Source organism: Ipomoea nil, unplaced genomic scaffold, assembly GCF_001879475.1.
Source record: "Ipomoea nil cultivar Tokyo-kokei standard unplaced genomic scaffold, Asagao_1.1 scaffold2167, whole genome shotgun sequence".
NCBI classification, from domain to species: Eukaryota; Viridiplantae; Streptophyta; class Magnoliopsida; order Solanales; family Convolvulaceae; genus Ipomoea; species Ipomoea nil.
In genome coordinates this window covers 206,886-278,974 of record NW_017618595.1, presented here as the reverse complement: position 1 = coordinate 278,974, position 72,089 = coordinate 206,886, and the positions used below count along the sequence as shown (strand labels likewise).

At 40.7% G+C, this 72,089-nt stretch overlaps 2 long non-coding RNA genes across 2 annotated transcripts; both read right to left on the bottom strand.

Moving 5' to 3' along the window:
- Nucleotides 1-35,259: 35,259 nt before the first annotated feature.
- Nucleotides 35,260-35,933, bottom strand: LOC109150031. The gene is made up of 2 exons (XR_002049071.1): nucleotides 35,816-35,933; nucleotides 35,260-35,640 (listed from the first exon to the last, which is right to left on the bottom strand). It is a non-coding gene; the product is annotated as an uncharacterized LOC109150031 (long non-coding RNA).
- A 16,460-nt stretch (nucleotides 35,934-52,393) lies between these two features.
- On the bottom strand, nucleotides 52,394-52,736 carry LOC109150032. Its single transcript, XR_002049072.1, has 2 exons — nucleotides 52,636-52,736; nucleotides 52,394-52,444 (listed from the first exon to the last, which is right to left on the bottom strand). It is a non-coding gene; the product is annotated as an uncharacterized LOC109150032 (long non-coding RNA).
- Nucleotides 52,737-72,089: the final 19,353 nt, after the last annotated feature.

Here is a 72,089-nt window from a genome sequence, read left to right as displayed (position 1 = left end):
CCCTAAGGCGGAATTATAACTATGAAAATAGGTTTTGTTGAGACATGGGTTACCTCTTAGCCTTAATTAATTCCTTGGCTATGAAGGATCTTTTTCTAAGCTTCCTTGCTTTCTTGATTTCTCCTAAGGGGATTCTTGGAGCTCTTTTGGTGGTGGGGCGTTTTTCTTGTGGGAGAGATTCTAGGTGCCCCCTAAGTTCCCTATTTATAGATCTAGGGATCTTATTTAGAGTCTAATCCTATTGGGATTATGGGTTGGGTTTATATATGAGGGCCCACGGGCTATGGTGGGCCTTTTTCCCTAATTAATCATTATAATTCATTCTTTCTCTTGGGCTATTAATTAATTAATTAATTGGTTTTAGGACTCGTAACACGGGGTGTTACACTCTCCCCCCCTTAACAGGAAGCTTCGTCCCCGAAGCTTGGCCCTTGGTGAAAGGTTTTCTTTTAGTTACCTGGAGTGAACAGCTCGGGATACCGCTCCTTCATTGTGTCCTTAAGTTCCCATGTTGCTTCCTTGGTCCCGTGGTTGGTCCAGAGGACTTTCACCATTTCTACGACTCGGTTCCGGGTATTTCTTGTCTTGGTGTCCAGGATTCTTACGGGTTTCTCTTCGTATACTAGTGACTCGTCGAGGTCTACGGTCTCGTGTTGGAGTACGTGGCTTGGATCGTGTATGTATTTCTTTAGTTGAGATACATGGAACACGTTGTGTACTCGTTCTAGTTCGATGGGTAAGGCGAGGCGGTAGGCCAAGTCCCCGATTCTCTCTACAATTTCGTAAGGACCGATGAATCAGGGGCTGAGTTTTCCTTTTCTTCTGAACCTCATTACTCCTCGTGTGGGCGAGATCCTTAGCCAGATCTTGTCCCCGAGGTTGAATTCGGCTTGTTTCCACTTTAGGTCGGCATAAGACTTCTGGCGGTCTTGGGCGGCCTTCATCCTTTCCTGGATGTGTTTGACCTTAGCTATGGTGTCTTGTAGGTATTGGGGGCCCAGTGTTACCGGGTTGACCATATCTTCCCAACATAAGTGGGGTTCTACATTTCTGACCGTACAGTGCTTCGTAGGGTGCCATGCGAATGCTCGCGTGGTAGCTGTTGTTGTATGAGAACTCGATGAGGTCTAGGTGCTCTTCCCATGTCCCTCGGAAGTCTAGCGTGCAGGCTCTTAGCATATCCTCGAGGGTTTGGATGGTTCTCTCGGTTTGGCCGTCTGTCGTGGGGTGAAAGGCTGTGCTCAGTTTTAGTTGTGTCCCCAACGCCGATTGTAGCGATTTCCAGAATTGTGAGAGGAACCTGGAATCTCTATCGGACACAATGTTTCGGGGGACTCCGTGGTATTTCACTACTCGGCTTATGTAGGCTTGGGCTAGTTGCGTCATTGTCCATGTTTCCTTCATGGCAATGAATCGTGCCGTTTTGGTCAGCCGATCCACTATGACCCAGATTTTGTCCTTGCCGGTTCTTGTTGGGGGTAACCCTCCGACGAAGTCCATGGATATGGAATCCCATTTTCCTTGTGGTATTTCAAGGGGTTGTACGAGCCCCTTGGGCTTGCATCGTTCAGCCTTTACTCTCTGGCAATTCAGGCACCTGTCCACGAAATCTGCGATTTCCTTCTTCATGTTTGGCCACCAAAACGTTCTCCTTACGTCTTGGTATAACTTGTCACCCCCTGGGTGGACCGAGTACGGGGAGTTGTGTCCTTCCTCCAAGATCCGTTGTTTCAAGTGAGGGTGCGTTGAGGGTACACACCACCTTCCTTTGTAACGGAGGCTACCGTCCGGGCGTGCTTCGAAGGGGCCTTCCTTCCCTTGGGTTAGGTCGTGGCGGATCTTATCTAGTTCCGGGTCCTGGTGTTGCCCTGCTTTGATCTCCTCGAAGAGGGCGGGTATAGCTTGCGTGTTGAGTAGGTAGGCATTGGGGCGGGTTTGTCCTTGCTCTATTATTTCCAAGTGTAGTTTTTGGAAGTCCCTGTACAGTTGGTCCGGTAGGACCCACGTGGTGTTGAGGGAATGGTTCGTCTTTCGGCTTAGGGCGTCTGCAACGACGTTGGCTTTTCCCTCGTGGTATTGGATGTCTAGGTCGTAGTCTTTTATGAGTTCTAGCCACCTTCGTTGTCTCATGTTTAGGTCCTTTTGGGTGAAGATGTACTTTAAGCTCTTATGGTCAGTGTAGATTTTGCATTGTACCCCATACAGGTAGTGCCTCCAGATTTTTAGTGCGAAAACGATAGCGGCTAGTTCGAGGTCATGGGTGGGGTAGTTTTCTTCGTGGGTTTTGAGTTGCCTGGATGCGTATGCTATTACTTTCCCTTTTTGCATCAGCACGCATCCCAACCCTTTCTTGGATGCATCGCTGTAGACCTCGAATTCTTCCGTTCCGGCGGGGATGGCTAGCACGGGCGCCGTGGTTAGCTTGTCCTTTAATTCTTGGAAGGCTGAGATGTAGTCGTTGTCCCATCGGAAGGGGGTTTCCTTTTTCATGAGCTTAATGAGGGGTTGGACTATCTTGGTGAAGTCTGGTACAAACCTCCTGTAGTAACCAGCCAGGCCTAAGAAGCTTCGGACCTCCGAGAGTGAGCTTGGCGTGGTCCATTCTTTAACCGCGCGAATCTTAGCGGGGTCCACCCTGATCCCTTCTTTGGTTATTACGTGGCCCAAGAAGGCTACGCTGTCTTGCCAGAATTCGCACTTGGAGAATTTAGCGTAAAGTTGGTTTTCTCTGAGGGTTTGTAGTGATATACGAAGGTGCTTCTCATGCTATTCTTTATTTCGGGACTAGACTAGGATGTCGTCAATGAACACAATGACGAAGTCATCCAGGTGAGGTCGGAATACTCGATTCATGAGGTCCATGAATATGGCGGGTGCGTTAGTGAGGCCGAAGGGCATTACGGTAAACTCGTAGTGGCCGTAACGCGTTCGGAAGGCCGTTTTCTGGATGTCCAGTTTGGCCACTTGGATTTGATGATATCCGGATCTCAGGTCGATCTTCGAGAATACCCCTGCCCCCTTAAGTTGGTCGAATAAGTCATCTATCCGGGGAAGGGGGTACCTATTCTTTATTGTAACTTGGTTGAGTTCCCTGTAGTCGATGCATAGGCGCTGCTCCCATCCTTTTTCTTAACGAATAGTACCGGTGCTCCCCATGGGGAGGTGCTGGGTCGGATATAACCCTTATCTAGTAGTTCCTGGAGTTGTGTTTTCAGTTCTTTCATTTCCTTTGGTGCTAGTCTGTAAGGTGGTTTAGAGATCGGGGCGGCGCCCGGTGTGAGGTCTATGGTGAACTCGACCTCTCTGGCCGGGGGTGCCCCGGGGATTTCGTCCGGAAAGACGTCGGTGAACTCGTTTACCAGTGGGATGTCTCGTGGTTCGAGTATTTTGGCGTTGAGGTCTTCGACTGAGCATAAGAAGGCCTCGTTTCCTTAGCCCAGATACTTCTTAATTTTCATCATGTTTACAAGCTTGATCCCCGGATCCTGGCGGATACTGCGGTATGACACCCTCTTTCCGTTTGGTCCTCGTAGGACCACTTTCTGCTCTCCGCACAAGATTTGCGCTTGGAATTTCCCTAGCTAGTCCATGCCCAAGATTACTTGCATCCCATCCAGTTGGAACTGGATTAGGTTGCTGGGAAATTCCACTCCTTGAATGGTGATTATCACATGCTCGTACATGTGATCACATTTTATGATCTCGCCTGAGGCCACCTTGACTTGGAGTCGGACCTTGGTGCTGGCGTTAAGGTTGAGCTGGGCGGCGAATTCGATTGCTATAAATGAGTTGGTAGCCCCCGAGTCAAATAGTACGGTGGCTGGGGTGGCGTGCACTAGGAAAGTTCCGGAGACTATGTTGCTATCTCTGACCCTGGCCTTGCTTATGGTGAGGATCCTCCCCTGGGCAGTCGGCGTGATGGCCCGGCCTAGTGGGGTGGTTTTGAGGTTTTTAGGCTCTTTGGTGGGAATTGGGCGACTTTTTTCGGGCTTCCTTTTATACCCCAGTTGTGTCCCTTGGGGCGGGTTCGTTACCTGTTGTAGTTGACACGCCTTGGCGTAGGCCTCTCCGAGGGTTTTTGGTTCTTGGGCGGCCAAGGCCCTCTGGTGTTTGGGGTTAAGGCCTGCTAAGAATTTCCTGACTTTGATCCCCTCGGTGGATACTAGCTCGGGGGTGAGGCGAGCCAGTTGGTAGAACCGTTGGTAGTATTCTGAGACTGGGGCTGTCCCTTGTCTTAGGTGGAGGAATTCCTCGCGTGTGGCGGCTTTCAGGTGGTTGGGGGAGAACCGTTCTCGTAACCGTGTTTTTAGGCCTTCCAGTCGAATCCGGGGTCGTGTCTGAAGTAGAAGGAGGCTATCCCGACTTGGCGGTGTTCGGGGCATTGGGTTGCCCTGAATACCCTGTCGAAGGTCTCAATCCATTCCTCGAGGTTCGTGGGGTCTTCGTCTCCCGAGAAGGTGGGCGGTTGGTGTGCCGAGACTTGGTGGTGGATTTCCAAGTTCTCGTTCGCTGGTAGCGGTTGGGGAATGACGGTACTTAGTGCCTGGGCGATTTGGGCCAGGCGTTGTAGATTCTGAGTCAGGAGTTCCTGAGTAGGGCGTGTAACACCCCGTGTTACGTCCCCTAAAACCATTTAATTAATTAATCAATAGCCCAAGAGAAAGAATAAATCACAATGATTAATTAGGGAAAAAGGCCCACCATGGTCCATGGGCCCTCATATATAAACCCAACCCCTAAACCCAATCCTTAGTTCCAAAAGGAATAGAATTAGCGAGCCTATAATATTAGTTCCCAAATAGGACTCCCAGATATATAAATAGGGGACTTAGGAGGCACCTAGAACTTCCCACAAAAATAACGCCCCACCACCCCAAAAGAGCTCCAAGAATCCCCTTAGGAGAAATCAAGAAAGCAAGGAAGCTTAAAGAAAGATCCTTCATAGCCAAGGAATTAATTAAGGCTAAGAGGTAACCCACGTCTCAACAAAACCTATTTTTATAGTTATGATTCCCCCTTAGGGTTTCCCCCATATTATTGTGTTTGGCGAGTTATGATAATTATTGTTGATGTTTGATATGATGATCCCATGAGGGATCTTGATAATCTTGATATTAGGAGTCTCTTGATAATTATGATGTTCTTGATGATTATTTGGGATTCTTGATAATTATGTGTTGTTCTTGATAATTGTGTGATGTTCTTAATGCCGATGCGTTATTCTTACCGAATCTTGTAATTAGAAGACGAATCGTATTCCTGTTGATATAAAAGCGATTAGAACCCTAGGTTGTATCGTATGATCTTATTCTTGGGTTGTTGGGTGAGGAAATCGCATGTTTGGGTGTTGATTATATTTAGAAAAGCATGATAGGTTATGTGCTGTTCGTTTCTTGTATTCGATTCGTTAATTGTCTACGTGTTGTCGTTAACTGCGTTGTAAAGTGTCTAAGCATGGTTTCGGGTTCCACAACGGTTCCCGGGGCGCAATTGATGAAAAAGAGTCAGTGGGGGGTAGGGGACCCGCCACCTACCCGGTGCCGAGAATCACTGCCTGGCAGCGGGTGGCCGGCGGGCGGGCAGCTGCCCGCCGGCGACCCGCTGCCCGGAACAGTAAAACCGGCGGGCAGCCGGCGGGTGGCCCCCCACCCACCGGCTACCCGCTGGAAATTCATCCCACCCGGGATCCCGGCTTCCCCGTTTGATGTTCCCCGTTCCCCGTGGTGTCCCAACGGACTCCGTTTATCGTGCCTATGTCTAGTTTGATGTTTCGGGTACCGTTCGTAGGTTTATGAGTCTATTATATTGCATGCTAGTTGAATTGGTATCTCGTTGACCTAGGTGGAAGAAGTATGAACCCCTTAGGACTATTCTTAGTAAGTGATGGATCACGCATAGGTCTTGTTATACGTTTTCTCCCCCTTCCTAATGTGTAATGTGGGTTGCATGTGCTTGCTATGTGTTATGTGTGTGTTACCCCAATTCGGTTGCGATCGGATTGGTTATCCTGAGCTGAGGTTCAGAAGCTGGCTGCGGTCAGATTGATACTCTTGGGCTGCGGTCCACCGTTTGGTTGCGATCAAACGTTTCTATACGAGCTGCGGTTCGTCCTTTTTCCTGGCTGCGGTCAGATGACATTCTCTTGGGCTGCGGTCCACTGTTTGGTTGCGATCAAACACTATGATGAGCTGCGGTTCATCGGTCGGTTGCGATCGACCCCTCCGTGTTGCGATACGGGGCAGGGTGCTGCGGGGCCGTGTCAGAGCTATATGCGCTGACCCTCATGTATGGGCATGCGATTGGTCCTGTGGCGCCAACAAAGTGTGTTATGTGTTGTGACATGGACGAGTTGTGATTACGAGTGTCTTGGGGGATGTGACTATGGGATTTATATTGGGGATTGTTCATGTTGGGTTATGATCATTGTTTATGCTTTGCCTTATCTGCCTTATCTGTTGTGAACTGCATATGCTCGTTATAACTATGCTTGTGTCTGGCCTTATCTGTCGAGTCATTCCCGGTTTTAAAGCTAGAGTTTCGTAGGATATATCTTCATGCTCAAAATGGTTTTCGTATATCTATATATATCTCTATATGTATTGTATTTCAACGCGTTGGAGTGGGTTACCAGCATCTCTCGCTGAACAGATATATTTGGCTTTCAGGCACAGAGGACTAGAGCACTGGAGCGCGCTAGAACTGGAGCGTAGAAGTAGAGTAGTTTCCCTTTCGGCCTGCGTGCCATATTATGCATTGTGTTTCAATGGATATTAGTTAGACAGCCTGTGCACCTGGGTTCTCTAGCCCAGGTGTGGCATAGCACCCCGTACACTTATGATATACTTTGGGATGTAATGAGATATTACCTTTATTATATAAGCTTAAAATGTCTTGAAAATCTGGGTGTTACAGGGCGTCTTGGTGTTCCTGTCTGTTTCTTCTTGGGTGCCATCCTGGTGGTTAAAGATTGATATTATTTTATGTTTTCACCTTGATGTAATAAGCGGAGGAGAGTTTCTTAATATTAGAGAGGGATGAAGTGAGGGGAGGTGATGTGTAGGTTTCTCAGTCTCACCGCGCGTCCTAAGATTCCTGAGACCTATGTTCCTAAGTACCTAGAGTTCAAGCCTAATGTCCTAAAGTCCGGTCTTACGAGTCTTTCCCTAGGGTCAAACTTAGGCTCTGATACCAACTGTAACACCCCAGATTTTCAAGACTTTTTAAAACTTATAATAAAGGTAGAATCTCATTAAATCCCAAGAAATAAATACAAGCGTACGGGGTGCTATGCCACACCCGGGCTAGAGAACCCGAGTGCACAGGCTAACTAACTAATATCCTCAAAACGTAATTACGTAAACGTGGCACGCAGGACGAAAGGGAAACTACTCTACTTCTACGCTCCAGTTCTAGCGCGCTCCCGTGACTTAATCTTCTGTGCCTGAAAGCCAAATATATCTGTTCAGCGAGAGATGCTGGTAACCCACTCCAACGCGTTGAAATACAATACATATAGAGATATATATAGTTATACGAAAACCATTTTGAGCATGAAGATATATCCTACGAACACTAGCTTTAAAACCGGGAATGACTCGACAGATAAGGCTAGACACAAGCACAGTTATAACGAGCAATATGCAGTTCACAACAGATAAGGCAGATAAGGCAAAGCATAAACAATGATCATAACCCAACATGAACAATCCTCAATATAAATCCCATAGTCACATCCCCCAAGACACTCGTAATCACAACTCGTCCATGTCACAACACATAACACACTTTGTTGGCGCCACAGGACCAATCGCATGCCCATACATGAGGGTCAGCGCATATAGCTCTGACACGGCCCCGCAGCACCCTGCCCCGTATCGCAACACGGAGGGGTCGATCGCAACCGACCGATGAACCGCAGCTCATCATAGTGTTTGATCGCAATCAAACAGTGGACCGCAGCCCAAGAGAATGTCATCTGACCGCAGCCAGGAAAAAGGACGAACCGCAGCTCGTATAGAAACGTTTGATCGCAACCAAACGGTGGACCGCAGCCCAAGAGTATCAATCTGACCGCAGCCAGCTTCTGAACCGCAGCTCAGGATAACCAATCCGATCGCAACCGAATTGGGGTAACACACACATAACACATAGCAAGCACATGCAACCCACATTACACATTATGAAGGGGGAGAAAACGTATAACAAAACCTATGCGTGATCCATCACTTACTAAGAATAGTCCTAAGGGGTTCATACTTCTTCCACCTAGGTCAACGGGGTACCAATTCAACTAGCATGCAATATAATAGACTCATAAACCTACGAACGGTACCCGAAACATCAAACTAGACATAGGCACGATAAACGGAGTCCGTTGGGACACCACGGGGAACGGGGAACATCAAACGGGGAAGCCGGGGTCCCGGGTGGGACAATTTTCCAGCGGGTAGCCGGTGGGTGGGGGCCACCCGCCGGCTGCCTGCCAGATTCTACTGTTCCGGGCAGCGGGTCGCCGGCGGGCAGCTGCCCGCCCGCCGGCCACCCGCTGCCGGGCGGTGTTTTACGGCCATAGGTAGGTGGCGGGTCCCCTACCCCCCACCTACTCCCTACTGACTCTTTTCATCACTTTTCGCCCCGGGAACCGTTGTGGAACCCGAAACCATGCTTAGACACTTTAATACGCAATTAACGACAATTCGTAGACAATTAACGGATCAAATACGAGAACTGAACGGCACATAACCTATCATGCTTTTCTAAACATAATCAACACCCAAACATGCGATTTCCCCACCCGATAATCCAAGAATAAGATCATACGATACAACCTAGGGTTCTAATCACTTTTATATCAACAAGAATACGGTTCGTCTTCTAATTGCAAGATTCGGTGAGAATAACACATAAACATCAAGAGCATCACACAATTATCAAGAACGACACATAATCATCAAGAACTCCACATAATTATCATGAACACCATAGTTATCAAGAATCTCCCAATATCAAGATCATCAAGATTCCCCATGGGATCATCACATCAATTACCAATAATAATCATCATAACTCGCCAATATACAATAATATGGGGAAACCCTAAGGGGGAATTATAACTATGAAAATAGGTTTTGTTGAGACATGGGTTACCTCTTAGCCTTAATTAATTCCTTGGCTATGAAGGATCTTTCTCTAAGCTTCCTTGCTTTCTTGATTTCTCCTAAGGGGATTCTTGGAGCTCTTTTGGTGGTGGGGCATTTTTCTTGTGGGAGAGATTCTAGGTGCCCCCTAAGTTCCTTATTTATAGATCTAGGGATCTTATTTAGAGTCTAATCCTATTGGGATTAGGGGTTGGGTTTATATATGAGGGCCCACGGGCTATGGTGGGCCTTTTTCCCTAATTAATCATTATAATTCATTCTTTCTCTTGGGCTATTAATTAATTAATTAATTGGTTTTAGGACTCGTAACACGGGGTGTTACAAAAGAATCCTTCACAAAGGAATCCGAGAGATGAACGAAACAGACATGTAAAGTACAAGAGGTCACTTAGAAGACCAATGACAGGGAACGGATGGAGTGGACCATCCGAAAAAGATTGGCTAGTTTATCCATAACCTTTATCAAAAGCAGAATTTGAAAAGATTCATAGGCATAAGCAAACCCACTATTCTAAGCAGTATCACAATCCACTTGATACCTCTTTTCAAAGTCAATACAAAGCAAAAAATTTTGCAAAAATTTACTATGCTTATCGTGTGTTTAATAGATACAAAGGACCGAGGATGAGAAATACCAACTCTAGGTTCGTTTGGATCCCAAAATTGTGTACTAACCCTCAAGGACCCGAAACCGAAGGGGTACCTAAAAATGCATAACTTTTGATTTCAGGAAAAATAGGTCATATGGTATATGGACAGTGGATACTCAAGACATATGACCAGAGACAAAACAAATTTGAGCAACTATAAGGAAGTTGATGGACCAAAAGTTATATTTGGAGGAGAATCAAGTGGAAAAACTCAGGAACTGGAGACGTCATTAGAAACGGATAATAATTCGGGATGTCTCACATGTTGAAGGATTGAAATTCAACTTACTAAGCACCAGCCAATTTTGTGACAAGGGTTACAAAGTCGAGTTCTCCAAAGACGAATGTAAAGTGATCAGCAACGAAGATGTTGACACTGTTCTCACAGCAAGACGAAAAAAAAACATGTATGTTGTTTCTTGGGAATTATCTAAAGCTAATGTTTGTCTTGTTGCTAAAAGTAATGCAGATTTCAGCTGGGAATGAAACAGCAAGATGAGTCATCTCAACCTCAAAGCCATCAACAAATTGGCTAAGGAAGATCTTGTAGAAGGCTTGTCGAAAGTAACTTACAACAAAGATAGAGTTTGTGAAGCATGCCAAAATGGCAAACAAATCAAAACTTCTTTTAAGTCAAAATCCTCAGACACAAACTCTCGACCACTAAGTCTTCTTCACATGGATCTATTTGGACCAATTGATCCAGCTAGCCTAATTGGACGAAAGTATTCTCTCGTAGTAGTAGATGACTACATGAGATACACTTGGACACTGTTTATAAAAAGGAAAAATGAAACTGAAAAAGTGCCACCCGATCTTCTAAGACGATTACAAAATGAAAAGGAAGTCAGTATAACACGTATAATATCTGACCAAGGTATAGAGTTCGTGAATAAAGTTATCAAGGAGTTCTGTGGGCAGAATAGCATCGTTTATCAACTTTCGGCAGGACGAACATCTCAAAAGAATGGAGTAGCGGAAAGGAGGAATAGAACCTTGAAGGAAGCTGCACGAACTATGATAGCACACTCAGGATTACCAAAACGCTTCTAGGTCGAAGCCTTCAATACTGCATGCTACACCCAAAATCGATCACTCATCAATAAAGCTCACGGACTCACTCCATATGAAATATGGAAAGGTAAGAAACCTGTTGTTAGCTACTTTCATATCCTTGGTTGCAGGTGCTTCATTCACAACAACGGAAAGATCCACTTAAGCACTTTCAATGATAGAGCTGACGAAGGACTATTTATGGGATACTCCTCAGTAAGTAAGGCTTTTAGGGTTCTAAACAAAAGAACCATGGTCATTGAGGAATCCATTCACGTCAAGTTTGATGAGCAAGCTGGAAAGACTCCGGAAAGTGACGAAACAACTAGCAAGAGAGATCTAAGCATTCAAGCTGAGCCAAGTAGAAGAAGAAGGTTTGGATCATGAAGACTTCTTGTCATCTTATCAGAGATATCAACCTAGGTCTATAGAACCAAAAACAGGTGCTCAGAACGAACCAACCACAGAAGAAGCTACTCCTACTGCACAAGTTAAACCCGAACCTATGATCTATGTTGAATTGCCTTATATTCCTGAGTTGGATGTATAAGCTCAACAAACATCATTCGAGCCAGATCTGAGATGGTTGAAAGATCATCCACTTGATCAGGTTATTGGCAATATCCAAGAAGGTGTAAGAACTAGTGCATCCATGCACGAAAGTATGATGGCATGCTTTCTATCACAAATAGAACCTAAATCTATTGAGGATGCCTTTTGTAATTCGGATTGGGTCACAGCTATGCAGGAAGAACTACATCAGTTTAATTGAAACAATGTATGGGAGTTTGTTCCTAGACCTACTCATCAAAATGTTATTGGAACCAAATGGGGTTTCAGAAACAAAATGTGTGAGGATGGAATCATTGTTAGGAACAAGGCACGACTAGTGGCCAAAGGCTATTGTCAAGAAGAAGGCTTAGATTTTGACAAAACGTTTGCTCCCGTCGCAAGACTAGAAGCAATACGAATCTTTCTAGCATATGCAGGCTACAAGAACTTTAAGGTGTTCCAAATGGATGTGAAATGTTATTTTCTAAATGGGCTTCTTGAAGAAGAAGTTTATGTGGAACAACCTCCAAGCTTCGTAACTGATCAACTGATCACGATAGTGATTAAGTCTATCACTTAAAGAAAGCTCTATATGGCTTAAAAAAGCACCACGAGCTTGGTATGATACGCTTTCAAACTGTCTTATTAACTGTGTTTTTACAAAAGGAATTGTTGATAAAACTCTCTTTCGTATCAAGGACGGTGACCACATTTTACTTGTGCAAATATATGTCTATGATATTATCTTTGGGTGCATAAACCCTGAAATGTGCAAAATTTTTGCAAAACTCATGCAGGGAAAATTTGAGATGAGCATGAAGGGAGAATTAAATTACTTTCTTGGGCTACAAGTAAAACAATGTGCTGATGGAATATTCATCAATCAAGCCAAGTATACCAAAGATTTGATCCGAAAGTCTGGAATTGATAGAAAATCATCCGTAAAAAATTCCAATGAACACATTGTAACACCCCCGATTTTACCACATATTTAAAACTTAAATTCAAGGTAAACATCTAAACATCAAGACATAGAGCAAGCGGAAGCTATATAAAATCGATAAGTGTCATGCCACACCTATCCCAAACATAGGTGCATAGGCGGGAAAACTATTAAGTCAACAAAACATAAAGTGTATAGGCACACAGGCCGCTAAACTAGGCTCACATGCCAACAAAAGATAACGTCTACACATGGCAGCTAATCTATCTAGCGATCCACATCTAGCGCCCTCAGCATCTACTCAAAACCTGTAGAATCAAGGGATAACAACCGGTCAGCGAATATTGCTGGTAACCCATTAATACGCGTTAAATAACATATATAGATAGGTATAAACAAAACCATTTCAAACGGGAATACAATATATATCATTTTAAAACCAAAGAGAGACGTCAACAACAAAGACTTATCACTAATTCTCAAAAGAAACCGAGGATCTTCATCCTCCCAACAACAACAAGACTACAAACATGGAAGACACACAACTCAAGATGCATTCTACTGATCACAAAGTAGAATACATCAAGACATGCTCATAAGCAAGGAATTCACATTCACACAGCGGCAACTACATGCCACAGTGACAACTACTTGTCACAAGTATCATAGTTCCAACCTTATACCCTGTTCCAAACTTATGGCTACCCCCGGCCTTATTACAGTTTCAACCTTTACTTCCTAGTGCCACCCTGTACTTCTGAGTCCAACCTTTTGCCTCCGGGGACCGTCGCCCCCTCCCCCCCCCCCCTCCACCCCCCGCCGACACTCCTATTCACCATCGATCTCTCAGTACACGAGGGTACCATTAAATATCATATCACAAAACCGCCAATCTCATTAGCATAGCTCTAGTAACAAACCATTAATCTCAATCATAGTCACACAATTTCATCATCATTACCAAGAAGACTAAGACTCAACAATAGTCTTAATCAAGTATTAAAAAAGGGTACAACGATTTACATACGATCACATCATAGGAATCAATCAAAAGATCGATCAACATGGATTCCAATCCAACACCAAATGATTGTCAACACAAATTGGCAATCTCCATACGAAGGAACAAACCACACACACTAGCAAATCACATCAAAGTAGCATGCTTAACAAACGGGTAAAAGGTAGGCTCTAGAGGGTTACCTGCGGGCTCTTCCTCCACCAAACCTTCAGTCTCAGCTTGCGACTGGCTCATCACGAACACCCTGCCTGAAGGCTTTGTCCCAGCCATACCTCGACCGGAACCCCCTCCCGAAAGTCCACTAGAACCCGAGCTAGGTGGCAAAACCCTCTGATTGGATTGGAGCTGGCATTCAAAGGCTTTGTGGCCTCTTTCCCCGTGCTTGTAGCACCGAAGCGCGTTCCCTTGGCAATCCTTCCCAACGTGGTCCTTCCCACATCTCTTGCATCCAAAAGTCCTCGCTTGTGCTCCATTCTCAACCGAGTCAATCCTTGCGACGGAGGAGGTGCGGGTCTGGCTCTGAAATCTTATCTCGGCTTCTTGAAATAGTGGGACCCACTTCCTTTACTTCACTTCTTTGCAAACTCAAAAGACCACCCTGAAACTGCTTGTAACACCCCGTTTTACGACCTTTAATCCCAAATTAATTATTTAATTAATCTCGTTAATAACAATTAAAAAGGATTTAATTTTGTTAGGATTCCCTTTAATTAATTAATATGGTCCACCATGGACCATGGACGCTTATCCCTAAACCAAGCCCTTAGTCCTATAAGGAATAGAATTAGTAAACCCATACCATTCAAACCCTAATTAGGACTCCTAGAATTCCCAAGGGACGCCCCACCACCAAGCCTAGGGAGATCAAACGGATGGAATCTTAGGGAAGAACCTTAATAGCCAAGGGAGGATAGAAAACCGAGGAACCTAAACCAAGTGGTCATCTAGAAATTATACTTGAAAAAATATATTGCGTCCTTAAACTATCCCTCTAGACTTTGGTCCATGTTGCATGATAGATCACAAGCTTCCCAGACCTTGTTTAGAACCCTTACAACTAAGATAAGGACCCCCCCCCCCCCCCCTGAAACAAACATTTATACAAAAATAAGTATATCACTACTATTCTAAATATATTCCCCTAAAAATCCTATAAATATCTAAAGTATGTAGTAAACTCCAATTACATTCATATGCTACCCTTACACCAAATTATTATTATTATTATTATTATTATTATTATTATTATTATTATCATCATTATTATTATTATTATTATTATTATTATTATTATTATTATTATTATTATGATGATGATGATTATTATTATTATTATTATTATTATTATTATTATTATTATTATTATTATTATTATTATTATTATTATTATTAGTGTAACACCCCGTGTTACGACCTTCAATTCCGAATTAATTATTTAATTAATTCTGTTAATAATAATTAAAAAGGATTTAATTTGATTAGGGTTCCCTTTAATTAATTAATGTGGCCCACCATGGATTGTGGACCTTTGCCTAAACTAGAGTTTTAAGCCAATTAGAAATAAAGAGGGTAAACATTTTACTAGTCAGATTCTAATTACGAATCCTAGACCTATATATCTATTAGGAATAAAGAAAGTAATCTTATATTATTCATATTATGATTAGGATTCCTGATTCTATAAATTGGGGATTAGAAAGCAATTAGAAACCTTACCACCCATAGTTATATTACACGAAAATATTCTCGGGAGATTCCCCACCACCGAGCCTAGGGAGATCAAGCGGGTGGAAATCTTAGAGAAGAACCTTAATAGCTAAGGGAGAATTAATTAAGGATAAGAGGTAACCCATGTCTCAACAAAACCTATTTTCATCGCTATAATCTCCTTTCTTTACCTCCTTCTATATGCTTGTGTCTTGATGAATTCCTCAATGATATTTGTGATATAATCTTGATGATTGATGAGATTATTTATGTGTGTTCTTGATAATCTTGATAATCTCGATATTGAAAAGAGATTCTTGATATTGATGTGATGATTCTTGACGAAACTTGATATTCCTTGATGTAAAGATAAAATATGATCTTGGTGATTTGGGTGGGATTAGAGCCCTAGGTCGGGTTGGGAATTTTTGTTGTAACGTTCTTGATATATATTTGGGTGGGAATTCGCATGTTCGGGTGTTGTTTACGTTTAGAAGTCGTAATAGGATGAGTTCTACATGATTCTTGCTTTTGATCCATTAATTGCCTACGTGGTGTCATTAATTGCGTTTAAAAGTGTCTAAGCATGGTTTCGGGTTCCACAAAGGATCCCGGGACGTAATTGTAGTAAAAGAGTCAGTGGGGGGTAGGGGAACCCGCAACCTACCTGCTGCCCGAAGAACACCGCCAGGCAGCGGGCAGCCACCTGCCCGCTGGCAACCCGCTGCCTGGACAGTATTCTCCGGTGGGCAGCCGGTGGGTGACCCCCACCCACCGGCTACCCGCTGGCCCGTACCCCACCCCAGGTCTTTGGCTCCCCCGTTTGTTGTTCCCCGATCCCCCATGGTGTCCCAACGGACCCCGTTTGTCGTGCTTGAGTCTAGTTTGATGTTTCGGGTACCACTCGTAGGGTAAAAGAGTCTTAGGAATTGCATGCTAGTTGAATTGGTAACCCGTTGACCTAGGTGGAAGTTGTATGAACCCCTTAGGACTATTCTTAGTATGTGAATGATCACACGTAAGTTTATTTATATGTCTTTCCATCCCAATACGCTTCTACATGCTCCTATGTGTTATGTGATGCATGATCCCCATTTTGGTTAAGATCAAATTGGGTGTTCCCGGTCTAAGGTTCGGAAGTCGGCTGAAGGCCGAATGGATTGTTCCCGGGCTAAGGTTCGGAAGTTGGCTGAAGGCCGAAAGGATTGTTCCTGAGCTGAGGTTCAGAAGTTGGCTAAAGGCCGAATTGATTCACTTCTTGGGCTGCGGTCCACATGGGCCTCGGTGCTATGACCCACCAACCTGGACGCGCCAGGCGGTGTGTAGGGCCAATAAGCCGAGGAAGGCTGTAGTCCACCGACCTGAGTAACCAGGCAGTGTGTAGGGCTACGGCTGGCTGCGATCCACCGAGTGATGGGACAGCGGTGTGTAGGGCCGTAGTCTCCGAGGATCTTCGCCCATTGACTGAGTCTCTCAGCGGTGTGTAGGGCTTGATCAGCTACGATCCACCGACTGTACGCATCAACGGTGTGTAGGGTCGTAAGTCCCCCTTGTAAAGGGGATCACGGTCCACCGACTGTGTGCGTCAGCGGTGTGTCAGATCGTGGTCTGATGTTGAGTTCGTCAGCGGTCCTCTATGGGTTGGTTGCGATCAACTCCCTTCATGCCGCGGTATGAGGTAGGGTGCTGCGGGGCCGTGTTAATGCTATACGTATTAACCCTCATGTTCGGGGCATGCGATTGGTCCCGTGGCGCCAGTGCCGTGTGATTGAGTGTCACAAATGGTGATATGAATGATGTTTGGATGATGATATGATTGAATTTAAAAGTGATTTATGACCTTAGATGCATATTCCTTGTGATGTTAACTCTACTTAACTGTTATTATTGATTAATGTGCTTGTCCCTGTTTGCTGAGTCTATTCTAGGTTTTAAAGTTAGAGTCTCTTAAGTATATATCTTCCTGCTTCAAAATGGTTTTCATATATCTATATATATATATATATATATATATATATATATATATATATATATATATATATATATATATATATATATATATATATATATATATTGTATTTCAACGCGTTGGAGTGGGTTACCAGCATCTCTCGCTGAACAGATATATTTGGATTTCAGGCACAGATTAGTAGACACTGGAGCGCGCTAGAGATCTGAAGCGTAGAGTAGTTAGTTTCCCTTTCGGCCTGCGTGCCATGTTTATGTACTAACATTACTTTGATGATTTTAGTTAATTAGCCTGTGCACCTGAGTTCTCTAGCTCAGGTGTGGCATAGCACCCCATACTCTTATGTTTACTATGCTCTGTTTCGGGATTTAATAATAGAACTACCTTCCTATTATAAGTTTTAAAATTTTTAAATTTTTGCGGTATTACAACCTTAATAGCCAAGGGAGGATTAATTAAGGCTAAGAGGTAACCCATGTCTTAACAAAACCTATTTTCCTTGCTATAATCTCCTTCTTTGGCTCCTTATTCTATACTTGTGTCTTGGTGAAATCTTCTATGATAATTGTGATATGATCTTGATAATTGCTTGAGAGTCACCCTTGACCGTCTGTAATCTTTTCTTGTCCCTAGACAAACCCAATCACCTTTTTGCCAAGTTATCCTTCCTCCCGAACCTTGTTCTTGTTTCCTTCTTGATTTAAATCTGTTCAAGGTTGCAACCTCATCTTTTCTAAGTTGTGACTTTGAAAATCTTGATCCCTTCCTAATAAACTTTTCCCTAAAGTTTAAACCGGATACCCTCCGTGAGGAAATTCTTTCAACTTCCTTAAACCCCGTTTTGATTCCTTACTCTTTAAGTTGTAACATCATTTACAATTCTCTTTTTCTTAATCAACATGGTCATCGAATTGTTGAACCTAAACTCTCACCTTGATCTTTCCCTTTGAATCGAACATCATTCTTGTATTCCCCGCTCCTAGAGATTCTGTGCAAGCTGGCAACCTTATTTCCTAAGTTGCAACTTTGATGACTTTGATCCTACTCCTAAGTAACGTGGTCCTTGAGTTTCTGAACCTTAAAACCCTTCACCTAATCCTTTTCGTTGTACCGAACCTCTTCTTGTAAGCCTTCTTTCCCCAGAGTTTCCTTTCTCCTTTGTTACCGTTCTTGTTTTGGACCTTTCGACCCAACCGAAGCCTTGAAGTTTTCAAGTGTTGCCTTGCTGTGAGTTGTGGTTGTGTGCTAATGCAAGTGTTAAGTCGGTAGCCTGCATCGAGTTTACCCTAGAGCCGGAGAGAAGGACATCCAACTCGTGTTTTGGATCCAGCAGTTGAAGCCTTTGTCGGAAGTGGCGGATCAAGTTCACGCAGATGCCGAGCCCAAGTTAAGTAGTGGGGTTACCTTGTTTCCTTTGGTTGAAGAAGTCAGCAGAGATCAGTTGAAGATGCAACCCTGGTTCTGTGATCCCGAGTGATCTAGTTTAGGGTTCTTGTGGTGTCAGTTTCTGTTTGTGGCTTGTTCCTTAGCTGAGTCGTCTCGTTTTGAGTAGATCGTTGGCTAGTTTTGAGCAGGGGTTAGGCTCGGTGTGAAGTTAGCTTTCCTATCCAGTAAATCTTTTATCTATCACCTTATCTTTCTTTCCTGTCTTATCTTTGTGAACCTTCAACCTATCTCTAAGTCTTGTCTCTTGTTTTGTTAACCGATGGTTTTGGTGTCAAAATTCGTTGTGTCCAAGCCTATCATTCTTACTACCTTAATTCGAACCCGTGTTTCCTCTAACTCTAGTTAGTGGCGAACACCTTTATTGCTTAAAACCTCGTTTGCAACTCATCTCTTAAACCTTGTCACCCGTTTTGCAAATCGACCATTTTGTTGTGGTAGCTCGTTTCTTCCTTCGTTTGTTGTTGCCACTCTGTTGTTGTCGCTTTTCGGCTGTGCTTAGTTGTTCTCTATTGCTTGTCGTGGTTGTTAGCTTGTAGTTTGGGTAGTTGTTTTAGTGGCTTTGGTTTCATGAAGACGCAGTTTGTTGCCGTGCACCAAAGGCTGGATCAGATTGAAGCCAGTTCAAGCCGTAGAGGAGAAGATGATGAAGAGTCCGAGGAGTCGGAGAGTGAGTCCTTCTAGAATGAAGATGTGGTTACCCCGTTCACCTTTTCTTTGTTGTTGTTTTCTTCTTAGCCGTTGTTTGTTTGGTAGTAGTTTGCTGTTTGCCTTGTATGCTTGTTTTTGCTTGTTGCTTTGTTGTTTAGTTAGCCTAGTAGTTGGTGTTGGTTGCCTAGTTCTTAGTTGTTGACTAGAAGTCGGTGTTTGGGTTGAAGCTAGAGTCCTTGATGCTCCATTTATCCGTTTGTTAAACTCTTGCCAATCCTTGATTTGAAATGCATTCTTTCTTGCTTTGGAATACTTCATTGCCTTGGAATCTTGTGAAATCTTTTGGAGTCTTTGACCAAAAGAGTTGTTCTTAAACCTCTTGTCACAATGTTCTTTCTTTTTCATCGTTTGCCTTTAATTCGTCGTACCCAAGCTTCGGGGACGAAGCTTCTTTGAAGGGGGAGAGGATGTGACACCCCGAAATCCAAATCCAATTAAGGGATTAATTGAGTAATTAATCCTATTTCAATTTGTAATTTAATTCCTTAAATTCCTGAAATTTAATAGTTGGGGACTAGTAATTGACTAGTCAACCCCAAAGTCAAAGTTGTACCTTAAGCTTTGTAAGGAGTTCCCTTGTTCCTTACACTTCCTTATGTTAGTAAGGTTATTCTTGACCTTTCACTTGGTGTTAGTATTGTAACCTAACCTAGTAGACCGTCTTCATTCTTTCCTTACACTTTCTAAAAATCTAGCTCCACCTTCTCTCTAAAAGGTGAGTAGCTTTTCTTTCAAGCCAAGTTGGAGCCTTCCCAAAACCCCAAGAGTTACTTCCAAGATTCAACCTTCAACACCCCGTGTTACGACCTTCAATCTCGAATTAATTATTTAATTAATTCTGTTAATAATAATTAAAAATGATTTAATTTGATTAGGATTCCCTTTAATTAATTAATGTGGTCCACTATGGATTATGGACCCTTGCCTAAACAAGAGTTTTAAGCCCATTAGAAATAAAGAGGGTAAACCTTTTACTAGTCAGATTCTAATTAGGAATCCTAGACCTATATATCTATTAGGAATAAAGAAAGTAAGCCTATATTATTCCGATTATGATTAGGATTCCTGATTCTATAAATAGGGGATTAGAAAGCAATTAGAAACCTTACCACCCATAGTTATATTACACGAAAATATTCACAAGAGATTCCCCACCACCGAGCCTAGAGAGATCAAGCGGATGGAAATCTTTTAGAAGAACCTTAATAGCCAAGGGAGGATTAATTAAGGCTAAGAGGTAACCCATGTCTCAACAAAACCTATTTTCCTTGCTATAATCCCCTTCTTTGGCTTCCTCTATCTGCTTGTATCTTGATATGATAATTGTGATGCGACCTTGATGATTGATGAGATGATTCTATGTGTGATCTTGATAATCTTGATGAGGATAAGAGGATCTTGATGATTGCGTGATATTCTTGATAAGTCTTGATGTTTCTTTATTTTAAAGGTAAACTATGATCTTGTTAAATTAAATATGATTAGAGCCCTAGGATGAATCATGAATTTCATATTGGGATTTTCTTGGTATATTTGGGTAGGAATTCACATGTTCGGGTGTTGATTATGTTTAGAAGTCATGATAGGTCGTGTTCTACATGATTGTTGCTTTTGATACGTTAATTGCCTTCGTGATGTCGTTATTTGCGTTTAAAAGTGCCTAAGCATGGTTTCGGGTTCCACAAAGGATCCCGGGACGGTTATTTTGATAAAGAGTCAGTGGGGGGGGGTAGGGGGACCCGCCACTTACCCGCTGCCCAAAAGTGTGCGGATCTCTATCGCCGACGGGTGGCCCTCCACCCACCGGCTACCCGCAGGTCTTCACCCACTCCGGGACTTTGGCTTCCCCGTTTGATGTTCCCCAATCCCCGTGGTGTGCCAACGGACCCCGTTTGTCGTGCATGAGCCTAGTTTGATGTTTCGGGTGCCATTCGTAGGATAGAAGAGTCTTAGCAATTGCATGCTAGTTGAATCGGTAACCCGTTGGCCTAGGTGGAAGATGCATGAACCCCTTAGGACTATTCTTAGTATGTGAATGATCACACGTAAGTTTATTTATACGTCTCCCCCTTCCCAATGTGCTAATACGTGCTACTATGTGTTATGTGATGCATGATACCCCAATTTGGTTGCGATCAAATTGGGTGTTCCTGAGCTGCGATTCAGAAGTTGGCAGTGGTCAAATTGGTTACTTATGAGCTGCGGTTCATTTTCCTGGCTGCGGTGGGATTATGAGCTGCGGTGACAAATCTTGATACTTCTTGACATTAAAAATAAAATATGTTCTTGATGATTTGGGTGGGATTAGAGCCCTAGGATGGATTGGGAATTTGTATTGTGATGTTCTTGATTTATATCTGGGTGGGAATTCGCATGTTCGGGTGTTGTTTATATTTAGAAGTCATAATAGGATAAGTCCTACATGATTCTTGCTTTTGATCCATTAATTGCATAAGTGTCTAAGCATGGTTTCGGGTTCCACGAAGGCTACGGCTGGCTGCAATCCACCGAATGGTGGGACAGCGGTGTATAGGGCCATAGTCTCCGAGGATCTTCGTCCACCGACTGAGTATAGCTCAGAGGTAAGCCGGGCTTGATCCGCTATGGTCCACCGATTGTGCGCATTGACGGTGTGTAGGGTCGTAAGTCCCCACTTGTAAAGGGGATCACGGTCCACCGACTGGGTGCGTCAGCGGTGTGTCGGATCGTAGTCCGACGTTGAGTTCGTCAGCGGTTCTCAAAGGGTTGGTTGCGATCAACTCCCCTCATACCGCGGTACTGAGGTAAGGTGTTGCGGGGCCATGTTAATGCTATAGGCATTAACCCTCATGTTCGGGGCATGCGATTGGTCCCGTGGCGCCATCAATGATTATGTGATATGAATGATGCTTGAATGATGATGTGTTTGAACTGAAAAGTAATCTGTGACCTTAAGAGGCGTATTCCTTATGATGTTAACTCTACTTAACTGATTATCTTTGATTAATGTGCTTGTCCCCATTTTGCTTTGTCTATTCCTGGTTTTAAAGCTAGAGTCTCTTAAGTATATATCTTCCTGCTTCAAAATGATTTTCGTATATCTATATATATCTACCTATAATGTATTTCAACGCGTTGGAGTGGGTTACCAGCATATCTCGCTGAACAGATATATTTGGCTTTCAGGCACAGATGAGTGGACACCGGAGCGCGCTAGAGATTTGAAGCGTAGAGTAGCTAGTTTCCTTTTTTCGGCCTGCGTGCCGTGCTTATGTACTTACATTACTTTGAGGATTTTAGTTAGTTTGCCTGTGCACCTGAGTTCTCTATCTCAGGTGTGGCATAGCACCCCGTACTCTTATGTTTACTTTTGGAATTTAATGAGGATTTACCTTTATCATATAAGATTTAAAAGTTTCAAAATTTCGGGGTGTTACAGTTGGTATTAGAGCCTAAGTTCGACCCTAAGAAAATGCCTTTAAGATAAGACTTTAAGACATTAGGCTTGAACTTTAGAATGATAAGCTTAAACTTCAGATGTTTAGGAACTTAGGATATAGGGATCTTAGGACGCGCAGTGAGATCGTAAGTTCATCACTTTTTCTCACATACTTGTTCTTCATCCCTTATGCTTGCCCTAAAAGTTGAGACATCCATGCATACTATTACCTGCCTTGTTGCATATCACTCTTTGATTACTGACAATTTACTTTGACATACTAAAACTTGATAAACTGTCAAATTTTGTTTAAATACCATACTTGTTTATTTGCCTGAACATGAAAGCTGGTTTATGTTCCTAATTGACTTGTTTATAGACCAAGTCAGGAATTAATTGCATATTGTTGTTTAACTATTTGATCAAACGTGTGTTATTTGGATATTTGTTATTTGATAAGTATTTTGGAACTTGTAATTGGTAATTTTATTCGGCATATAATAGCTCAATCATCCTAATCATAATTGACCGATTACTTTGACAATTAACTTACTAATAGCACGACAAGTACTTACATAAGTTTGCATGGAGGAAAATTGTGGGAACGTAGCTTTAATTAAAAAGGGGGAGGATGGGGTGTGTGATCCTTATGATATCTCGTTGAATGTCTCCCGTGTTCCTTGTTAGTATCATAATATGATTCCTTAAGATTTTCCGCGCATTTAAGTCCCTTTTATTGTTCATATGAGTATAGAATTGTTTGGGCTTAAATCTGTGCATCCTCGGGACTTTTCCGAAGTGATTCCTTCTTCACCGTCACATTCCAGTGGGGCCTTGGCAGGAGGTCGACCGCCCACCACGTGCCCACTGCCACGTTCCAGTGGGGACTTGACAGGCGGTCGACCGCCCACCCCGCGCCCACTGGTACGGTATGTTTTCTTAACTTCTCATTTTATTGATCCATTGTGCATTTGTGTGTCTTCTTTGATACTTCTTTTGTGTCTAACATGTAAATAACAATCTAATGCTTGAACATAAAAGTCGAATTATCTTTCTAATTAATTCGTTTATAAATTACATAGAGAATATAGGGACTAATTCTATTTCTAGAAATCTAAATCCTCGGACACCTTGCACATTAAGATTTGACCCGAAAGACAATCCGAGTGAAACCGGGAGAAACCAGAGGAACCTAAACCAAGTGGTCACCTAGAAATTATCCTTGGGAAAATATATTGCGTCCCCAAAACAATCTTAAAACTATCCCACTAGACCTTGGTCCATGTTGCATAATCGACCCCAAGCTTCCAATACCTTGTTTAGAACCCTTGACCTCTAAGATAAGGACCTCCTAAAACAAACCCTTATACATAAATAGGTATAGCACTAATACTCTAAATATATTCCCCCAAACTTCTATTATAATATATATATACACGTTCCTAAGGTGTGTAGTAAATCCCAATTACATTTGTATGCTACACTTACACGCAAATTATTATTATTATTATTATTATTATTATTATTATTATTATTATTATTATTATTATTATTATTATTATTATTATTATTATTATTATTTTCATTATTATTACACCCTAACCCTAATCACCTTGCCTAATCCTTCTATGGTTGCGTCACATACGGTACGTCCCTATATGCTTATATATATATATATATATATATATATATATATATATATATATATATATATGTGTGTGTGTGTGTGTGTGTGTGTAAACTTGTGAGCCTATAGAACATCCTCCCTTATTCATATGTATTCATACAAATTGTTACAGTCATATTATATACAATAATATCCCTAGCCCCAAACCATACACATGTACCCTAGCTATAATAATCTTAAATGCATCTATGAGTTTGCGCTAAGCATATCCTAATCATGAAGTATCATTCCATGCAAATTACATCACTCTTATATATATATATATATATATATATATATATATATATATATATATATATATATATATATATATATATATATATATATATATATATATATACATACACATACCCTGAGATAGCCCCAATGCTGTTTTCCCCCCTCGCATGACCCCCCTGTTACCACTCCTACCTACCCTAAATAATTAAAAAAACTTTAGCCTCCCCATCGGGTCATCAATTAATTTATGAATTAGCAATCAAGGGTCTCCAATTCTAAGTTGTTTAGGTATTCGGGAATTCTAGAGGTAAGAGTTATGCCTACCTAAAAACTATTTACCACTGAGATAAAACTAATTTCCCTAAGTACTTGCGTGATCAAATTCTATCAAGATTCCTCAAGATAAACATTTTAGCATTTGAAAACTTATGCTATTTTACTCGTAATTATTAAGGAATATTTGTGTGCGAATTACTTGCTACAATTATACGTGGAAATTTATATTTTCATATGTAATGCACATAGCTCGCATGTTTATGTCAAAACGCACACTTACACGCATTCATGTATATATACAAAGCATGTTAGACAAAACTAAATGTAACACCCCGTGTTACGACACCTAAATTAGAACTAATCTAATTATCCCCCACCCCAAAAAGGGAATTTAAATCCATTAAATGACTAAAGAGGGGTCCACTATGGAGCATGGGCCCTGAGCCCTAAAACCAAACCCCTAGTCCCATAGGAATTAGAATTAACAAGCCCATACCACCTAGACCCTAATTAGGACTCTTAGGTATATAAATAGGGACATAGGAGACACCTAGATCTAACACCACAAATAATCTCTCACCACACAAGAAGTTCCAAGAATCCCCTTAGGAGAAATCAAGAATGGAGAAATCTTAAAGAAAGACCCTTCATAGCCAAGGAAATTAATTAAGGCTAAGAGGTAACCCATGTCTCAACAAAACCTATTTTCTTCGCTATAATCTCCTTCCTTGGCCTCCTTCTATATATGTGTGTCTTGAGTAATTCCTCCATGTTAATTGTGATATATTCTTGATGATTGATAGGATGATTTGCGTGTATTCTTGATATTCTTGATGGTCTTGATGATGAAAAGAGATTCTTGATGTTGATATAATGATTCTTGACAAATCTGGATATTTCTTGATATTAAAGATAAAATTGGGATTTTGATGATTCGGGAGGGATTAGAGCCATAGGATGAATTGGGAATTTGTGTTATAATGTTCTTGAATTATATTTGGGGGGAAATTCACATGTTCGGGTGTTGTTTATATTTAGAAGTCGTGATAGGATGAGTTATATGTGATTCATGATTTTGATCCGTTAATTGACTACGTGGTGTCGTTAATTGCGTTTAAAAGTGTCTAAGCATGGTTTCGGGTTCCACAAAGGATCCCGGGACGAAATATTGATGAATGAGTCAGTGGGGGGTAGGTGGGGGTAGGGGTACCCACCACCTACCCGCTGCCCGAAGATCACCGCCGGGCAGGTGTCCGCCCCCCGGCAACCCGCTGCCAGGCAGTGATCTCTGGCGGGCAGCCGCCCGCCAGCCGGTAACCCGCTGCCGGGCAGCCGGCCGGTGATCCCTCACCCACCGACTACCCACTGGTTCGGGACCCCTCCCGGGTCCCCGGCATCCCCGTTTGATGTCCCCCATTCCCCGTGGCGTCCCAACGGACCCCGTTTATCGTGCCTGAGTCTAATTTGATGTTTCGGGCACCGTTCGTAGGATAATTGAAACTTAGGAATTGCATGTTAGTTGAATTGGTAGCCCGTTGACCTAGGTGGACGTGATATGAACCCCTTAGGACTATTCTTAGTATGTGAATGATCACACGTAAGCTTATTTATATGTCTCCCCCTTCCCAATGTGCTATTATGTGTTATAATGTGTTATGTGATGCATGATTCCCCAATTTGGTTGCGATCAAATTGGCTATACGGGCAGTTAGATGGGTTGAGAACCATACCAACTGTTAACCAGGCCAGTTGCGATCGGTCAGGTATATAAATATTATATAGGACTGCGGTCCACTGTTTGGCTACTTATGAGTTGTGGTTCATTCTCCTAGCTTCGGTCAGTGATTCACTTCTTGGGCTGCGGTCCACATGGGCCTCGGTGCTTTGACCCACCGGACCTGAACGCGCCAGGACGGTGTGTAGGGCCAATAAGCTGAGGAAGGCTGTAGTCCACCGATCCGAGTAATCGGGGCGGTGTGTAGGGCTACGGCTGGCTGCGACCCACCGAGCGATGGGACGACGGTGTGTAGGGCCATAGTCTCCGAGGATCTTCCCCCACCGACTGAGTATAGCTCCGCGGTGTGTCGGGCTTGATCCGCTATGGTCCACCGGCGTACCCATCGGCGGTGTGTAGGGTCGTAAGTGCCCCCTTGAAAAGGAGGTCGCGGTCCACCGACTGGGTGCGTCAGCGGTGTGTAGGATCGTGGTCCGACGTTGAGTTCGTCAACGGTTCTCAAAGGTTTGGTTGCGATCAACTCCCCTCGTACCGCGGTACTGAGGTAGTGTGCTGCGGGGCCATGTTAATGCTATATGCATTGACCCTCATGTTCGGGATATGCGATTGGTCCCGTGGCGCCATCAATGATGATGTGATATGAATGGTGATTCAATGATGATGTGATATGCATGGTGATGCAATGATGATGTGACATGAATGGTGATTGGATGATGATGTGTTTGGAATTGGAAAGTGATCAGTGATCTGAGATGTGTATTCCTTCTGATGTTATCTCTACTTAAATGCCTATTGTTATTTGATGTGCTCATCCCTATTTGCTGAGTCTATTCTCGATTTTAAAACTAGTGTCTCTTAAGTATATATCTTCCTGCTTCGAAATGATTTTCGTATATCTATATATATATATATATCTATCTATAATGTATTTGGCTTTCAGGCACAGATATATTTGGCTTTCAGATATATTTGGCGTTGGAGTGGGTTACTAGCATCTCTCGCTGAACAGATATATTTGGCTTTCAGGCACAGATGAGTAGGCATTGGAGCGCGCTAAATACTTGGAGCGTAGAATAGATAGTTTCCCTTTCGGCCTGCGTGCCATGCTTATGTACTGACATTATTGAGGATCTTAGTTAGTTAGCCTGTGCACCTGAGTTCTCTAGCTCAGATGTGGCATAGCACCCCGTACTCTTATGTTATGTTTTGGGATTTAATGAGAATTTACTCTTATTATATAAGTCTTAAAAGTTTTAAAATTTTGGGGTGTTACACTATGTGTTAGAAGGCATCCCACGATGCATATATACAATAGTATTAATTACAAGCAACCTGCATATAGGTGCCAATACTTGTTATGTGATCACCCGCCATTATCCATGATATGCAAAATAAAGATCCTAATCCTATTATTCCCCCCAGAATTTATTTGCCCCATAAGAAGCAAGAACCTTCCTACTAATTACTAACAATCTTTTCCTCAAAATCTGATTTTCGCTATTTGAATAATTGTTATATGATTTATGACTTTCCTGAATTGATGTGACAAATGTCTGGTTATACCACGATATTGAGTACGTGAATTTAATTGTTAATCATGCACTAGCTTAACATGTTGAATAATGCATATATGTGCTTTATAATAGTTATGTGGCTATCCGAACCTGCACCCGCGTGATATTTGCCTCTTATTTAGGTGCATAAATAATTATATGTTCGGTGCAACTGGTGATCTTATGTGTTAAATCATCCTAAATCAATCAACCAATGAACATGCCGTGTGTAAGACTTCTATGTTATGTTATCATGCATCCATAAGATTTAGATAATGTGGGTTGCATATTCATAACCTTATTATTCAGAGCATTTTGCTAGCACAATATTTAGGCTTAAACCCAGTAAATTTATATGTGCATATGTGTATATTTCCCATATAATATTTTCCTTATGTGCTACTATACTAATTCGGGCTCTTTTCCCCAAAATGATTTCTAAGCTTTGGGGACGAAGATTCCTGTAAGGGGGGAGAGTGTAACACCCCGTGTTACGAACTTCAATCCCGAATTAATTATTTAAGTAATTCTGTTAATAATAATTAAAAAGGATTTAATTTGATTAGGATTCCCTTTAATTAATTAATGTGGTCCACCATAGATTATGGACCCTTGCCTAAACTAGAGTTTTAAGCCCATTAGAAATATAGAGGGTAAACCTTTTACTAGTCAGATTCTAATTAGGAATCCTAGACCTATATATCTATTAGGAATAAAGAAAGTAAGCATATATTATTCAGATTATGATTAGGATTCCCGATTCTATAAATAGGGATTAGAAAGCAATTAGAAACCTTAACACCCATAGTTATATTACACGAAAATATTCCCGGGAGATTCCCCACCACCGAGCCTAGGGAGATCAAGCAGATGGAAATCTTAGAGAAGAACCTTAATAGCCAAGGGAGAATTAATTAAGGCTAAGAGGTAACCCATGTCTCAACAAAACCTATTTTCTTCGCTATAATCTCCTTCCTTGGCCTCCCTCTATATTCTTGTGTCTTGATTGAATTCTTCTATGATAATTGTGTTATGTTCTTGACGATATAAGATGATTTATATGCTTACTTGATAATCTTGATGATCTTGATGTTAAAGAGAAGTTCTTGATTATATTGTGATGATTCTTGACGAATCTTGATACTTCTTGACGTTAAAAATAAAATATGTTCTTGATGATTTGGATGGGATTAGAGCCCTAGGTTGGATTGGGAATTTGTATTGTGATGTTCTTGATTTATATCTGGGTGGCAATTCGCATGTTCGGGTGTTGTTTATATTTAGAAGTCATAATAGGATAAGTCCTACACGATTCTTGCTTTTGATCCGTTAATTGCTTACGTGATGTCGTTAATTCCGTTTAAAAGTGTCTAAGCATGGTTTCGGGTTCCACGAAGGTTCTCGGGACGAGTATATGAGTAAAGAGCCAGTGGGGGGTAGGTGGGGGTGGGGGAACCCACCACCTACCCGCTGCCCAAAGGGCACTGCCCGGTAGCGGGCAGCCGACTGCCCGCAGGCAACCCGCTGCCCGGAACAGTGCCCTCCGGCGGGCAGCCGGCGGGTGATCTCCACCCACCGGCTTCCCGCTGGTCCGTACCCCACCCCGAGTCTTTGGCCTCCCCGTTTGATGTTCCCCGCTCTCCCTGGTGTCCCAAAGGACCCCGTTTGTCGTGCCCGGGTCTAGTTTAATATTTTGGGTACCATTCGTAGGTTAAATGAGTCTTAGGAATTGCATGCTAGTGAATTGGTAACCCGTTGACCTAGGTGGAAGTTGTATGAACCCTTAGGACTATCCTTAGTATGTGAACGATCACACGTAAGTTTATTTATACGTCTTTCCCCTCCCAATGTGCTACTACGTTCTCCTATGTGTTATGTGTTGCATGATCCCCCATTTTGGTTATAGGCAATTGGGTGATTCCCGGACTAAGGTTCGGAAGTCGGCTGAAGATCGAATGGATTGTTCCCGGACTAAGGTTCGGAAGTCGGTTGAAGACCGAATGGATTGTTCCCGGACTGAAGGTTCGAAAGTGGCTGAAGGCCAATGGATTGTTCCTGAGCTAAGGCCAAATTGATACACTTCTTGGGCTGTGGTCCAAATATGGGCCTCGGTGCTATGACCCACCGGACCTGAACGCGCCAGGACGATGTGTAGGGCCAATAAGTCGAGGAAGGCTGTAGTATACCGACCTGAGTAATCAGGCGGTGTGTAGGGCTACGGCTCGCTGCGATCGACCGAATGGTGGGACAGCGGTGTGTAGGGCCATAGTCTCAGAGGATCTTCGTCCACCGACTGAGTATAGCTCAGCGGTAAGTCAGGCTTGATCCGCTATGGTCCACCGACTGTGTGCATCGACGGTGTGTAGGGTCGTAAGTCCCCCTTGTAAAGGAGATCACGGTCCATCAACTAGGTGCATCAGCGGTGTGTCGGATCGTGGTCCGACGTTGAGTTCGTCAGCGGTTCACAAAGGGTTGGTTGCGATCAACTCCCCTCATACCGCGGTACTGAGGTAGGGTGCTACGGGGCCGTGTTCATGCTATAAGCATTAACCCTCATGTTCGGGGCATGCGATTGGTCCCGTGGCGCCATCAATGATTATGTGATACGAATGATGCTTGAATGATGATGTGTTTGAATTGAAAAGTAATCTGTGACCTTAAGATGCGTATTCCTTATGATGTTAATTCTACTTAACTGATTATCCTTGATTAATGTGCTTGTCCCCATTTTGCTTTGTCTATTCCTGGTTTTAATGCTAGAGTCTCTTAAGTATATATCTTCCTGCTTCAAAATGATTTTCGTATATCTATATATATCTACCTATAATGTATTTCAACTCGTTGGAGTGGGTTACCAGCATCTCTCGCTAAACAGATATATTTGGCTTTCAGGCACAGATGAGTAGACACCGGAGCGCGCTAGAGATCTGAAGCGTAGAGTAGCTAGTTTCCTTTTTCGGCCTGCATGCCGTGCTTATGTACTGACATTACTTTGAGGATTTTAGTTAGTTTGCCTGTGCACCTGAGTTCTCTAGCTCAGGTGTGGCATAGCACCCCGTACTCATATGTTTACTTTCGGAATTTAATGAGGATTTACCTTTATCATATAAGATTTAAAAGTTTCAAAATTTTGGGGTGTTACACAACCTTTCTTATATTTGGGCATCTAGGAGGGTAAGATCTAAGTTCATCTTGTGTTTTTGGTTTTATCTAAGGTGTCTTTTCTTAAAGATAGGATCTTTATGATCTTTTGGTATGTTCTTGAAGTGGGTTTGGAAGGTGAGCCTTGAGAGGAGCTTGTTGAGGTCTAAAGTGAAGTCTTTAGTCTACAAGAGGTAACCCACGCTCTACAAAACCAATTTTGCTTACCTCTATGTGATTTCTTAGATTCTACATGTGTTTTGCTATGAAATGTGAGTGTTGATGCATGATCTTGTGAAAATGCATATCTAGAGCTTGTGTTTAGGGTTCTTTTGTGCCATTGCTTGGCATTTCATTTGATTCAAGTCATTTTGTTGTATTTGGTGAGTTTTGGCATGTTTTGGACTTGAATTTGAGTTTGGAGATGAAAATCCACGAAGTGTTTTGTTGTGGTACAGGCTTGTACCCGCGGGCGGAACGGCGGGTAGGAGGCCCACCCGCCGCCCACCCGCGGGGTAAATGTTGTGAGAAGGCTTGTACCCGCGGGCAGGACCACGGGTAGGGGCCTACCCGTGGGCCCACCCGCGGGGTACACTTCGGTGTATGTTCGGGATTTTTTCCTCGTGATTTTTTTGACTCGGTATTTGGTCTTTTGACTTCCCGATGTTCTTTTGTGGAACTATTTGAGTGTCTTCTTGATGTTTTGTATGTCTAGAACTATATGGTAGGAATCCATGTAGGTTTTGGTGTCGTGAATCGTGCTAAGTGTTCAACATTGTGTTTCGTTGAACAGTGATGAGTCTCGTGTGTTCTTCGGAACTACCTTTGGTTTACCCGTTTGATAAGCATGCTAGTTCGGTGTTTAAATGCTAGCGTGTGTTTTGTTCGTACCTTCCGATTGGTTGATGATAACTTGTGTTATTCATCGTTGATGTTGTTGGGATGTGACCCATTCCTTGATTGAGTATGGTTCATGTATTCGTTGTGATCCGTTAATTGATTCCTGTTGTGGTGTGATGTGTGCGTGGCTTTACCTGGATTGCACGATTAGTGGTATGGGACACTAGTCACCAAGGTATTGCAGCGGTCCTCGTGGTAGCCGTGACGTGATTATGGAGTTGTGACCTTTGTATAAGGTTCACGTGATTCTTGGGTGGCATGTGTTGCCGTGTGTGTGTACGGTACCCTCGTGTACTATGAAATCGGTGGTCTCGTTGGTGGTCGTTGGTGGGGGACGACGGTCCCAGGAGGGAAAACGTTGGACTTGGTTGTACAGGGGTCCTGGAGGTAATGGTTGGAAGAAGAAATAAGGTTGGGGGTAGCCATAAGGCTGGAACCGGGCATAAGGAAGGCATATCAACTCGTGATGGGTGATGTCACGAGAGCTTGTGTAGCCGTTGTTGTGAGTTCTCTTCTTGTGACGTGTGTATTCACAAGGGCATGTGTTGCCATCGGTCTTGTCTTTATCCTTTGTGTTGTGGTTTCGGGATGTGTTCCCGTATCCTTGTTGAGAGAGTGTTGAGTCTTGTGTTGACTATTCCTCTTGGTTTTTGACTTATATATATATATATTCCGTTTCGAAAATGGTTTTACAAACTTATATCTTACCTATGTATGTTATTTCACAAGTATTGGTGGGTTACCAGCATTATTCGCTGACCGCGCGTCGTCCCATGTTTTATTGTGTTCTTTCAGGTGATGTCTAGATGAGTGCGCGGTCTAGTGCTTGCTAGTATAGCTTCTCCCTCTTTGTTTTGTGGCCTGTGTGCCAGTTTAGATGTAGCACTTTGAGGCTATGGCTTTAGATGTAAACATTGCAGATGTTGCCATAGCGTTCATCCTTTTGGTGAACGTGGCATAATACTCCATGTTTTGGACTATGTTTATCTAGTTATCTTTCAGTCTTCCGTTGTGTTTGTTGTTTAGCTCAGTTATCTGCATGTTTAAGGCTTTTAAATAGCTTGTTTTTAGGGGGTTACATATATATCTTAAGGTCAGTGGGAGCAAATTTATATTTTTGATTCTGTATGTCGATGACATTTTGCTTGCTACTAGTGATCTTGGTTTAATGCATGAGACCAAGCAATTTCTTTCTAAGAACTTTGAAATAAAAGATCACAATGAGTGTTAGGATTGTCTCAGAAAGCATATATCAACAAAGTTCTAGAAAGATTTAGAATGTGGAGTTTGTGGCATGTTTTGTGGCCACAAATCATGGATTATGGTTGCGGAATTTTATTTCGGGACATGGAATTGTCGACAGTATTGCCAAGCCACTGAAAATTTATTGTGACAATGCCGTAGCAATCTTCTTTTCTAAAAAAATGACAAGTGTACAAGTGGTGCTAAACGTACTGATTTGAAGTATCTTGCCGTTAAAGAAGATGTTCGGGAACGAAGAGTATCAATTAAACACATTAGCACTAGATTAATGATTGCAGACCCATTAACTAAAGCATTGCCACCAAAGGTAGTTCGTTAGCATGTTGAAAGAATGGCCGTTATTGGGAACTGCTAACATTATGTTAAGGTTGTGTTTTCATATATTTGATACTTAGAGCTCAATATAGTTTCGTTTCTGTATTAAGTATCCTGTTTAGTTTATGAAGTATATATACATGAATGTTTTATGTTAAACAAGATTTTTCTTTGACAAAGACATTATCGTGGACCATCATGAAAAAGTTCATTATGAATCATATTGAGTTTGGAATTAATATTGTGATACATATAAGGGACTACGTTAAATTAGTGACGTATTACCGCCACGATACTTATTAATTTCTAACTTAACGATGACTTATGTTCTGATCAATATAATGAAGAATTAGCTCATACTATACATATTATGTAATACAAGTTCATTATTAAAATTATGATTTATGAGTCAAGTGGGAGAATGTTAGAATAATATTAATTATTATTATTATTCTATGGTTCATTATAATTTATTGTGGCTCATAATTAAATATCTATTTATAATTTAATAATGAACCACAATAAATTATAATGAACCATAGAATAATAATAATAATTAATATTATTCTAACATATATAACCTGATTTATATACATACGGTAATCTATTATATATATATATATATATATATATATATATATATATATATATATCACGAGTTAAGAAAGTGAATCAATTTTAAGGTAATTGTAAACTACACGTACAAGCTAAACTTTATATTTTTTTCTCATTTATGTTAATAAACTAAGCTAGCGCTGTATTCGAAGAAACTGAGGGTGTTTTTGGTTGACAAGTTTAGCTCTAAGAAATGAGTATCAAACTCATTGGTATTATTTGGTTGGTAGGTTTTTAGAACACTATTATGTGTTTCAAATACCTCTATAATTAAAAAACTCATACTTAAATAAAATAAGGGTATCATCACTTTTCATTCTCTTGTTCCTTCTCATCCCTTTGATTAGTGTTTATAGATTTTTATTTTTATTTTTTGTTCATATTGGTGATTTGGATGTCTCTACATTAGAATCAATTATATTGATTTTGTGTTATATTTTTAAAATCTTTATTCCAATTATTGGATCATACATAACCAAACAACATTATTGATAATCATTCACATTTCACCCTACTACCAAAAATGCAAAATACTTTCACTAAAACTCATTACCATTACCAAGTATTTAATGCACATTCCCATTCCGATTCCCATGTGCCAACCAAACACACCCTGAATGTTTTTGTTACACAAATTTAATATTTGTACGTGCATAGAACACAAAATTAAAAATTATTTGTTGAAACACGATATATATGTTAAAGGATATCTGTGGTTGACACCTTTTGTTTCTGATTAGCTCTAGTTATACTCTTGTTGAATAGCATTGTTAGACGGGTTGTTACAACATCCTTCTCACTATCTGCTATCTTTACTCTCTTGTATGCTATTTAAAGCTAATTGTTTACGCCACTAAAGTCAGTCATGCAAATTCATAATCTATTATGGTATCACGAGCTTAGTTGATATATGTATAAAAATAGCTTAGAACGAAAACACAGAAATTGCATAACTTGAGACAAGAAAACGAAACACACAACATGTTGACACATATATATATGTAATAACAACCAAATCCAAACAACATGCATGCATGTTTGGATTATATTATTTGGGGGGGACATTTATTTATTTAGATATATATATATATAACAGTGATGGAATTGAAGTTGAAGCAAGCAATGTTGGTTATTAGCAGCAAGGCTTGTTGCAGGTGCAGATGGGGTTGTAGGAACCGGTGCAGCTCCCATTGGAAAACCCCTCAGACTTGCAAACTGTATTGCAGTTGCCGTTGGCAAAAATACATACCCCTTTGAACGTTTGGCTCCGCGACGAGCACATTCTCGGACCCGCGGCCATTATTCCCATCCCTGCATGCACAATTAGATCGAGTATTTGGAGAAGATCGAGTTTCCAGATGAATAGTCAAGTATTTTCAAATGTATTTAGACCGTATCCCATATATACCATGTTAAAAAGAAGATAATATATATATATATATATATATATATATATATGAATTGGAGAAAGAGAGAGAGAGCAAACCAGAGGCCATGAAGAGCATCACCAAGAGTGAGACAGTTGCAAACAAACGAACTGAAGAAGAAGCAGCCATCGTATATATGTAGTTGAGAACAAAAGAGGGTTGAAATGGGAATGCTGTGACTATATCATTAGTAAGTGAAGTATTTATAAGTGACAATTTTGAGAATGGACCATGTTGACATCACTTATACCTCATGATGTGGCGTCATTAATCCATACAAAAAAAAGTTGTTAGGTTTATTTAGACTATTGACTTGTAACAACGAGGTTACAAAGTTGTTCCTCTCAATAGAAGTAACATATTAACTTTCTTGATTTGACTTGATCAACAATGAAAAACTTAAACGGATTTACTTCATAGTGATTCTTTGCTGACTAATTAGATTACAAAGTATGATTTTCTTCTTGTACACTCTAAACTAGTAACTGTGAGTTTTTGGTTATTAAAAAAATTTGTTATATGTAATTTCAAGGCCTGATATATAATTTTTTCCACATCTGTATTGATTAGTTTCGAGTATAGAAAATAATAATAATAATAATAATAATAATAATAATAATAAACGAGTATATGGTCCATCCTTTTTAAAAATTAGGTAATGTGAAATTGTCAACCTTTGTTTTTAGTTCATTTTGGTAATTAACATTCATAAAAATTACAATCCCTTTACATCAAAATATGTTTTAAACAAAACACTTCATCGGCTTTTTGTATAGTACCAAACCATCACTGTTATTACTCGATTGTTATTTAGTTAGGAATTCTTAACTTTGTTTTTGAATTTTGTTTACAATAAATTTGTATTTATTTAATATATGAATATGTCTATTGTGGAATGAGGCACTTCGATGACGGTCATGGGGGACTAATTCACAAATTATATCATGGATCAGGGTCTATCTTGTAATGTAGACCATGATTCAAAAATAACTTTCAAATTTTGTATCTGTAATTGACACATTCTGTACCTGTAGTTGATAATTTGTGTACAGGTTAACAGTAGGTACAAAATGTGTTAACGGAAGGTAAAGAATTTTTGTATCAAGATTCACACTATTATATGAACCCCGGTCCATGGTATTACAATTACGACCAATCTAGGTTGGGTAAATTGGGACTAATTAATTAATGACCTAACCTAGGTCCTTTTTTAAGGGAAGCCTAACTTCGTTATAACTAGTTTTGAGAAAATAATAACATTATCTTGTACTAATTGAATTTTATTATTTTTTATTGTTCTTTTCTTTTAGCTTTATAATTTTATTTCTCATTGATCATTTATTTAATCTAAAAACATAATAAGTGTGAACAAAAGTTATACCCCTCATTTATGTCCGTTTTTACCGTTAAGTTTTTTTGTACATTATGCTATAAAAGTTGTACATTAAAATTTTTTGGACAAACATACCCCTACCGTTATAACTTCCGTTATCTTTTTCACTATTGTTACCATGCACATGCATCCACCATATATTTTCTTATCTTCTTCATTAATAATAATATATACACATTATATATTTGAGTTATATGTCAATTATTACCTAAAATATAAATATCAAATTTATAAAAATGATTTACATTATTATTATTATTATTTAGAATAATTTAAATATCTAAAATCTAAATAAATTTAAAATTTTAATATAATGTACTAATATTGGGCACCTATTTTTTTGCGCATCGCGCATAAAAAAATACTAGTCGCATAATACATGATAATTTACTATGTGTTGTATAAGTTTAAATTAATAGTATAAATTAGTGTGAAATAGTCTTTTGAACTAAGATCTTGTTTGACAATTACCGGTTATGGTTAGAATCAATTATATTGATTTTGTGTTATATTTTTAAAATCTTTATTCCAATTATTGGATCATACATAACCAAACAACATTATTGATAATCATTCACATTTCACCCTACTGCCAAAAATGCAAAATACTTTCACTAAAACTCATTACCATTACCAAGTATTTAATGCACATTCCCATTCCGATTCCCATGTGCCAACCAAACACACCCTGAATGTTTTTGTTACACAAATTTAATATTTGTACGTGCATAGAACACAAAATTAAAAATTATTTGTTGAAACACGAAATATATGTTAAAGGATATCTGTGGTTGACACCTTTTGTTTCTGATTAGCTCTAGTTATACTCTTGTTGAATAGCATTGTTAGACGGGTTGTTACAACATCCTTCTCACTATCTGCTATCTTTACTCTCTTGTATGCTATTTAAAGCTAATTGTTTACGCCATTAAAGTCAGTCATGCAAATTCATAATCTATTATGGTATCACGAGCCTAGTTGATATATGTATAAAAATAGCTTAGAACGAAAACACAGAAATTGCATAACTTGAGACAAGAAAACGAAACACACAACATGTTGACACATATATATATGTAACAACCAAATCCAAACAACATGCATGCATGTTTGGATTATATTATTTGGGGGGGACATTTATTTATTTAGATATATATATATATATATATATATATATATATATATATATATATATATATATATATATTTATGCTTTTGATCTTGTTTGACAATTACCGGTTATGGTTAGCTCTTAGCGAATTATATTAACATATAATAATGGTACTATCTTTACTGATTGTTCCCGGATTGTTCCCGGACTAAAGGTTCGAAAGTGGCTGAAGGCCAATGGATTGTTCCTGAGCTAAGGGTCAAAAGTGGCTAAGGCCAAATTGATACACTTCTTGGGCTGCAGTCCAAATATGGGCCTCGGTACTATGACCCACCGTACCTGAACGCGCCAGGACGGTGTGTAGGGCCAATAAGCCGAGGAAGGCTGTAGTCCACCGACCTGAGTAATTAGGCGGTGTGTAAGGCTACGGCTGGCTGCGATCCACCGAATGGTGGGACAGCGGTGTGTAGGGCCATAGTCTCCGAGGATCTTCGTCCACCGACTGAGTATAGCTCAGAGGTAAGCCGGGCTTGATCCGCTATGGTCCACCGACTGTGCGCATCGACGGTGTGTAGGGTCGTAAGTCCCCACTTGTAAAGGGGATCACGGTCCACCGACTGGGTGCGTCAACGGTGTGTCGGATCGTGGTCCGACGTTGAGTTCGTCAGCTGTTCTCAAAGGGTTGGTTGCGATCAACTCCCCTCATACCACGGTACTGAGGTAAGGTGTTGCGGGGCCGTGTTAATGCTATAGGCATTAACCCTCATGTTCGGGGCATGCGATTGGTCCCGTGGCGCCATCAATGATTATGTGATATGAATGATGCTTGAATGATGATGTGTTTGAATTGAAAAGTAATCTGTGACCTTAAGATGCATATTCCTTATGATGTTAACTCTACTTAACTGATTATCCTTGATTAATGTGCTTGTCCCCATTTTGCTTTGTCTATTCCTGGTTTTAAAGCTAGAGTCTCTTAAGTATATATCTTCCTGCTTCAAAATGATTTTCGTATATCTATATATATTTACCTGTATTGTATTTCAACGCGTTGGAGTGGGTTACCAGCATATCTCGTTGAACAGATATATTTGGCTTTCAGGCACAGATGAGTAAACACCGGAGCGTGCTAGAGATTTGAAGCGTAGAGCTAGTTTCCTTTTTCGTCCTGCGTGCCGTGCTTATGTACTGACATTACTTTGAGGATTTTAGTTAGTTTGCCTGTGCACCTGAGTTCTCTAGCTCAGGTGTGGCATAGCACCCCGTACTCTTATGTTTACTTTCGGAATTTAATGAGGATTTACCTTTATCATATAAGATTTAAAAGTTTCAAAATTTCTGGGTGTTACAGTTGGTATTAGAGCCTAAGTTCGACCCTAAGACAATGCCTTTAAGATAAGACTTTAAGACATTAGGCTTGAACTTTAGAATGATAAGCTTAAACTTCAGATGTTTAGGAACTTAGGATATAGGGATCTTAGGACGCGCAGTGAGATCGTAAGTTCATCACTTTTTCTCACATACTTGTTCTTCATCCTTTATGCTTGCCCTAAAAGTTGAGACATCCTTGCATACTATTACCTGCCTTGTTGCATATCACTGTTTGATTACTGACAATTTACTTTGACATACTAAAACTTGATAAACTGTCAAATTTTGTTTAAATACCATACTTGTTTATTTGCCTGAACATGAAAGCTGGTTTATGTTCCTAATTGACTTGTTTATAGACCAAGTAAGGAATTAATTGCATATTGTTGTTTAACTATTTGATCAAACGTGTGTTATTTGGATATTTGTTATTTGATAAGTATTTTGGAAATTGTAATTGGTAATTGTATTCGGCATATAATAGCTCAATCATCCTAATCATAATTGACCGATTACTTTGACAATTAACTTACTAATAGCACGACAAGTACTTACATAAGTTTGCATGGAGGAAAATTGTGGGAACGTAACTTTAATTAAAAAGGGGGAGGATGGGGTGTGTGATCCTTATGATATCTCGTTGAATGTCTCCCGTGTTCCTTGTTAGTATCATAATATGATTCCTTAAGATTTTCCACGCATTTAAGTCCCTTTTATTGTTCATATGAGTATAGAATTGTTTGGGCTTAAATCTGTGCATCCTCGGGACTTTTCCGAAGTGATTCTTTCTTCACCGTCACATTCCAGTGGGGCCTTGGCAGGAGGTCGACCGCCCACCACGTGCCCACTGCCACGTCCCAGTGGGGACTTGACAGGCGGTCGACCGCCCACTGGTACGGTATGTTTTCTTAACTTCTCATTTTATTGATCCATTGTGCATTTGTGTGTCTTCTTTGATACTTCTTTTGTGTCTAACATGTAAATAACAATCTAATGCTTGAACATAAAAGTCGAATTATCTATCTAATTAATTCGTTTATAAATTACATAGAGAATATAGGGACTAATTCTATTTCTAGAAATCTAAATCCTCGGACACCTTGCACATTAAGATTTGACCCGAAAGACAATCCGAGTGAAACCGGGAGAAACCCGAGGAACCTAAACCAAGTGGTCATCTAGAAATTATCCTTGGGAAAATATATTGCGTCCCCAAGACAATCTTAAAACTATCCCACTAGACCTTGGTCCATGTTGCATAATAGACCCCAAGCTTCCAATAGCTTGTTTAGAACCCTTGACCTCTAAGATAAGGACCCCCTAAAACAAACCCTTATACATAAATAGGTATAGCACTAATACTCTAAATATATTCCCCCAAACTTCTATTATAATATATATATACACGTTCCTAAGGTGTGTAGTAAATCCCAATTACATTTGTATGCTACACTTCCACGCAAATTATTATTATTATTATTATTATTATTATTATTATTATTATTATTATTATTATTACACCCCAACCCTAATCACCTTGCCTAATCCTTCCATGGTTGCGTCACATACGGTACGTCCTTATATGCTTATATATATATATATATATATATATATATATATAATATATATATATATATATATATATATTATATATATATATATATATATATATGTAAACTTGTGAGCCTATAGAACATCCTCCCTTATTCATATGTATTCATACAAATTGTTACAGTCATATTATATACAATAATATCCCTAGCCCCAAACCATACACATGTACCCTAGCTATAATAATCTTAAATGCATCTATGAGTTTGCACTTAGCATATCCTAATCCTGAAGTATCATTCCATGCAAATTACATCACTCTTATATATATATACATACACATACCCTGAGATAGCCCTAATGCTGTTTTTCCCCCCTCGCATGACCCCCCCTGTTACCACTCCTACCTACCCTAAATAATTACAAAAACTTTAGCCTCACCATCGGGTCATCAATTAATTTATGAATTAGCAATCAAGGGTCTCCAATTCAAAGTTGTTTAGGTATTCAGGAATTCTAGAGGTAAGAGTTATGCCTACCTCAAAACTATTTACCACTGAGATAAAACTAATTTCCCTAAGTACTTGCGTGATCAAATTCTATCAAGGTTCCTCAAGATAAACATTTTTGCATTTGAAAACTTATGCTATTTTACTCGTAATTATTAAGGAATATTTGTGTGCGAATTACTTGCTACAATTATACGTGGAATGAAATTTATATTTTCATATGTAATGCACATAGCTCGCATGTTCATGTCAAAACGCACACTTGCACGCATTCATGTATATATACAAAGCATGTTAGACAAAACTATATGTAACACCCCGTGTTATGACACCTAAATTAGAACTAATCTAATTATCCCCCACCCCGAAAAGGGAATTAAAATCCATTAAATGACTAAAGAGGGGTCCACTATGGAGCATGGGCCCTGAGCCCTAAAACCAAACCCCTAGTCCCATAGGAATTAGAATTAACAAGCCCATACCACCTAGACCCTAATTAGGACTCTTAGGTATATAAATAGGGACATAGGAGACACCTAGATCTAACACCACAAATAATCTCTCACCACACAAGAAGTTCCAAGAATCCCCTTAGGAGAAATCAAGAATGGAGAAATCTTAAAGAAAGACCCTTCATAGCCAAGGAAATTAATTAAGGCTAAGAGGTAACCCATGTCTCAACAAAACCTATTTTCTTCGCTATAATCTCCTTCCTTGGCCTCCTTCTATATATGTGTGTCTTGAGTAATTCCTCCATGTTAATTGTGATATATTCTTGATGATTGATAGGATGATTTGTGTGTATTCTTGATATTCTTGATGGTCTTGATGATGAAAAGATATTCATGATGTTGATATAATGATTCTTGACAAATCTGGATATTTCTTGATGTTAAAGATAAAATTGGGATTTTGATGATTCGGGAGGGATTAGAGCCATAGGATGAATTGGGAATTTGTGTTATAATGTTCTTGAATTATATTTGGGGGGAAATTCACATGTTCGGGTGTTGTTTATATTTAGAAGTCGTGATAGGATGAGTTATATGTGATTTATGCTTTTGATCCGTTAATTGACTACGTGGTGTCGTTAATTGCATTTAAAAGTGTCTAAGCATGGTTTCGGGTTCCACAAAGGATCCCGGGACGAAATATTGATGAATGAGTCAGTGGGGGGTAGGTGGGGGTAGGGGTACCCACCACCTACCCGCTGCCCGAAGATCACCGCCGGGCAGCGGACAGGCGTCCGCCCGCCAGCAACCCGCTGCCGGGCAGCCGGCCGCCCGCCGGTAACCCGCTGCCGGGCAGTGATCTCTGGCGGGTAGCCGGCCGGTGATCCCTCACCCACCGACTACCCGCTGGTTCGGGACTCCTCCCAGGTCTCCGGCTTCCCCGTTTGATGTCCCCCATTCCCCGTGGCGTCCCAACGGACCCCGTTTATCGTGCCTGAGTCTAATTTGATGTTTCGGGCACCGTTCGTAGGATAAGTGAAACTTAGGAATTGCATGTTAGTTGAATTGGTAGCCCGTTGACCTAGGTGGAAGTGATATGAACCCCTTAGGAATATTCTTAGTATGTGAATGATCACACGTAAGCTTATTTATATGTCTCCCCCTTCCCAATGTGCTATTATGTGTTATAATGTGTTATGTGATGCATGATTCCCCAATTTGGTTGCGATCGAATTGGCTATACGGGCAGTTGGATGGGTTGAGAACCATACCAACTGTTAACCAGGCCGGTTGCGATCGGTCAGGTATATAAATATTATATAGGACTGCGGTCCACTGTTTGGCTAATTATGAGTTGCGGTTCATTCTCCTAGCTTCGGTCAGTGATTCACTTCTTGGGCTGCGGTCCACATGGGCCTCGGTGCTATGACCCACCGGACCTGAACGCGCCAGGACGGTGTGTAGGGCCAATAAGCCGAGGAAGGCTGTAGTCCACCGATCCGAGTAATCGGGGCGGTGTGTAGGGTTACGGCTGGCTGCGACCCACCGAGCGATGGGACGACGGTGTGTAGGGCCATAGTCTCCGAGGATCTTCGCCCACCGACTGAGTATAGCTCCGCGGTGTGTCGGGCTTGATCCGCTATGGTCCACCGGTGTACCCATCGGCGGTGTGTAGGGTCGTAAGTGCCCCCTTGAAAAGGGGATCGCGGTCCACCGACTGGGTGCGTCAGCGGTATGTAGGATCGTGGTCCGACGTTGAGTTCGTCAACGGTTCTCAAAGGGTTGGTTGCGATCAACTCCCCTCGTACCGCGGTACTGGGTAGGGTGCTGCGGGTCCATGTTAATGCTATATGCATTGACCCTCATGTTCGGGGTATGCGATTGGTCTCGTGGCGCCATCAATGATGATGTGATATGAATGGTGATTCAATGATGATGTGATATGCATGGTGATGCAATGATGATGTGACATGAATGGTGATTGGATGATGATTGTTTGGAATTGGAAAGTGATCAGTGACCTGAGATGTGTATTCCTTGTGATGTTATCTCTACTTAAATGCCTATTGTTATTTGATGTGCTCATCCCTATTTGCTGAGTCTATTCTCGGTTTTAAAACTAGTGTCTCTTAAGTATATATCTTCCTGCTTCGAAATGATTTTCGTATATCTATATATATATCTATCTATAATGTATTTCAACGTGTTGGAGTGGGTTACCAGCATCTCTCGCTGAACAGATATATTTGGCTTTCAGGCACAGATGAGTAGGCATTGGAGCGCGCTAAATACTTGGAGCGTAGAATAGATAGTTTCCCTTTCGGCCTGCGTGCCATGCTTATGTACTGACATTATTGAGGATCTTAGTTAGTTAGCCTGTGCACCTGAGTTCTCTAGCTCAGATGTGGCATAGCACCCCGTACTCTTATGTTATGTTTTGGGATTTAATGAGAATTTACTCTTATTATATAAGTCTTAAAAGTTTTAAAATTCCGGGGTGTTACACTATGTGTTAGAAGGCATCCCACGATGCATATATACAATAGTATTAATTACAAGCAACCTGCATATAGGTGCCAATACTTGTTATGTGATCACCCGCCATTATCCATGATATGCAAAATAAAGATCCTAATCCTATTATTCCCCCCAGAATTTATTTGCCCCATAAGAAGCAAGAACCTTCCTACTAATTACTAACAATCTTTTCCTCAAAATCTGATTTTCGCTATTTGAATAATTGTTATATGATTTATGACTTTCCTGAATTGATGTGACAAATGTCTGGTTATACCACGATATTGAGTACGTGAATTTAATTGTTAATCATGCACTAGCTTAACATGTTGAATAATGCATATATGTGCTTTATAATAGTTATGTGGCTATCCGAACCTGCACCCGCGTGATATTTGCCTCTTATTTAGGTGCATAAATAATTATATGTTCGGTGCAACTGGTGATCTTATGTGTTAAATCATCCTAAATCAATCAAACAATGAACATGTCGTGTGTAAGACTTCTATGTTATGTTATCATGCATCCATAAGGTTTACATAATGTGGGTTGCATATTCATAACCTTACTATTCAGCGCATTTTGCTAGCATAATATTTAGGCTTAAACCCAGTAAATTTATATGTGCATATGTGTATATTTCCCATATAATATTTTCCTTATGTGCTACTATACTAATTCGGGCTCTTTACCCCAAAATGATTTCTAAGCTTTGGGGACGAAGATTCCTTTAAGGGGGGAGAGTGTAACACCCCGTGTTACGACATTCAATCCTGAATTAATTATTTAAGTAATTCTGTTAATAATAATTAAAAAGGATTTAATTTGATTAGGATTCCCTTTAATTAATTAATGTGGTCCACCATGGATTATGGACCCTTGCCTAAACTAGAGTTTTAAACCCATTAAAAATATAGAGGGTAAACCTTTTACTAGTCAGATTCTAATTAGGAATCCTAGACCTATATATCTATTAGGAATAAAGAAAGTAAGAATATATTATTCAGATTATGATTAGGATTCCTGATTCTATAAATAGGGAATTAGAAAGCAATTAGAAACCTTAACACCCATAGTTATATTACACGAAAATATTCCCGGGAGATTCCCCACCACCGAGCCTAGGGAGATCAAGCAAATGGAAATTTTAGAGAAGAACCTAAATAGCCAAGGGATAATTAATTAAGGCTGAGAGGTAACCCATGTCTCAACAAAACCTATTTTCTTCGCTATAATCTCCTTCCTTGGCCTCCCTCTATATTCTTGTGTCTTGATTGAATTCTTCTATGATAATTGTGTTATGTTCTTGACGATTGATAAGATGATTTATATGCTTTCTTGATAATCTTGATGATCTTGATGTTAAAGAGAAGTTCTTGATTATATTGTGATGTTTCTTGACGAATCTTGATACTTCTTGACGTTAAAAATAAAATATGTTCTTGATGATTTGGGTGGGATTAGAGCCCTAGGTTGGATTGGGAATTTGTATTGTGATGTTCTTGATTTATATCTGGGTGGAAATTCGCATGTTCGGGTGTTGTTTATATTTAGAAGTCATAATAGGATAAGTCCAACATGATTCTTGCTTTTGATCCGTTAATTACTTTTGTTAATTGCGTTTAAAAGTGTCTAAGCATGGTTTCGGGTTCCACGAAGGTTCCCGGGATGAGTATATGAGTAAAGAGCCAGTGGGGGGGTAGGTGGGAGTGGGGGAACCCACCACCTACCCGCTGCCCAAAAGGGCACTACCCGACAGCGGGCAGCCACCGGGCAGCCGACTGCCCGCAGGCAACCCGCTGCCCGGAACAGTGCCCTCCGGCGGGCAGCCGGCGGGTGACCCCCACCCACCGGCTACCCGCTGGTCCGTACCCCACCCCGGGTCTTTGGCATCCCCGTTTGATGTTCCCCGCTCCCCATGGTGTCCCAAAGGACCCCGTTTGTCGTGCCCGGGTCTAGTTTAATATTTTGGGTACCATTCGTAGGTTAAATGAGTCTTAGGAATTGCATGCTAGTGAATTGGTAACCCGTTGACCTAGGTGGAAGTTGTATGAACCCTTAAGACTATCCTTAGTATGTGAACGATCACACGTAAGTTTATTTATACGTCTTTCCCCTCCCAATGTGCTACTACGTGCTCCTATGTGTTATGTGTTGCATGATCCCCCATTTTGGTTATAGGTCAATTGGGTGATTCCCGGACTAAGGTTCGGAAGTTGGCTGAAGATCGAATGGATTGTTCCCGGACTAAGGTTCGGAAGTCGGTTGAAGACCGAATGGATTGTTCCCGGACTGAAGGTTCGAAAGTGGCTGAAGGCCAATGGATTGTTCCTGAGCTAAGGCCAAATTGATACACTTCTTGGGCTGCGGTCCAAATATGGGCCTCGGTGCTAGGACCCACCGGACCGAAACGCGCCAGGACGGTGTGTAGGGCCAATAAGTCGAGGAAGGCTGTAGTCCACCGACCTGAGTAATCAGGCGGTGTGTAGGGCTATGGCTGGCTGCGATCGACCAAATGGTGGGACAACGGTGTGTAGGGCCATAGTCTCAGAGGATCTTCGTCCACCGACTGAGTATAGCTCAGCGGTAAGCCAAGCTTGATCCGCTATGGTCCACCGACTGTGCGCATCAACGGTGTGTAGGGTCGTAAGTCCCCCCTTGTAAAGGAGATCACGGTCCACCGACTAGGTGCATCAGCGGTGTGTCGGATCGTGGTCCGACGTTGAGTTCGTCAGAGGTTCTCAAAGGGTTGGTTGCGATCAACTCCCCTCATACCGCGGTACTGAGGTAGGGTGCTACGGGGCCGTGTTAATGCTATAAGCATTAACCCTCATGTTCGGGGCATGCGATTGGTCCCGTGGCGCCATCAATGATTATGTTATATGAATGATGATGTGTTTGAATTGAAAAGTAATCTGTGACCTTAAGATGCGTATTCCTTATGATGTTAATTCTACTTAACTGATTATCCTTGATTAATGTGCTTGTCCCCATTTTGCTTTGTCTATTCCTGGTTTTAAAGCTAGAGTCTCTTAAGTATATATCTTCCTGCTTCAAAATGATTTTCGTATATCTATATATATCTACCTATAATGTATTTCAACTCGTTGGAGTGGGTTACTAGCATCTCTCGCTGAACAGATATATTTGGCTTTCAGGCACAGATGAGTAGACACCGGAGCGCGCTAGAGATCTGAAGCGTAGAGTAGCTAGTTTCCTTTTTCGGCCTGCATGCCGTGCTTATGTACTGACATTACTTTGAGGATTTTAGTTAGTTTGCCTGTGCACCTGAGTTCTCTAGCTCAGGTGTGGCATAGCACCCCGTACTCATATGTTTACTTTCGGAATTTAATGAGGATTTACCTTTATCATATAAGATTTAAAAGTTTCAAAATTTTGGGGTGTTACACAACCTTTCTTATATTTGGGCATCTAGGAGGGTAAGATCTAAGTTCATCTTGTGTTTTTGGTTTTATCTAAGGTGTCTTTTCTTAAAGATAGGATCTTTATGATCTTTTGGTATGTTCTTGAAGTGGGTTTGGAAGGTGAGCCTTGAGAGGAGCTTGTTGAGGTCTAAAGTGAAGTCTTTAGTCTACAAGAGGTAACCCATGCTCTACAAAACCAATTTTGCATACCTCTATGTGATTTCTTGGATTCTACATGTGTTTTGCTATGAAATGTGAGTGTTGATGCATGATCTTGTGAAAATGCATATCTAGAGCTTGTGTTTAGGGTTCTTTTGTGCCATTGCTTGGCATTTCCTTTGATTCAAGTCATTTTGTTGTATTTGGTGAGTTTTGGCATGTTTTGGACTTGAATTTGAGTTTGGAGATGAAAATCCACGAAGTGTTTTGTTGTGGTACAGGCTTGTACCCGCGGGCGGAACGACGGGTAGGAGGCCAACCCGCCGCCCACCCGCGGGGTAAATGTTGTGAGAAGGCTTGTACCCGCGGGCAGGACCACGGGTAGGGGCCTACCCGTGGGCCCACCCGCGGGGTACACTTCGATGTATGTTCGGGATTTTTTCCTCGTGATTTTTTTGACTCGGTATTTGGTCTTTTGACTTCCCGATGTTCTTTTGTGGAACTATTTGAGTGTCTTCTTGATGTTTCGTATGTCTAGAACTATATGGTAGGAATCCATGTAGGTTTTGGTGTCGTGAATCGTGCTAAGTGTTCAACATTGTGTTTCGTTGAACAGTGATGAGTCTCGTGTGTTCTTCGGAACTACCTTTGGTTTACCCGTTTGATAAGCATGCTAGTTCGGTGTTTAAATGCTAGCGTGTGTTTTGTTCGTACCTTCCGATTGGTTGATGATAACTTGTGTTATTCATCGTTGATGTTGTTGGGCTGTGATCCATTCCTTGATTGAGTATGGTTCATGTCTTCGTTGTGATCCGTTGATTGATTCCTGTTGTGGTGTGATGTGTGCGTGGCTTTACCTGGATTGCACGATTAGTGGTATGGGACACTAGTTACCAAGGTATTGCAGCGGTCCTCGTGGTGGCCGTGACGTGATTATGGAGTTGTGACCTTTGTATAAGGTTCACGTGATTCTTGGGTGGCATGTGTTGCCGTGTGTGTGTACGGTACCCTCGTGTACTATGAAATTGGTGGTCTCGTTGGTGGTCATTGGTGGGGGACGACGGTCCCAGGAGGGAAAACGTTGGACTTGGTTGTACAGGGGTCCTGGAGGTAATGGTTGGAAGAAGAAATAAGGTTGGGGGTAGCCATAAGGCTGGAACCGGGCATAAGGAAGGCATATCAACTCGTGATGGGTGATGTCACGAGAGCTTGTGTAGCCGTTGTTGTGAGTTCTCTTCTTGTGACGTGTGTATTCACAAGGGCATGTGTTGCCATCGGTCTTGTCTTTATCCTTTGTGTTGTGGTTTCGGGATGTGTTCCCGTATCCTTGTTGAGAGAGTGTTGAGTCTTGTGTTGACTATTCCTCTTGGTTTTTGACTTATATATATATATATATTCCGTTTCGAAAATGGTTTTACAAACTTATATCTTACCTATGTATGTTATTTCACAAGTATTGGTGGGTTACCAGCATTATTCGCTGACCGCGCGTCGTCCCATGTTTTATTGTGTTCTTTCAGGTGATGTCTAGATGAGTGCGCGGTCTAGTGCTTGCTAGTATAGCTTCTCCCTCTTTGTTTTGTGGCCTGTGTGCCAGTTTAGATGTAGCACTTTGAGGCTATGGCTTTAGATGTAAACATTGCAGATGTTGCCATAGCGTTCATCCTTTTGGTGAACGTGGCATAATACTCCATGTTTTGGACTATGTTTATCTAGTTATCTTTCAGTCTTCCGTTGTGTTTGTTGTTTAGCTCAGTTATCTGCATGTTTAAGGCTTTTAAATAGCTTGTTTTTAGGGGGTTACATATATATCTTAAGGTCAGTGGGAGCAAATTTATATTTTTGATTCTGTATGTCGATGACATTTTGCTTGCTACTAGTGATCTTGGTTTAATGCATGAGACCAAGCAATTTCTTTCTAAGAACTTTGAAATAAAAGATCACAATGAGTGTTAGATTGTCTCAGAAAGCATATATCAACAAAGTTCTAGAAAGATTTAGAATGTGGAGTTTGTGGCATGTTTTGTGGCCACAAATCATGGATTATGGTTGCGGAATTTTATTTCGGGACATGGAATTGTCGACAGTATTGCCAAGCCACTGAAAATTTATTGTGACAATGCCGTAGCAATCTTCTTTTCTAAAAAAATGACAAGTATACAAGTGGTGCTAAACGTACTGATTTGAAGTATCTTGCCGTTAAAGAAGATGTTCGGGAACGAAGAGTATCAATTAAACACATTAGCACTAGATTAATGATTGCAGACCCATTAACTAAAGCATTGCCACCAAAGGTAGTTCGTTAGCATGTTGAAAGAATGGCCGTTATTGGGAACTGCTAACATTATGTTAAGGTTGTGTTTTCATATATTTGATACTTAGAGCTCAATATAGTTTCATTTCTGTATTAAGTATCCTGTTTAGTTTATGAAGTATATATACATGAATGTTTTATGTTAAACAAGATTTTTCTTTGACAAAGACATTATCGTGGACCATCATGAAAAAGTTCATTATGAATCATATTGAGTTTGGAATTAATATTGTGATACATATAAGGGACTACGTTAAATTAGTGACGTATTACCGCCACGATACTTATTAATTTCTAACTTAACGATGACTTATGTTCTGACCAATATAATGAAGAATTAGCTCATACTATACATATTATGTAATAACAAGTTCATTATTAAAATTATGATTTATGAGCCAAGTGGGAGAATGTTAGAATAATATTAATTATTATTATTATTCTATGGTTCATTATAATTTATTGTGGCTCATAATTAAATATCTATTTATAATTTAATAATGAACCACAATAAATTATAATGAACCATAGAATAATAATAATAATTAATATTATTCTAACATATATAACCTGATTTATATACATACGGTAATCTATTATATATATATATATATCACGAGTTAAGAAAGTGAATCAATTTTAAGGTAATTGTAAACTACACGTACAAGCTAAACTTTATATTTTTTTCTCATTTATGTTAATAAACTAAGCTAGCGCTGTATTCGAAGAAACTGAGGGTGTTTTTGGTTGACAAGTTTAGCTCTAAGAAATGAGTATCAAACTCATTGGTATTATTTGGTTGGTAGGTTTTTAGAACACTATTATGTGTTTCAAATACCTCTATAATTAAAAAACTCATACTTAAATAAAATAAGGGTATCATCACTTTTCATTCTCTTGTTCCTTCTCATCCCTTTGATTAGTGTTTATAGATTTTTATTTTTATTTTTTGTTCATATTGGTGATTTGGATGTCTCTACATTAGAATCAATTATATTGATTTTGTGTTATATTTTTAAAATCTTTATTCCAATTATTGGATCATACATAACCAAACAACATTATTGATAATCATTCACATTTCACCCTACTACCAAAAATGCAAAATACTTTCACTAAAACTCATTACCATTACCAAGTATTTAATGCACATTCCCATTCCGATTCCCATGTGCCAACCAAACACACCCTGAATGTTTTTGTTACACAAATTTAATATTTGTACGTGCATAGAACACAAAATTAAAAATTATTTGTTGAAACACGATATATATGTTAAAGGATATCTGTGGTTGACACCTTTTGTTTCTGATTAGCTCTAGTTATACTCTTGTTGAATAGCATTGTTAGACGGGTTGTTACAACATCCTTCTCACTATCTGCTATCTTTACTCTCTTGTATGCTATTTAAAGCTAATTGTTTACGCCACTAAAGTCAGTCATGCAAATTCATAATCTATTATGGTATCACGAGCTTAGTTGATATATGTATAAAAATAGCTTAGAACGAAAACACAGAAATTGCATAACTTGAGACAAGAAAACGAAACACACAACATGTTGACACATATATATATGTAATAACAACCAAATCCAAACAACATGCATGCATGTTTGGATTATATTATTTGGGGGGACATTTATTTATTTAGATATATATATATATAACAGTGATGGAATTGAAGTTGAAGCAAGCAATGTTGGTTATTAGCAGCAAGGCTTGTTGCAGGTGCAGATGGGGTTGTAGGAACCGGTGCAGCTCCCATTGGAAAACCCCTCAGACTTGCAAACTGTATTGCAGTTGCCGTTGGCAAAAATACATACCCCTTTGAACGTTTGGCTCCGCGACGAGCACATTCTCGGACCCGCGGCCATTATTCCCATCCCTGCATGCACAATTAGATCGAGTATTTGGAGAAGATCGAGTTTCCAGATGAATAGTCAAGTATTTTCAAATGTATTTAGACCGTATCCCATATATACCATGTTAAAAAGAAGATAATATATATATATATATATATATATATATATATATATATATATATATATGAATTGGAGAAAGAGAGAGAGAGCAAACCAGAGGCCATGAAGAGCATCACCAAGAGTGAGACAGTTGCAAACAAACGAACTGAAGAAGAAGCAGCCATCGTATATATGTAGTTGAGAACAAAAGAGGGTTGAAATGGGAATGCTGTGACTATATCATTAGTAAGTGAAGTATTTATAAGTGACAATTTTGAGAATGGACCATGTTGACATCACTTATACCTCATGATGTGGCGTCATTAATCCATACAAAAAAAAGTTGTTAGGTTTATTTAGACTATTGACTTGTAACAACGAGGTTACAAAGTTGTTCCTCTCAATAGAAGTAACATATTAACTTTCTTGATTTGACTTGATCAACAATGAAAAACTTAAACGGATTTACTTCATAGTGATTCTTTGCTGACTAATTAGATTACAAAGTATGATTTTCTTCTTGTACACTCTAAACTAGTAACTGTGAGTTTTTGGTTATTAAAAAAATTTGTTATATGTAATTTCAAGGCCTGATATATAATTTTTTCCACATCTGTATTGATTAGTTTCGAGTATAGAAAATAATAATAATAATAATAATAATAATAATAATAAACGAGTATATGGTCCATCCTTTTTAAAAATTAGGTAATGTGAAATTGTCAACCTTTGTTTTTAGTTCATTTTGGTAATTAACATTCATAAAAATTACAATCCCTTTACATCAAAATATGTTTTAAACAAAACACTTCATCGGCTTTTTGTATAGTACCAAACCATCACTGTTATTACTCGATTGTTATTTAGTTAGGAATTCTTAACTTTGTTTTTGAATTTTGTTTACAATAAATTTGTATTTATTTAATATATGAATATGTCTATTGTGGAATGAGGCACTTCGATGACGGTCATGGGGGACTAATTCACAAATTATATCATGGATCAGGGTCTATCTTGTAATGTAGACCATGATTCAAAAATAACTTTCAAATTCTGTATCTGTAATTGACACATTCTGTACCTGTAGTTGATAATTTGTGTACAGGTTAACAGTAGGTACAAAATGTGTTAACGGAAGGTAAAGAATTTTTGTATCAAGATTCACACTATTATATGAACCCCGGTCCATGGTATTACAATTACGACCAATCTAGGTTGGGTAAATTGGGACTAATTAATTAATGACCTAACCTAGGTCCTTTTTTAAGGGAAGCCTAACTTCGTTATAACTAGTTTTGAGAAAATAATAACATTATCTTGTACTAATTGAATTTTATTATTTTTTATTGTTCTTTTCTTTTAGCTTTATAATTTTATTTCTCATTGATCATTTATTTAATCTAAAAACATAATAAGTGTGAACAAAAGTTATACCCCTCATTTATGTCCGTTTTTACCGTTAAGTTTTTTTGTACATTATGCTATAAAAGTTGTACATTAAAATTTTTTGGACAAACATACCCCTACCGTTATAACTTCCGTTATCTTTTTCACTATTGTTACCATGCACATGCATCCACCATATATTTTCTTATCTTCTTCATTAATAATAATATATACACATTATATATTTGAGTTATATGTCAATTATTACCTAAAATATAAATATCAAATTTATAAAAATGATTTACATTATTATTATTATTATTTAGAATAATTTAAATATCTAAAATCTAAATAAATTTAAAATTTTAATATAATGTACTAATATTGGGCACCTATTTTTTTGCGCATCGCGCATAAAAAAATACTAGTCGCATAATACATGATAATTTACTATGTGTTGTATAAGTTTAAATTAATAGTATAAATTAGTGTGAAATAGTCTTTTGAACTAAGATCTTGTTTGACAATTACCGGTTATGGTTAGCTCTTAGCGAATTATATTAACATATAATAATGGTACTATCTTTACTGATTTAGATGTTAACTTTCTCGCCTAATGTTAATATAATTCACTATTATCAAACACTAATTTCAGTGATTTGACAAATCTGCTCCAATTGGTCCTCGATTAGGCAGGGCAGGCAGTGCTATATATTGTCAAGCAAGTTCAATTTAATGGCTCCTCTCTATTTGGGTACAATTCTAGGCAATTCAGAAACACTTTGTATTCTCATTTCTTTCAAACTCCCTTTTCTCAAAGTCGAGTAAGAAATATGAAAGGTATGACAATGGTGTATCCCTATTCTCATAGATGAAGCACCAATTCTACCCAACTCATGACCAAGTTCAACATTAACTTTGACAATTTAATTCACATTGGCATCCATACAAGGAAGTTGAATCAAAATCTCTAGATGTATTTAATGTAGGAACCGTTGGTAGGAAAACAAATAATAATCAAAAATAAGATTATTAATTTCTAGAAAGAAGGGAAGAAAAGATGAAGAAATTTGGCTAGTTTTTGATGTTGGGTTTTTGCAAGAGTCGAGTGAGCACTCTTTCCTTAAAACCTTATTTGCCACCTCCTGTAGATGCTAGGAGCGTTGTGGCCTAGGCTTCCCAGGATAAAACTTGCTAGTGATTCAATGTTTGAGCATTCAAACAAGGAATCCGGCGAGCAAGACAAGCTATGAACACAGTAGGCAAAGAAAGGGAGTAGAAGCAGAATTTTGAGGCTGGAAAACAATGTTTCGTGTACAGTGGTAGTGCTGTCGTGTGTAAAAATCTGCTTCTCACTACCTCTCTTATATTGGGGTGAAGGAGCCAAAAGCTTTTAATGAGGCACTTTAAGGCACTCCCCACTACACCTTGTAACAGCAACATTTACCATGGGCTTCAATTCAAAAATAAAGATTGGAATTAATTCAAAGAATTAATTCCGTAACAGTAAGAATTGAACCCAACGGTCACAGAAAGCAGTACAGGTTCGTGTGGAAGTTTCGACCATCATGCCGAAACTGGAAGTTCCGGCCTTGGTGCCTTGTCTCGTCTCGGCCTCCTTTGGCCGAAACCACAGTTTCGGCCCATGGCCGAAACTACAAGTTTCGGCCAACCTAGTGACATTGTGTTGGAAAATGCCAATTTCCGGACGACAACATTCGTGCCCACAGGTGCCGGCGCACACGAGCTTGGGCTTGTATCAAGCCTTTTTCAATCTCTGCTAGTTGGAATTTGATTTGCACCCCCCCCCCCCCCCCCCCCCCCGCGCGAGAGAGCCTCTATGCTATACAATTCTACAAGCTTCAAAAGAGCTCTTGTATATAAGGGGGGAAAATCTTCATTCCAAAGCAATGTGGGACAAAAAGCTCACTTTTTCCCTTCATTTTCCAACTCAAATAGTCTACTTTGAGAATCAATATCTCATTCACCCATTATCCGTTTTGAGCGTACAATATATCAATCTCTTCGACTCACTACGAAGTATACGAATCCACTTTGACCCGACCCAAATCGGAAGTAGACCCCACTGATAATTGTACCACAAAATAGCCACTTAACATGCCTTTTTATGCCATTTTAAGCTATTTTTTCCAACAATCCCCCACATGAATGAAAAATTGATTTTCGGGGTATTTTGAAATCGGAAACAACTGTGTTCAAACGGATGATCCCTGCATAGGATAGGTAGGGAGTCACTATACCCTTTGAACCTTCCCTCGTAAAGACATGTTTACTCTACTAGCTGTACGGTAGAACGCGATGTCTTTGAACCGACTGCCGTTTGTGTAGACGATGACATATCTCACACAGGAATCTCCCAACCATGCTCTTGCTCTCACGAGTGTGCCCGTTTTGGTCGTGGGTCACCGTTCCTGGTTCTGCGAGAGTTTCTAAAGAATTGTGCCCAACAATTCTCCTTTGAAGCGACCCTCAATTCTCTCTAACATAGGTGATTCTTTCTCGAGTATCCCGCATACTCAAGAATCATTAAAGCATTAACATGCTAGCCTCTTGCGGGAGTCACTGTTTTAACGAGGAGTGGTAGGGAGTCCGAGACCTCCACAGTGACGCGCTCCGTTCCATAATTTAGTTGTCCCATTGAACCTAGGTGCTAGCTAGGTTGGGTATCCACTATAGAACTATTTAGTCCAAGGGCAGTAGACCCATTCCTCGTGTCAACTTCTCCACAACTTCTCTTCCTAACCCTTTGGTTAGCGGATCCGCTATATTGTCTTTTGACTTTACGTAGTCAATCGATCCGAGACAACACCAGTTGTGAGTAGTTGTCTAATGGTATTATGTCTACGACGCACGTGTCTAGACTTACCATTATACATATGACTCTGTACTCTCCCAATTGTGGCTTGACTATCGCAATGCACACATATTGGAGGTACCGGTCTTTCCCAATTAGGAATATCCTCTATAAAATGGCGTAGCCATTCAGCCTCTTCACAACCTTTGTCCAAGGCTATCAGCTCAGATTCCATCGTGGATCTAGCTATCACTGTTTGCTTAGAGGATTTCCATGCAACGGCTGCACCGGCTAGTGTAAACACGTAGCCACTCGTGGACTTAGAGTCCTTAGTATCAGATATCCAATTCGCGTCGCTATACCCTTCAAGTACAGCGGGATATCTCCCGTAGTGCAGTCCAAGATCACGAGTATACCTCAAGTATCTCATAACCTCAAGTTGTAACATATTTTACAATTCTCTTTTTCTTAATCAACATGGTCATCGGATTGTTGAACCTAAACTCTCACCTTGATCTTTCCCTTTGAATCGAACCTCATTCTTGTATTCCCCGCTCCTAGCGATTCTGTGCAAGCTGGCAACCTTATTTCCTAAGTTGCAACTTTGATGACTTTGATCCTACTCCTAAGTAACGTGGTCCTTGAGTTTCTGAACCTTAAAACCCTTCACCTAATCCTTTCCGTTGTACCGAACCTCTTCTTTTAAGCCTTTTTTCCCCAGAGTTTCCTTTCTCCTTTGTTACCGTTCTTGTTTTGGACCTTTCGACCCAACCGAAGCCTTGAAGTTTTCAAGTGTTGCCTTGCTGTGAGTTGTGGTTGTGTGCTAATGCAAGTGTTAAGTCGGTAGCCTGCATCGAGTTTACCCTAGAGCCGGAGAGAAGGACATCCAACTCGTGTTTTGGATCCAGCAGTTGAAGCCTTTGTCGGAAGTGGCAGATCAAGTTCACGCAGATGCCGAGCCCAAGTTAAGTAGTGGGGTTACCTTGTTTCCTTTGGTTGAAGAAGTCAGCAGAGATCAGTTTAAGATGCAACCCTGGTTCTGTGATCCCGAGTGATCTAGTTTAGGGTTCTTGTGGTGTTAGTTTCTGTTTGTGGTTTGTTCCTTAGCTGAGTCGTCTCGTTTTGAGTAGATCGTTGGCTAGTTTTGAGCAGGGGTTAGGCTCGGTGTGAAGTTAGCTTTCCTATCCGGTAAATCTTTTATCTATCACCTTATCTTTCTTTCTTGTCTTATCTTTGTGAACCTTCAACCTATCTCTAAGTCTTGTCTCTCGTTTTGTTAACCGATGGTTTTGGTGTCGAAATTCGTTGTGTCCAAGCCTATCATTCTTACTACCTTAATTCAAACCCTTGTTTCCTCTAACTCTGGTTAGTGGCGAACACCTTTATTGCTTAAAACCTCGTTTGCAACTCATCTCTTAAACCTTGTCACCCGTTTCGCAAATCGACCATTTTGTTGTGGTAGCTTGTTTCTTCCTTCGTTTGCTGTTGCCACTCTGTTGTTGTCGCTTTTCGGCTGTGCTTAGTTGTTCTCTATTGTTTGTCGTGGTTGTTAGCTTGTAGTTTGGGTAGTTGTTTTAGTGGCTTTGCTTTCATGAAGACGCAGTTTGTTGCCGTGCACCAAAGGCTGGATCAGATTGAAGCCAGTTCAAGCCGTAGAGGAGAAGATGATGAAGAGTCCGAGGAGTCGGAGAGTGAGTCCTTCTAGAATGAAGATGTGGTTACCCTGTTCGCCTTTTCTTTGTTGTTGTTTTCTTCTTAGCCATTGTTTGTTTGGTAGTAGTTTGCTGTTTGCCTTGTATGCTTGTTTTTGCTTGTTGCTTTGTTGTTTAGTTAGCCTAGTAGTTGGTGTTGGTTGCCTAGTTCTTAGTTGTTGACTAGAAGTCGGTGTTTGGGTTGAAGCTAGAGTCCTTGATGCTCCATTTATCCGTTTGTTAAACTCTTGCCAATCCTTGATTTGAAATGCATTCTTTCTTGCTTTGGAATACTTCATTGCCTTGGAATCTTGTGAAGTCTTTTGGAGTCTTTGACCAAAAGAGTTGTTCTTAAACCTCTTGTCACAATGTTCTTTCTTTTTCATCGTTTGCCTTTAATTCGTCGTACCCAAGCTTCGGGGACGAAGCTTCTTTGAAGGGGGAGAGGATGTGACACCCCGAAATCCAAATCCAATTAAGAGATTAATTGAGTAATTAATCCTATTTTAATTTGTAATTTAATTCCTTAAATTCCTGAAATTTAATAGTTGGGGACTAGTAATTGACTAGTCAACCCCAAAGTCAAAGTTGTACCTTAAGCTTTGTAAGGAGTTCCCTTGTTCCTTACACTTCCTTATGTTAGTAAGGTTATTCTTGACCTTTCACTTGGTGTTAGTATTGTAACCTAACCTAGTAGACCATCTTCATTCTTTCCTTACACTTTCTAAAAATCAAGCTCCACCTTCTCTCTAAAAGGTGAGTAGCTTTTCTTCCAAGCCAAGTTGGAGCCTTCCCAAAACCCCAAGAGTTGCTTCCAAGATTCAACACGTAACACCCCGTGTTATGACCTTCAATCTCGAATTAATTATTTAATTAATTCTGTTAATAATAATTAAAAAAGATTTAATTTGATTAGGATTCCCTTTAATTAATTAATGTGGTCCACCATGGATTATGGACCCTTGCCTAAACTAGAGTTTTAAGCCCATTAGAAATAAAGTGGGTAAACCTTTTACTAGTCAGATTCTAATTAGGAATCCTAGACCAATATATCTATTAGGAATAAAGAAAGTAAGCCTATATTATTCAGATTATGATTAGGATTCCTTATTCTATAAATAGGGGATTAGAAAGCAATTACAAACCTTACCACCCATAGCTATATGAGTCTTGACAAATCTTGATACTTCTTGACGTTAAAAATAAAATATGTTCTTGATGATTTGGGTGGGATTAGAGCCCTAGGTTGGATTGGGAATTTGTATTGTGATGTTCTTGATTTATATCTGGGTGGGAATTCGCATGTTCGGGTGTTGTTTATATTTAGAAGTCATAATAGGATAAGTCCTACATGATTCTTGCTTTTGATCCGTTAATTGCAGAAGTGTCTAAGCATGGTTTCGGGTTCCACGAAGGTTCCCGGGACGAGTATATGAGTAAAGAGTCAGTGGGGGGTAGGTGGGGGTGGGGGGAACCCACCACTTACCCGCTGCCCAAAGGGGTACTGCCCGGCAGCGGGCAGCCGACTGCCCGCTGGCAACCCGCTGCCCGGAACAGTGCCCTCCGCGGGCAGCCGGCGGGTGACCCCCACCCACCGACTACCCGCTGGTCCGTACCCCACCCCGGGTCTTTAGCCTCCCCGTTTGATGTTCCCCGCTCCCCATGGTGTCCCAACGGACCCCGTTTGTCATGCCCGGGTCTAGTTTGATAGTTCGGGTACCACTCGTAGGTTAAATGAGTCTTAGGAATTGCATGCTAGTGAATTGGTAACCCGTTGACCTAGGTGGAAGTTGTATGAACCCTTAGGACTATCCTTAGTATGTGAACGATCACACGTAAGTTTATTTATATGTCTTTCCCCTCCCAATGTGCTGCTACGTGCTCCTATGTGTAATGTGTTGCATGATCCTCCATTTTGGTTATAGGCCAATTGGGTGATTGCCGGACTAAGGTTCGGAAGTCGGCTGAAGGTCGAATTGATTGTTCCCGGACTAAGGTTCGGAAGTCGGTTGAAGACCAAATGGATTGTTCCCGGACTAAAGGTTCGAAAGTGGCTGAAGGCCAATGGATTGTTCCTGAGCTAAGGGTCAGAAGTGGCTAAGGCCAAATTGATACACTTCTTGGGCTGCGGTCCAAATATGGGCCTCGGTACTATGACCCACCGTACCTGAACGCGCCAGGACGGTGTGTAGGGCCAATAAGCCGAGGAAGGCTGTAGTCCACCGACCTGAGTAATTAGGCGATGTGTAGGGCTACGGCTGGCTGCGATCCACCGAATGGTGGGACAGCGGTGTGTAGGGCCATAGTCTCCGAGGATCTTCGTCCACCGACTGAGTATAGCTCAGAGGTAAGCCGGGCTTGATCCGCTATGGTCCACCGACTGTGCGCATCGACGGTGTGTAGGGTCGTAAGTCCCCACTTGTAAAGGGGATCACGGTCCACCGACTGGGTGCGTCAACGGTGTGTCGGATCGTGGTCCGACGTTGAGTTCGTCAGCTGTTCTCAAAGGGTTGGTTGCGATCAACTCCCCTCATACCACGGTACTGAGGTAAGGTGTTGCGGGGCCGTGTTAATGCTATAGGCATTAACCCTCATGTTCGGGGCATGCGATTGGTCCCGTGGCGCCATCAATGATTATGTGATATGAATGATGCTTGAATGATGATGTGTTTGAATTGAAAAGTAATCTGTGACCTTAAGATGCATATTCCTTATGATGTTAACTCTACTTAACTGATTATCCTTGATTAATGTGCTTGTCCCCATTTTGCTTTGTCTATTCCTGGTTTTAAAGCTAGAGTCTCTTAAGTATATATCTTCCTGCTTCAAAATGATTTTCGTATATCTATATATATCTACCTATATTGTATTTCAACGCGTTGGAGTGGGTTACCAGCATATCTCGTTGAACAGATATATTTGGCTTTCAGGCACAGATGAGTAGACACCGGAGCGCGCTAGAGATTTGAAGCGTAGAGCTAGTTTCCTTTTTCGGCCTGCGTGCCGTGCTTATGTACTGACATTACTTTGAGGATTTTAGTTAGTTTGCCTGTGCACCTGAGTTCTCTAGCTCAGGTGTGGCATAGCACCCCGTACTCTTATGTTTACTTTCGGAATTTAATGAGGATTTACCTTTATCATATAAGATTTAAAAGTTTCAAAATTTCTGGGTGTTACAGTTGGTATTAGAGCCTAAGTTCGACCCTAAGACAATGCCTTTAAGATAAGACTTTAAGACATTAGGCTTGAACTTTAGAATGATAAGCTTAAACTTCAGATGTTTAGGAACTTAGGATATAGGGATCTTAGGACGCGCAGTGAGATCGTAAGTTCATCACTTTTTCTCACATACTTGTTCTTCATCCCTTATGCTTGCCCTAAAAGTTGAGACATCCTTGCATACTATTACCTGCCTTGTTGCATATCACTGTTTGATTACTGACAATTTACTTTGACATACTAAAACTTGATAAACTGTCAAATTTTGTTTAAATACCATACTTGTTTATTTGCCTGAACATGAAAGCTGGTTTATGTTCCTAATTGACTTGTTTATAGACCAAGTCAGGAATTAATTGCATATTGTTGTTTAACTATTTGATCAAACGTGTGTTATTTGGATATTTGTTATTTGATAAGTATTTTGGAAATTGTAATTGGTAATTTTATTCGGCATATAATAGCTCAATCATCCTAATCATAATTGACCAATTACTTTGACAATTAACTTACTAATAGCACGACAAGTACTTACATAAGTTTGCATGGAGGAAAATTGTGGGAACGTAGCTTTAATTAAAAAGGGGGAGGATGGGGTGCGTGATCCTTATGATATCTCGTTGAATGCCTCCCGTGTTCCTTGTTAGTATCATAATATGATTCCTTAAGATTTTCCACGCATTTAAGTCCCTTTTATTGTTCATATGAGTATAGAATTGTTTGGGCTTAAATCTGTGCATCCTCGGGACTTTTCCGAAGTGATTCTTTCTTCGCCGTCACATTCCAGTGGGGCCTTGGCAGGAGGTCGACCGCCCACCACGTGCCCACTGCCACGTTCCAGTGGGGACTTGACAGGCGGTCGACCGCCCACCCCGCGCCCACTGGTACAGTATGTTTTCTTAACTTCTCATTTTATTGATCCATTGTGCATTTGTGTGTCTTCTTTGATACTTCTTTTGTGTCTAACATGTAAATAACAATCTAATGCTTGAACATAAAAGTCGAATTATCTATCTAATTAATTCGTTTATAAATTACATAGAGAATATAGGGACTAATTCTATTTCTAGAAATCTAAATCCTCGGACACCTTGCACATTAAGATTTGACCCGAAAGACAATCCGAGTGAAACCGGGAGAAACCCGAGGAACCTAAACCAAGTGGTCATCTAGAAATTATCCTTGGGAAAATATATTGCGTCCCCAAAACAATCTTAACACTATCCCACTAGACCTTGGTCCATGTTGCATAATAGACCCCAAGCTTCCAATAGCTTGTTTAGAACCCTTGACCTCTAAGATAAGGACCCCCTAAAACAAACCCTTATACATAAATAGGTATAGCACTAATACTCTAAATATATTCCCCCAAACTTCTATTATAATATATATATACACGTTCCTAAGGTGTGTAGTAAATCCCAATTACATTTGTATGCTACACTTCCACGCAAATTATTATTATTATTATTATTATTATTATTATTATTATTATTATTATTATTATTACACCCCAACCCTAATCACCTTGCCTAATCCTTCCATGGTTGCGTCACATACGGTACGTCCTTATATGCTTATATATATATATATATATATATATATATATATATATATATATATATATATATATATATATATATATATATATATATATATATATATATATATATATGTAAACTTGTGAGCCTATAGAACATCCTCCCTTATTCATATGTATTCATACAAATTGTTACAGTCATATTATATATATACAATAATATCCCTAGCCCCAAACCATACACATGTACCCTAGCTATAATAATCTTAAATGCATCTATGAGTTTGCACTTAGCATATCCTAATCCTGAAGTATCATTCCATGCAAATTACATCACTCTTATATATATATACATACACATACCCTGAGATAGCCCTAATGCTGTTTTTCCCCCCTCGCATGACCCCCCTGTTACCACTCCTAGCTACCCTAAATAATTAAAAAAACTTTAGCCTCACCATCGGGTCATCAATTAATTTATGAATTAGCAATCAAGGGTCTCCAATTCTAAGTTGTTTAAGTATTCAGGAATTCTTGAGGTAAGAGTTATGCCTGCCTAAAAACTATTTACCACTGAGATAAAACTAATTTCCCTAAGTACTTGCGTGATCAAATTCTATCAAGATTCCTCAAGATAAACATTTTATCATTTGAAAACTTATGCTATTTTACTCGTAATTATTAAGGAATATTTGTGTGCGAATTACTTGCTACAATTATACGTGGAATGAAATTTATATTTTCATATGTAATGCACATAGCTCGCATGTTTATGTCAAAACGCACACTTACACGCATTCATGTATATATACAAAGCATGTTAGACAAAACTATATGTAACACCCCGTGTTATGACACCTAAATTAGAACTAATCTAATTATCCCCCACCCCAAAAAGGGAATTAAAATCCATTAAATGACTAAAGAGGGGTCCACTATGGAGCATGGGCCCTGAGCCCTAAAACCAAACCCCTAGTCCCATAGGAATTAGAATTAACAAGCCCATACCACCTAGACCCTAATTAGGAATCTTAGGTATATAAATAGGGACATAGGAGACACCTAGATCTAACACCACAAATAATCTCTCACCACACAAGAAGTTCCAAGAATCCCCTTAGGAGAAATCAAGAATGGAGAAATCTTAAAGAAAGACCCTTCATAGCCAAGGAAATTAATTAAGGCTAAGAGGTAACCCATGTCTCAACAAAACCTATTTTCTTCGCTATAATCTCCTTCCTTGGCCTCCTTCTATATATGTGTGTCTTGAGTAATTCCTCCATGTTAATTGTGATATATTCTTGATGATTGATAGGATGATTTGTGTGTATTCTTGATATTCTTGATGGTCTTGATGATGAAAAGATATTCTTGATGTTGATATAATGATTCTTGACAAATCTGGATATTTCTTGATGTTAAAGATAAAATTGGGATTTTGATGATTCGGGAGGGATTAGAGCCATAGGATGAATTGGGAATTTGTGTTATAATGTTCTTGAATTATATTTGGGGGGAAATTCACATGTTCGGGTGTTGTTTATATTTAGAAGTCGTGATAGGATGAGTTATATGTGATTTATGCTTTTGATCCGTTAATTGACTACGTGGTGTCGTTAATTGCGTTTAAAAGTGTCTAAGCATGGTTTCGGGTTCCACAAAGGATCCCGGGACGAAATATTGATGAATGAGTCAGTGGGGGGTAGGTGGGGGTAGGGGTACCCACCACCTACCCGCTGCCCGAAGATCACCGCCGGGCAGCGGGCAGGCGTCCGCCCGCCGGCAACCCGCTGCCGGGCAGTGATCTCTGGCGGGTAGCCGGCCGGTGATCCCTCACCCACCGACTACCCGCTGGTTCGGGACTCCTCCCGGGTCTCCGGCTTCCCCGTTTGATGTCCCCCATTCCCCGTGGCGTCCCAACGGACCCCGTTTATCGTGCCTGAGTCTAATTTGATGTTTCGGGCACCGTTCGTAGGATAAGTGAAACTTAGGAATTGCATGTTAGTTGAATTGGTAGCCCGTTGACCTAGGTGGAAGTGATATGAACCCCTTAGGAATATTCTTAGTATGTGAATGATCACACGTAAGCTTATTTATATGTCTCCCCCTTCCCAATGTGCTATTATGTGTTATAATGTGTTATGTGATGCATGATTCCCCAATTTGGTTGCGATCAAATTGGCTATACGGGCAGTTGGATGGGTTGAGAACCATACCAACTGTTAACCAGGCCGGTTGCGATCGGTCAGGTATATAAATATTATATAGGACTGCGGTCCACTGTTTGGCTAATTATGAGTTGCGGTTCATTCTCCTAGCTTCGGTCAGTGATTCACTTCTTGGGCTGCGGTCCACATGGGCCTCGGTGCTATGACCCACCGGACCTGAACGCGCCAGGACGGTGTGTAGGGCCAATAAGCCGAGGAAGGCTGTAGTCCACCGATCCGAGTAATCGGGGTGGTGTGTAGGGTTACGGCTGGCTGCGACCCACCGAGCGACGGGACGACGGTGTGTAGGGCCATAGTCTCCGAGGATCTTCGCCCACCGACTGAGTATAGCTCCGCGGTGTGTCGGGCTTGATCCGCTATGGTCCACCGGTGTACCCATCGGCGGTGTGTAGGGTCGTAAGTGCCCCCTTGAAAAGGGGATCGCGGTCCACCGACTGGGTGCGTCAGCGGTATGTAGGATCGTGGTCCGACGTTGAGTTCGTCAACGGTTCTCAAAGGGTTGGTTGCGATCAACTCCCCTCGTACCGCGGTACTGGGTAGGGTGCTGCGGGTCCATGTTAATGCTATATGCATTGACCCTCATGTTCGGGGTATGCGATTGGTCTCGTGGCGCCATCAATGATGATGTGATATGAATGGTGATTCAATGATGATGTGATATGCATGGTGATGCAATGATGATGTGACATGAATGGTGATTGGATGATGATTGTTTGGAATTGGAAAGTGATCAGTGACCTGAGATGTGTATTCCTTGTGATGTTATCTCTACTTAAATGCCTATTGTTATTTGATGTGCTCATCCCTATTTGCTGAGTCTATTCTCGGTTTTAAAACTAATGTCTCTTAAGTATATATCTTCCTGCTTCGAAATGATTTTCGTATATCTATATATATATATATGTATCTATAATGTATTTCAACGTGTTGGAGTGGGTTACCAGCATCTCTCGCTGAACAGATATATTTGGCTTTCAGGCACAGATGAGTAGGCATTGGAGCGCGCTAAATACTTGGAGCGTAGAATAGATAGTTTCCCTTTCGGCCTGCGTGCCATGCTTATGTACTGACATTATTGAGGATCTTAGTTAGTTAGCCTGTGCACCTGAGTTCTCTAGCTCAGATGTGGCATAGCACCCCGTACTCTTATGTTATGTTTTGGGATTTAATGAGAATTTACTCTTATTATATAAGTCTTAAAAGTTTTAAAATTCTGGGGTGTTACACTATGTGTTAGAAGGCATCCCACGATGCATATATTAATTACAAGCAACCTGCATATAGGTGTCAATACTTGTTATGTGATCACCCGCCATTATCCATGATATGCAAAATAAAGATCCTAATCCTATTATTCCCCCCAGAATTTATTTGCCCCATAAGAAGCAAGAACCTTCCTACTAATTACTAACAATCTTTTCCTCAAAATCTGATTTTCGCTATTTGAATAATTGTTATATGATTTATGACTTTCCTGAATTGATGTGACAAATGTCTGGTTATACCACGATATTGAGTACGTGAATTTAATTGTTAATCATGCACTAGCTTAACATGTTGAATAATGCATATATGTGCTTTATAATAGTTATGTGGCTATCCGAACCTGCACCCGCGTGATATTTGCCTCTTATTTAGGTGCATAAATAATTATATGTTCGGTGCAACTGGTGATCTTATGTGTATATTTCCCATATAATATTTTCCTTATGTGCTACTATACTAATTCGGGCTCTTTTCCCCAAAATGATTTCTAAGCTTTGGGGACGAAGATTCCTGTAAGGGGGGAGAGTGTAACACCCCGTGTTACGACCTTCAATCCTGAATTAATTATTTAAGTAATTCTGTTAATAATAATTAAAAAGGATTTAATTTGATTAGGATTCCCTTTAATTAATTAATGTGGTCCACCATGGATTATGGACCCTTGCCTAAACTAGAGTTTTAAACCCATTAAAAATATAGAGGGTAAACCTTTTACTAGTCAGATTCTAATTAGGAATCCTAGACCTATATATCTATTAGGAATAAAGAAAGTAAGAATATATTATTCAGATTATGATTAGGATTCCAGATTCTATAAATAGGGGATTAGAAAGCAATTAGAAACCTTAACACCCATAGTTATATTACACGAAAATATTCCCGGGAGATTCCCCACCACCGAGCCTAGGGAGATCAAGCAAATGGAAATCTTAGAGAAGAACCTTAATAGCCAAGGGAGAATTAATTAAGGCTGAGAGGTAACCCATGTCTCAACAAAACCTATTTTCTTCGTTATAATCTCCTTCCTTGGCCTCCCTCTATATTCTTGTGTCTTGATTGAATTCTTCTATGATAATTGTGTTATGTTCTTGACGATTGATAAGATGATTTATATGCTTTCTTGATAATCTTGATGATCTTGATGTTAAAGAGAAGTTCTTGATTATATTGTGATGATTCTTGACGAATCTTGATACTTCTTGACGTTAAAAATAAAATATGTTCTTGATGATTTGGGTGGGATTAGAGCCCTAGGTTGGATTGGGAATTTGTATTGTGATGTTCTTGATTTATATCTGGGTGGAAATTCGCATGTTCGGGTGTTGTTTATATTTAGAAGTCATAATAGGATAAGTCCAACATGATTCTTGCTTTTGATCCGTTAATTACTTTTGTTAATTGCGTTTAAAAGTGTCTAAGCATGGTTTCGGGTTCCACGAAGGTTCCCGGGATGAGTATATGAGTAAAGGGCCAGTGGGGGGGTAGGTGGGAGTGGGGGAACCCACCACCTACCCGCTGCCCAAAAGGGCACTGCCCGGCAGCGGGCAGCCATCGGGCAGCCGACTGCCCGCAGGCAACCCGCTGCCCGGAACAGTGCCCTCCGGCGGGCAGCCGGCGGGTGACCCCCACCCACCGGCTACCCGCTGGTCCGTACCCCACCTCGGGTCTTTGGCCTCCCCGTTTGATGTTCCCCGCTCCCCATGGTGTCCCAAAGGACCCCGTTTGTCGTGCCCGGGTCTAGTTTAATATTTTTGGTACCATTCATAGGTTAAATGAGTCTTAGGAATTGCATGCTAGTGAATTGGTAACCCGTTGACCTAGGTGGAAGTTGTATGAGCCCTTAGGACTATCCTTAGTATGTGAACGATCACACGTAAGTTTATTTATACGTCTTTCCCCTCCCAATGTGCTACTACGTGCTCCTATGTGTTATGTGTTGCATGATCCCCCATTTTGGTTATAGGTCAATTGGGTGATTCCCGGACTAAGGTTCGGAAGTTTGCTGAAGATCGAATGGATTGTTCCCGGACTAAGGTTCGGAAGTCGGTTGAAGACCGAATGGATTGTTCCCGGACTGAAGGTTCGAAAGTGGCTGAAGGCCAATGGATTGTTCCTGAGCTAAGGCCAAATTGATACACTTCTTGGGCTGCGGTCCAAATATGGGCCTCGGTGCTAGGACCCACCGGACCGAAACGCGCCAGGACGGTGTGTAGGGCCAATAAGTCGAGGAAGGCTGTAGTCCACCGACCTGAGTAATCAGGCGGTGTGTAGGGCTATGGCTGGCTGCGATCGACCAAATGGTGGGACAACGGTGTGTAGGGCCATAGTCTTAGAGGATCTTCGTCCACGGACTGAGTATAGCTAAGCGGTAAGCCAGGCTTGATCCGCTATGGTCCACCGACTGTGCGCATCGACGGTGTGTAGGGTCGTAAGTACCCCCTTGTAAAGGAGATCACGGTCCACCGACTAGGTGCATCAGCGGTGTGTCGGATCGTGGTCCGACGTTGAGTTCGTCAGCGGTTCTCAAAGGGTTGGTTGCGATCAACTCCCCTCATACCGCGGTACTGAGGTAGGGTGCTACGGGGCCGTGTTAATGCTATAAGCATTAACCCTCATGTTCGGGGCATGCGATTGGTCCCGTGGCGCCATCAATGATTATGTGATGTGAATGTTGCTTGAATGATGATGTGTTTGAATTGAAAAGTAATCTGTGACCTTAAGATGCGTATTCCTTATGATGTTAATTCTACTTAACTGATTATCCTTGATTAATGTGCTTGTCCCCATTTTGCTTTGTCTATTCCTGGTTTTAAAGCTAGAGTCTCTTAAGTATATATCTTCCTGCTTCAAAATGATTTTCGTATATCTATATATATCTACCTATAATGTATTTCAACTCGTTGGAGTGGGTTACCAGCATCTCTCGCTGAACAGATATATTTGGCTTTCAGGCACAGATGAGTAGACACCGGAGCGCGCTAGAGATCTGAAGTGTAGAGTAGCTAGTTTCCTTTTTCGGCCTGCATGCCGTGCTTATGTACTGACATTACTTTGAGGATTTTAGTTAGTTTGCTTGTGCACCTGAGTTCTCTAGCTCAGGTGTGGCATAGCACCCCGTACTCATATGTTTACTTTCGGAATTTAATGAGGATTTACCTTTATCATATAAGATTTAAAAGTTTCAAAATTTTGGGGTGTTACACAACCTTTCTTATATTTGGGCATCTAGGAGGGTAAGATCTAAGTTCATCTTGTGTTTTTGGTTTTATCTAAGGTGTCTTTTCTTAAATATAGGATCTTTATGATCTTTTGGTATGTTCTTGAAGTGGGTTTGGAAGGTGAGCCTTGAGAGGAGCTTGTTGAGGTCTAAAGTGAAGTCTTTAGTCTACAAGAGGTAACCCATGCTCTACAAAACCAATTTTGCTTACCTCTATGTGATTTCTTGTATTCTACATGTGTTTTGCTATGAAATGTGAGTGTTGATGCATTATCTTGTGAAAATGCATATCTAGAGCTTGTGTTTAGGGTTCTTTTGTGCCATTGCTTGGCATTTCCTTTGATTCAAGTCATTTTGTTGTATTTGGTGAGTTTTGGCATGTTTTGGACTTGAATTTGAGTTTGGAGATGAAAATCCACGAAGTGTTTTGTTGTGGTACAGGCTTGTACCCGCGGGCGGAACGGCGGGTAGGAGGCCAACCCGCCGCCCACCCGCGGGGTAAATGTTGTGAGAAGGCTTGTACCCGCGGGCAGGACCACGGGTAGGGGCCTACCCGTGGGCCCACCCGCGGGGTACACTTCGATGTATGTTCGGGATTTTTTCCTCGTGATTTTTTTGACTCGGTATTTGGTCTTTTGACTTCCCGATGTTCTTTTGTGGAACTATTTGAGTGTCTTCTTGATGTTTCGTATGTCTAGAACTATATGGTAGGAATCCATGTAGGTTTTAGTGTCGTGAATCGTGCTAAGTGTTCAACATTGTGTTTCGTTGAACAGTGATGAGTCTCGTGTGTTCTTCGGAACTACCTTTGGTTTACCCGTTTGATAAGCATGCTAGTTCGGTGTGTAAATGCTAGCGTGTGTTTTGTTCGTACCTTCCGATTGGTTGATGATAACTTGTGTTATTCATCGTTGATGTTGTTGGGCTGTGACCCATTCCTTGATTGAGTATGGTTCATGTCTTCGTTGTGATCCGTTGATTGATTCCTGTTGTGGTGTGATGTGTGCGTGGCTTTACCTGGATTGCACGATTAGTGGTATGGGACACTAGTCACCAAGGTATTGCAGCGGTCCTCGTGGTGGCCGTGACGTGATTATGGAGTTGTGACCTTTGTATAAGGTTCACGTGATTCTTGGGTGGCATGTGTTGCCGTGTGTGTGTACGGTACCCTCGTGTACTATGAAATTGGTGGTCTCGTTGGTGGTCATTGGTGGGGGACGACGGTCCCAGGAGGGAAAACGTTGGACTTGGTTGTACAGGGGTCCTGGAGGTAATGGTTGGAAGAAGAAATAAGGTTGGGGGTAGCCATAAGGCTGGAACCGGGCATAAGGAAGGCATATCAACTCGTGATGGGTGATGTCACGAGAGCTTGTGTAGCCGTTGTTGTGAGTTCTCTTCTTGTGACGTGTGTATTCACAAGGGCATGTGTTGCCATCGGTCTTGTCTTTATCCTTTGTGTTGTGGTTTCGGGATGTGTTCCCGTATCCTTGTTGAGAGAGTGTTGAGTCTTGTGTTGACTATTCCTCTTGGTTTTTGACTTATATATATATATATATTCCGTTTCGAAAATGGTTTTACAAACTTATATCTTACCTATGTATGTTATTTCACAAGTATTGGTGGGTTACCAGCATTATTCGCTGACCGGGCGTCGTCCCATGTTTTATTGTGTTCTTTCAGGTGATGTCTAGATGAGTGCGCGGTCTAGTGCTTGCTAGTATAGCTTCTCCCTCTTTGTTTTGTGGCCTGTGTGCCAGTTTAGATGTAGCACTTTGAGGCTATGGCTTTAGATGTAAACATTGCAGATGTTGCCATAGCGTTCATCCTTTTGGTGAACGTGGCATAATACCCCATGTTTTGGACTATGTTTATCTAGTTATCTTTCAGTCTTCCGCTGTGTTTGTTGTTTAGCTCAGTTATCTGCATGTTTAAGGCTTTTAAATAGCTTGTTTTTAGGGGGTTACATATATATCTTAAGGTCAGTGGGAGCAAATTTATATTTTTGATTCTGTATGTCGATGACATTTTGCTTGCTACTAGTGATCTTGGTTTAATGCATGAGACCAAGCAATTTCTTTCTAAGAACTTTGAAATAAAAGATCACAATGAGTGTTAGGATTGTCTCAGAAAGCATATATCAACAAAGTTCTAGAAAGATTTAGAATGTGGAGTTTGTGGCATGTTTTGTGGCCACAAATCATGGATTA